We start from the raw sequence: 65,637 nt of genomic DNA, 5'->3' as shown, positions 1-65,637 counted from the left end.
CTATGACCCTCTGGGACTGCGTCGCTCAGACTTAAACACCCCAGCTCTGAGATGCTGTTCCCCGTTCATCTTCAGCTGCAGATCTTTGATCTTTCACGGACTGAGGATGTGGTCCGTCCTCGTCAGTCTCCAGCTGCACGTGCATCTCTCCTGGACTGCAGGACCTGGACGGAGGATGTGTCATAGTCCGTTATGACCTCAAGCTTCCCATCTACTTCTTGATGTCCCGCCTGCACAGCCGAGAAGGTCGTAGACGGCATCGCTGATCTCCCAACTCCATGCTGCACATCTTTATCATCTATGCAAATTAAAAATGGTCTTTCGTTAGTACGAAGTCGCCGTTTAGGTAAACCTCACAGGACGCACCAAATCTCTTCCGCCTCTGTAGCCTATGTGTCTGGTGTTATCATACTGTCCAGATCCATAATCTCAGTTTAAACTGTATCAGATACACTCATGTACAAATTCAATACATCTCTTGATCTATACCAGACGGATAATCAAACTTTTCCACTCAGACGCGAGTCTCTGCTTCCGAATATACACTCAACTACAGAGACATTCTGCATTACAATGAAGTCTATTAACGTCAGTGAAGCAGCGCGTGTGACGTGTCGTTCCAAAGTTGCCATGGAAAGCGGAATGTTTTACAAACAATAGTTTTGTGTTTTTCCTCTGATTCCGCTCATTAATCTAAGAAAAATACTAATTAAACATGTTATTTTCATTTATGTAAATTATTATTTTAGCGCGGTTTTTTAAACTTATAGTTGCTGGCTGGTCGCGCTTTTAATGTCGGCAGTTATGCTGCCGATTCTTCTCCATCGCCAAAGCATGAAAAAAATAATCACATTTACCAGGGTTTGTAATGCAGTTTTGCAGCTTGAATGCGATGATTTCATGAACAAATCAGACACTTTAGTTTTTTTTTCCACGTACGAACTTACAAATGAGGACAATGAAGCAATCAAAAAGAACACAGATCAATGATATACTCAGTTAGCTTTAACGCACTACACAGTAGCAAGTTATATATATAGTATATATTTACAGACAGAATAGAAAAAGAATAAGAGCAAAGCTAGTTTTTTGATACCTTTTTTTGCTTTTTTGTTCATAGTATCATAAATCAAGAACTAAAAGCACATAGACAGAATACAAAAGATAGAGAAGCTAGTTGTTAGACTTCTCAATAAGAAAGTTAGTAAAATGAATAGAGGGCAAGACCCTAACCCTAACCCTAACCCTAACCCCAAACCTATCAAGATTAGAATTAAAATAGACAAGGTGCAGCATAGTTAAGAGTGGGGTCAAATTAAATGATCAGAATAAAGATGACTTTGGCACTGATATTTACATAAATGTCTGCGCATATTCTGTCCCCCAACCCGAGCGATGACACTACCGAACTGCCTCAAGAAATGTGTTAATATATAATGTTACTTACGTATCCCTGGAGTATCATGCATACATGGTTCCCATTTCTAGCAAGTATGTTTTTTCAATCGTCATCAATCAGACTACATATTGTACATAGGACTAGGCCTCTATAAACTAAACATAGACATGATTTATAAGAAAAACCTATTGTAAAAAAAGCGGCTTTACAAATTAAATTGGGAAAAAAAAAAAGCCCCCCGCCTTTGATTTGGTTTTCCACTAGATTAAACATTTCAGCGCTTTTCTAAACATCCGTGCTTTACTTTTCTCAGTGAAACAGCATCACACACCGCGGTCTTGAGTGAGCAGAGCCGGGCGGCTTGAGAACGGCGCGGCAGGCGGATTCTACGAAGGAGCGTACCTTGGGCTTACAGCAACCACATGTGACGACCCCGGGCTGGACTCCGCTTCGTCCACAGTGAAAGCCGATCCGGTGATCCACAGTGCAAAGTAAGCTGATGTCATTTCCTCAGCGACCAGCACGATCAGGCTCTAGGCATGACGAAGCGGTAATCGTCCTCTTTTGGAAGGCCGAACAAAGTTATTTGCTTTTCACAATGAAACAGACACATCGTCTATACAGACATTGCAGCAGTGGCAGACAACAATCCTACCGAACAAGAGAATAAAATGGTACTGCCTTCTTTCTTTTGCATGAACATCTGTGGCGGTGTTATGCAAAATCTTCCCACATACTGACGTAGAGATGTGGGGGTGTGTTAGAATGAGACGTTTCGGGGGGCGTGGACGAGTCTTAACTTTTATAAAGAATATCTCTTTGGATTTGAGACTTTAGTCTTTGCAACTTTACAGTTTCTGGAGCTTTGACAACCCGTCTTCACCTTTTACTGCATGGAAAGCGCACATAGTGAGCGCTGGTTAATCGTGACTGAATCTAACCCTAAATCTAAATAAAGTGTGTTTCAATGGCACGATTTTCTGTTTCTATTGTCGTACGATTTATAGATCTCAGAAAGTGACTTTTGGCGCTCATACTGATATGCAGTGGACAGGGATTAGGGGTAGGTGCGTCCTTATATTGTAAGTCTTTGCCAAAATCTCACACACACCACCTCGTTATCACAATATCCCTCTGAGGTAAATCTTAATGAATCATCTGTTTCAAGCCTGTGGGTTTTTTTGCAAGGAAGTTCCTTAGACTGTTTTATTGAACTATCCATTTCCAAAATTGAAACAAAGCTATATTTTATTGATGTTTGACCATGAGCTCAAAGCATCACTGCAGGAACAAAAAACTAAATGGAAAAAAATCTATATTTGCCTACAGAATGACATCGAGACCTGGAAATGCAATCAAGATCAAACTCATTAAAACACTAACAAGAGGCATGTGATGTCCATCGTTCCAAAATTACTGTCTGAAGTCACATATGGACCGTAAGAAAGGATGAACACATTTAAAGTGGTGTTCAGAAATGCAATAGGTGTGCTGTACAAGAAGCATGACATTGTTTGTGGATAGTGGATCATTTTCAAGTTGTTCCTCTGCTAGAGCACCTGTATGAATTCAGGTCTGATATGATGTTCAGAGAAGAAGCTGAAGAGTTCATAGCGCTCACCTGATGAGTGTGTACACAGGTGTGTAATAAAATAGCACACACACACTGTGAAACGATTAGGATCATCAGGAGCCTAAAGATCCACCGGAGAAACGCCAATGCCATCACTGGAGTGTGTGTGTGTGTGTCTGTGATGAGAACATAAAAATGACACACACACACACGTCAATAATTAATCTTCTGATTAAACTCATCACTACTCATAAATGTGATCAAGTGACTGACAGTCTGGTGTGGCGCTAATGAAGACAACGAATCTGACCAATCGGAGTCCCTACAACGGCTCAAAAATTTCTTGCACCGCTCTTGTTTAGCCTGTATATGCTCCCACTAAGTCAAATATGGAAAAAACACCCAATTGCCCTATCACAGCTATGCTGATGATATAACAGAATTTATCCTAGCCTTATCTCCAAATGACTACAGCTCCATTGATTCCCCCTGCCAATGCATTGATGAAATTAACAGTTTGATGTGCCATAACTTTCTTCGTTAAACAAGGAAAAAACTGAGTCATTGCATTTGGAAACAAAGCTCTGAAGTTTTGCAAGGTGAATGCATACCTTGACTCTAGGGCAGGGTTCCCAAAAGTTTTAAGCCCTCTACGACCATCCCCATGGATAAAGGTGCGGGTGTCATCTGGCTCGCCCGCGACCGTTCCCCGCGGTCATTTCTTCCTTACATTTTTCCTATTGTCAAACAAAATATTCACAAATTTGTTAGATTATGGCATGAAATAGCTGATATGCCGATTTTTCACAAAGATATGCAAGTGGAAGTGTTTTGTTGTTTTAAATACGCCTTTATAGGGACGATATCGCGTTAGTTTGAGCTGTATGCGCGATGGGCCCGCTATCTTAGTTTGTGCTGCAGACGCAGTTCAGAGAATCGGATCTATTGGATTTGCAACACTTGAATTTTCATCCACTTGTTTTGTTTTTTTTTCCCCCCTCCCGAAATACATAAAAGTAAGTGGATGGTGAACTGGGAGAAAACTAATAGAGTAACTTTAAGTTACTTACACAATGTGTATCTGATATGCATAAAACGTGTCTAATTATAAATGCAAGGATTATTATTGCCTCGTCCTTTGACATCAGTGTTGTCTTTACAAACTCTAAATGTATTGTTTTTTTTTTACGGGTACTTATATGTCGAAACCTAAAATAAATATTATGTGGTTGAAAACACCTGAAACAGTTGTGATGACAGCTCTGAGCGCGCCTGTCTCTGCGGTCAGCGCCAGCCAACGCGCGAGAGCACATTTGAATTTCACGGCATGCACTGACCGGTGTGATCGTACACTCCAGGGACCAGCCTAGACTGATCACCCCGTGTGTGATCGTACGTGCGAAAGGGTTAAAATAATTGCAACAAAAATATATAGGGCCTATATATTTTTTCCACTTTTTTTTATAGAAATCATCTCGCGACCCCTGCGCCGGGGTCCGGGGGTCGCGACCCCCACTTTGGGAACCACTGCTCTAGGGGACAGACAACTAAAAATCAAGTCAGGAATCTTGGTGTGATTCTGGAGACAGACCTTAGTGTTCAGTAGTCATGTCAAAGCAGTAACTAACATCCACCGAGAAAATCACCTAAAATCATTGCAAAAATTTGACGTTTTGTTTCCAGTCAAGACTTGGAGAAACTTGTTCATGCCTTTATCACCAGCAGGGTGGACTACTGTAATGATCTCCTCACCGGCCTTCACAAGAGGACCATTAGACAGCTGCAGCCTCATCCAGACACCTGCCTGCCGAGGATTCTGACTAAGAACCAGAAAATCTGAGCGTATCACACTCAGTTCCTCAGGTCCTTATACTGGCTTCCAGTTACATTTTAGGATTGAATTTTAAAGCGTATTACCTGCATTTATAAATCACTCAATCAAGATTTAAATTCTTGATTTTATTGTTGTGATTATATTTATGAAATGTGCTTATATAAATAAACTTGCCTTGCTTTTGAACTCAGAGGATGTGGATGAATGCGTTACTGAGCTGATGCAGTATTGATTACTTACAATCCGCTACTTACTCCAAACTCACCTCCACTTTAAAGAGCCACGCCTACATCTCAACTTCCAATCAGCATCATATAATAGAACCAAGTCCAGCCTTACGTTTATTTTATTTTTGATAATCCCTTACATTCAGATATAATTCACACACAAATGTGCTCTTTTTTCCCCTCATTTTTGGACGTCACCATTGACATTTAATGCAACACAGATTGCCAAAGTCCACAAATTTTACTAATTGAGCTACTGATCTCTGTGTGAAATAAAAGCTGCTGCTGCCATCTTTCTGAAGTCCATTTTTACCTTTCTGTAATTTGGCTGGTCTAAATCTCAGGGTGAAAATGGCTGACACTCATCATTAGTTTCATAAGGATTCCTGATTAAATCTGACGAGTTTTCCTATCCTGCAACAGCAGCACTGTTTACCTAAGGAGGGAAAAGTCACTAAAACTCATTAATATTTTATGACAAGAGGAAATATGTTTTAAGTTTTGATTCAGCATTGTTTTACTATGGTTTCTTTCTTTCGTGCAGTGACCATTTAAAACTTTACAGATCATGCACATCATATTAATGTGATTGTCATTCAATCGCTATCATATGATCATGTTACTTCGCTTCAAGTTAGTGTCTTTAATGTTACATGATTCTGGGAAAGAATCTACTTTTAGAATTAAAGTCTTACGAGTGAATGACACCAGCTTCTGTTTCCAATGTTTATTTTCAAAAGGCACCAAATAATTTAAAGCATTTGTACAACAAGCTTGAGTACAAAAGCTAAACTGAGGACTAAAGCTCTTTAAAAAAACATCTGTTGATCATTATTATAGTAAAATCTAGTAAAGATTACTCTTCTCATCAAGCTTTAAGGTGATTTGTGTTGAAGGAGTGAATGTCTGGCCTCATATGAACATCTTGTTTGTTAATTTACAGAGAAACAAACACAAACCACAGACAGAGAGAGAGGAGAGAGAGAGAGGAGAGAGAGAGAGCTTTCACGTGAGCTTCAAGGGTCAAAAACGAACGTACACCATGATGTAACGTGTTCCTCGTGTGACGGGAAGCCCCTCGTGATAGTGGTGTGAGACGTCCCGGGTGCATGACCGACCACACCTTCCTGGGAGACTCGACCTTACAGTCGTAACGCAGGAACCGTGACACGCCTCCGCCCTGATACACACACACACACAGAGAGAGAGAGAGAGAGAGAGAGAGAGAGTATAGAGATTAGAGAGAGAAGAGAGAGAGGAAGAGAGAGAAGAGAGGAGAGAGAGAGAGCCACACACATCACACCACACAGAGAAGAGAGAGAGAGAGAGAAGAGAGAGAGAGAGAGAGAGAGAAGAGAGAGAGAGAGAGAGAGAGAGATATAGAGAGAAACACACACAGGGGAACACGAACGAGAGAGAGAGAGAGAGATAGAGATAAGAGTAGAGATATATAGACAGACACAAGACCAAAACACACATAGAGAGAGAGGGGTAGAAGGATAGAGAGAGATAGAGAGATAGAGAGAAGAAGAGAGGAAGAGAGGAGAGAGAGAGATAGAGAGAGAGGAGAAGAGAGAGGAGACACACACACACAGAGAGAGAGAGTAGAGAGAGAAGAGATAGAGAGAGAAAGAAAGACACAGGACACACACACACACACACACACACACAGAGACGAGTGTATTAAGTGTTTATGAGTAGAAACGCTCTAAATAACACAATGGAAGTCTGTTTACCCTCATAATCAATGTTTTTTTTCTGTTGAGCCCGCGATGTTTGATGGGTGAACGTGGAGGAATCATGATGCGGACGGAGCGATGGCTGCTCATCAGGACGATAACGAACCACAAAATTCATCACAGCCTGAGCCTGTAACACACACACACACAATAGTTCAGTGTGTTCAATAGTTTGGGATTGATAGGATTTTATATTTTTGAAGGAGTCTCTTCTGCTCACCAAGGCATTCATTTAACCCAAAATGTGAAATATTATTCTAATGTAAAACAGCTGTTTTCTATGTGAATCTCTGTTAAAGTGTAATTTATTTCTGTGATGCGCAGCTGTATTTTCAGCATCATTACTCCAGTCTTCAGTGTCACGTGATCTTCAGAAATCATTCTAATATGATGATTTGCTGCTCGAGAAACATTTCTGATTATTATCAATGTTGAACACAGTTGTGCTGCACAATATTTTTGTGGAAACTGTGATGCATTTTATTTTTCAGGATTCACAGATGGATAGAAAGTTCAGAAGAACAGCATTTATTTAAAACAGAAATCTACTTTTGATCAGTTTAATCTTTTAAAACATATTTTGAAAGGTTACATATAATTTACTACAAAAAGTGAAATTGATAATAATCAGAAATGTTTCTTGAGCAGCAGATCATCATATTAGAATGATTTCTGAAGATCATGTGACACTGAAGACTGGAGTAATGATGCTGAAAATACAGCTGCACATCACAGAAATACATTACACTTTAACAGAGATTCACAGAGAAAACAGCTAGATTAAACTGTAATAATATTTCTCATTTTTTCCAGTATTTTTGATTAAATAAATACAGCTTTGCTGAGCAGAAGAGACTTCATTCAGAAACTGAACACAAAAAAGTCCACAGTTTTTACCAGTAGAGTAAATTTACAGTAAAAATAAACATGAGCAGTGACGGACATTAAACATTAACGGAGTGTGGTCTCACCCTCGGATAGTATCCAGGGTAGAGTTTCTCCGTCACAGGAGCGATGTAGTCTTATGAGGAACTTCAGCCACTCTTTCTCAAACTGGATCTGATTCATGTGAATATCGACTGTAGGAACGTTCTCATAACCTCCAGATAACCGTTCATCCTGAGAGAGACACACACATGAGCTGCTGACTTACACACACACACACACACACACACACACACACACACACACACACACACACGCGCGCGCGCGCTGAGGTCACTGACGTTGTGTTTTCCTCCAGACCATCCACCGAAGTCCTCCATGGTCTCCACAAGCTCATCACACATTCTGTCAGAGAACGCTGGAAACCAGTAGACGTCTGGACAGGGCTGAAACACACACACACACACACACACACACACACACATAAAACTAAAAAAAATCAAAAAAAAAAATTTCGAAAATGTTTTATATTTAAAATCTCAAACAAAACACTCTTATATATAATAAAATAGTTAAAAAAATAGGAAAAAAAACAGTTTCAGAGACCTGAATAAGACTGATCCGAATATGAGTCTGAGCTCTATAACTGCAGTAATGTGTCTCAGTGAGATGAGATGTAAATGATCCAAACATATAATGCAGTGATTGAGAGATGAAGAAATAAAGGCTCCTCAGAAGATGTGAGATGTTCTGGAGGCTTGTGAAGATCATCTGAGGAACAGTGAAAGTAAAGCTTCTGGAGACAAACGCTCCTCAAAAGATCCTGAGGATCAATATTTGAGACTCTAAAAACATGATTGATGGGAGAATCAATGTAAAGCTGAGCTGCTTCAGTCCAGTAAGAGTTCATCTGGAGATATTACTGCAGTTATTCTGACCTTTACTTGATCAAAATCACTCGAGATCTGACACCAGAAGCAGCAGCTGAAGCTGATTACACTAAAAGAGCTCTGACTGCAGCTCTAAACTATCACTCAGAGACAGAAGACACGAGGAGATTGAGTGTGAAACAGCAGAGTGTGATCATTTAAACACATCAGATCTTCAGTCTCACCTGCTAAACAACGTTCTCATCGTCATCAAAAATCTTGGAGTAGTTCTCATGGACGTATTTCTCTCTCCAGTCCTGAGATCACACACACACACACACACACACACACACTCAGGGTTAGTCTGTGCTCATGTGTGTGTCTCTGCACTCGTGTGTTTCACGTGTGAAGCTCTCACCACTGGGTTGTCGAATATCTGCCACATGTCCGGATGCAGACGGCTGATGTTGTAGTTGGTGGAGGACACCAGACGGCCGAACTCATCCCTGTTGGACACGAACATGAAGATGCCCTGCAGGAGGAAACACACCAGCCACTGACTCCATATGATGAGGCTAATCTGTGTATCTGGATAACAATTAGTCATCTGAGGTCAGTACGGTAACATTATCTGTATTTCGAGCTTCGGAAAGGGGATTAATTTTTTGAGGATAAAATGGATTGTGTGCAAAAAAATGCACCTTTGATTTGACACAGAAACAGACGTTATCTCACCTGCTCGCGGACGCTCTTGCAGAAGCTCATGTCTGGATCCATGCCCTCCTGCTGGTAGAGAGAGACGGCGGAACAGACGCGAGCGCAGAGTCTCTCCGCGGATCAGATAGACCTGAGTGATGTAGGGAACGTTCCACACACCGCTGGAGGACAGGAGGAGACGTCAGGCTGCTGTACTGATACACACACACACACACACACACACACACACACACACACACAACACATGAATGATACTCACACTCTCTTGCTCTGGACGATGTCGATGTAGTCCTCAGCGCGAGAGTAAAAGCCCTCCGGACCTCAGTAGCGCCCCAGAAGTTGGACCAGCAGATGCTTGCCGTGTCGAGACAGCATGGGCGCGATCACACTCCTGCCAACATCAGACAGACGGAGAACATCAGGAGTGTTCATCATAAGACAGCAGCAGATACTCCTGTTTAAATCCAGTTTGACTCCTGAAATAATGACTAGCGCCATGGGGGAAAAAACTTCCAAATGTCCCCTCTTTCATTTTATTAATTTTTTTTTCCTATAAAATTCTGTGTTGTCCTGTTTAAAAATTTATTGACTTCGCATGTTAAAAGTTGCAATCAGTTTTTTAGCTGATGAAATGAAGTTTATCAATTTCAGAATTTTTTACCTTGACATGTTTAACATAATGGCAATATGAAATCTGTTTTTTTCCAACTCAAAATCCATTAATCGCTTTTTTCCTAAATTCATTTTTTTCTTGTTTTGATTTTTTGTTTTCTGTTATTGTAAAGGTTTTATTATAAATTTTACCAATGCAAAATAAACAGTTCTAATTTTAGTTAAAAATGTAACCAATAATATGAAAAGAAAAAATGTATTTCTTTTTTTTCAGGATTTAAAAATTTTTTTCTAAATTCTGTGTTTTCCATTCATTTAAAAAAAAATGTATTTCTTTTTTTTCAGGTTTTAAAAATTCATTAAATTTTAGCCATCGACTGAGTGTTGTAAAACTTATACAATGTAATAATTAAGATTAAATGTAACAAACAGTAAGGCCACTATGATCTTGTATAACTTCCTAAAATTCTGTTTTCTTTTTATTTTTTTAAATGCATCATTAAATCTGCAACAATTAGAAATTGTATAAAACTGTTACATTGTAATAGTATGAAAGTTTTATTTTTTTCCCCAAATTCTGTGCTGTCTGTTTGAAATTTTCTGGATTGTGTTTTACAATTTAATACAAAAATTATCATACACACACTGTGGCTAACCTTTAACAACTGCATGCCTTTTTCAAAATGTAATCATATGAAAATTCCTCTAGAACAAAGAATTTAATTTAAATTTGTCTAATAAAATAATAAATTCTGTGCTCATAAAATTGCAGCACACTACAGGTTTTTTATATACAACTTGTTTGTTTTCATAAATTAAAACATGGATGTTTAATAATTTCTAATTTATTGTACAATGTACAGTTTACTATAAAATATAGTACAAACCATTTATTTTAGGGCTGTAGTAAGACCCTTGAGTTTACTCAGATTTTAAAAGATGATAGTTTTCAGCAGATGTGCAACAAGATATTGTAGAAATAAGTGGATTTATAATGTGGCACTGTCCTTTCATGTTCACCCCTCACTTTGTTGTTCTTCCAATAAGAATCTGCGACACATGTCTGGATTTATCAGGAGCAACATCTAGAGTCGTATGCTGAAGAAATAATCGCCAGGAGTCCGTCCTCTCCATACGCGCTCTGCTGAAACACCAACACACAAGTCAATGTGGACTCATGGGAAAGATCAGCGCTCATTCCAAAGTGTAACACCGAATCATCAGGTGCCAAGCTATTTACACTGGCCATGTTTCTGGCCTTGTCTTGTTTATAGTTTTCATCTGGTCCGCAATTTTCTCGCCCCAGGGAAGAGCATCTATGACGCCATTCAGAACTGCTCCACGTAGCTGCTACGTGGAGACACAACTCCGGCATCAGCAGACACACAGTTAGTTTGTGTGAACATGTGGACTTGCTTTTTTCAATAGTTCATGCGTGGACGGTATGAAGTGAAAGCATAAGAGTGTGGTGTCTTTGCCGCATAAGAGTGTATGTGAGCTATCAAATCTTATCAGTTTGAAACCCTTCGTGTGCGTGCCTTATTATATTGCGCAATTATCTTCAACAACTGGATATTGCTTTTAGTAAGATCGACTTAATTACAAATTTATTGATATTAAAGACACGCAACATTTTCACTGAAGCTTTATTAGGGAAGATGACATTCAATATTTTACATTTTAACATGAAAGATAACCCCTTTTTTAAAAACTTTTATTTTTTAATTTTTCTTAATTTTGATATGATCAAATTAGGGATAAATGAAAGTTTTATATATTAAAACAGTTTGTTAATTTTAGTAATGTTATTTTCACTCGTGTCTAGAACAAAGTACATACTAAATATATTAAATATAATTTTGTAATCGACACGATTACCTGGGTGATAAACATGCAAACAATCTTGCATTGATAACGTTATTAAAGATCGATATCGGTCGTGATTCTAGTGTGTAATTTGCATTTGTTATGTATGAAATGAAATAAAATACGTAATAATTTGATTACAACTAAAACGCACATATTGTCTCGAAAGTTCTAAAAACATCAACTACCTGGGGTACAAACAAGCAAATAATCTCTATTGATATCGGTTATTAAACATCAATATCGGTCGATCTCTAGTGTGTACTTGCATTTGTTATGTATGAAAATTCAAACATTTATAATTACTTGACCAATTTAAAAAATGTACATTGTTGTTTTATTGTGCACATGGTCTCTCGAAAATGAAATACAATAATAGATTAATTTAAAAAAATGTGTACCATGCATAACATCGTTGTGTGTGAAAATTGAATATAACAATTCCATACATTTTATTTACTTAATTCAAAACTATGTATGTTGTTGTACTTTGAGTTCATACAAAGTATTGCGTTAACTGGCACATAAACACGGGAAATGAACTGTATTGATATCGTTTATTTACAGCGCAATATTATTGGTCAGTCTCCGTCGCGTGTGCTAACTTGCGTTCTTATGGATGAAATGATGGTGTAATTATTGTACTTATGAGTATCCTAGTTTGACAAATTTATTTAATAATGTAAAATTATGCTGTCATAGTGTACGGTACGTTGTTAGTGTGTATGAAGAGTCGCAAGTCGTGTGTTTAGGTATCTCAAAGTTACGAGCCTCTCCAGAAATACCTTTACAGAAAACGGCGTTGGCATGCTCGATGAACACAGCGAGATGCACCAGAGGCATCTCCCTCGTCCTGCACAAACACAATACAAAACATACAAGCTCATTCTCCTTAAAGCACACAACGCAGAGCTGCCAGACTGTGTTTTTGTTCAGCCACTCACAGACAGACCGGGCCAGGTACAGCAAATCATCGTCGCAGAGCCCCCATCCGTGTTGTGTACTTCCACGCCGTCGGCACTTAGTTACCCAGATAATTCATCTGGAGCTACACACGACAACACACACACACAATGCAGCAACACTGCCCACACAAGGAATCTTTTTCAAACAGGTTCTTGAAGACTGTCATTGTTCAGATAATAACATAGTTTAGTCCCCGCCCCCACAACTCACAATTCAACAAACGTTCTCTGATTATCTGAGGCGATTCGCCTGAAGTCCATTATTCATATTTTATATAAATATAGTTTTAATTTTATTTCTTTAAAATATTTATACTTATCTTTTTTTTTGGGGAAACATTGATGCATTGTATGTTCAGGATTCCCATTAGATCGAATAGCGATAAGTTCAAACAGAACAGCATTTTGATGTGCAATGAGTAAATCGTACTTTGTAACATTCGTCTTTTATGCACGTGGTCACTTGTTTTGAATCAATGTTAAGTGAATTACAGGTGCTGAATAAATACAACTCAATTTTCTTTTTACCATTATAATTAAATTATATGTATTTTTTTTATCTTTTCATTGGTTTCTAGGCATATATGTACCGTTGGCGTTCTAGCCCTTACGCTTAGGTCTGATGTGAATGTCTGTACATTACATGATGGCGCAGCGCTAACAGAGCGAATTACTGTGCAGAATGTTTATAAGCATCTTAGTCGGAGACGTTGCCATGGATAACGCGACAGGAAGTGTGTCATAGGCCACGTTCCGAAGCTCTGACTCTGATTTCTCAAACTTCAGGACCACTTCCCTCTGGAAAAACACACACATCCATCAGACAAAATCACAAGAACACAGGCAGAATTACATCAGGTGTGTGTGTGTGTGTGTGTGTGTGTGTGTGTGTACCTATGGCTCCATTGAGATTCTGAAAAATGTGGGATTTGTGGTCCAGTGTGATGTTGAACTTCCTCTGGAAAAGAGAAACTGCATTTAGCATGAAAAGCTATATATATATAATACACGCATTCATGAAAAAATGACAAAAATATAGATATTTTTTAATAAAGTTAAGATAATTTCTTAGATGTTCATAAACCCAGATAATCAAATTTTTAAATATTAAATTTTTTTTAAGATATTATGATGACAGTCTCTTTGTTCTTAAACAACTCTGGAAGGTTATACTAACTCTGCAAAGCGTTTTTTTTTTTTTTTGATGATGATTTTAAATAAGTAACTGTTGAAATTAATATAATATTAATAATTGTTGGTTTATATATTTTTTAGGGCTTTTAATATTACCATTTAGATTTATTTATTTATTAGATTTATTTCTCAGTTTTAATTTTTAATATTTTTTAGCTTTCATTTTACTTTGGTTTAATTTTTGAATATATATATATATATATATATATATATATGTATATATATATATATATTTTTTTTTTTTTTTAAGTTTTATATTTATATTTTTTATGTTTCATCTTTTAGTTTTAGTTCATTTTTTTGTATTTTATCATTTAAGTTTTTTCTTCTTCATCTATATATCACTAACAATTAAAACATTTTAACAGCTTTAATTTAAGGATAATACTGTAACTGCGCTTGCTGCTGCATAAAGGCACAGTAAAGATGACCTCAGTGCTTCATTGTGTGTTAATAACTCCACAAACACACACACCCCCTCCTGCTCTTTATCCAGGTAGATGCGGGTGTAGAACAGCTGGTCGCCATCGATCGTCCTTGTATTTCCACTGCTTCACTATGGCATAAACCTCCTGGAGCGAAGCCGGCGAAACCTACACACACACAAAGAATGACCTGGACGCCAGCTGTCATGGCTGTGGGTCTCACTGCACACACACACACACACACACACACACACACACCTCCAGAGTTGAGGTAGCGCCTTTGGCCGTGATGCACCACTGGGTATTTGATGCCAGTCTCTGGTCCGCCAGCAGAAGCCCCTCGCAGAGAAAAACCACACGCATGAGAGAAACAGAGAGAACTTCTTGAGCAGCTCCTCTGGACCGCTGGCTAAAATCACATCATAACTACACACACACACACACACACACACACACACACACACACATCATGTCAACATCACAGAAACACTGTATAGGGACTCCAGTCCCCTGCTTTGTACTTTATATGTGTACAGTCCTTGATGTGTATGTTGTTTGTTAATGTCGCTCTTACTATGATTTCGGCTCTCTTTACAAACTTTTTACAAAGTTCTTTTTTGCAAAAAAAAAAACCATGATTAATTGGTGTATTTTAGCAAGGAACAGTGTTTTCTTAAAAGGAACAGCATCTTCTTTTATTCACTTAAGAAAACATTATTTTAAATCCTGATTGGCGCGATGTTTTAAAGACGATATTTTTTTTCTCTCTGGCACTGTTCATTTTCTTTTCTTGATCACAAAGATTTACAACTAATGTCTTTTCCTTTGTTCTAATAAAAACAATAAACACACAGCTTCTGTTTGTTGTTATTCGTTGTTTATTTGATATTAGAAACTGAATGTGCCTCATTTTCTGTATAGTTCCTTTATTTTGCCATTATACGTGTTTATAGATATAGTATTTAAGTTTTTTTAAATATTTTGATTTAAGATTAAAAATTTTCATATTTTCTCTGTTTGCCGTGCTCAGTTTCAGAGAAAGCTTTAAGTAATATGGTTGGAGTGAATTTGTCACTTTTATAATTTTTATTTTGGGCTGCGTGGGGTGTTTAGTCTATTTGGTTCTGATGTTATTTTCAGTGCTAATTACCTAATTGATAAATTACAAAACTATTAAAATAAATAAGTTTTAAAATAAGGAAAACATAACTAATATAGCTTGTAATAAGAACTTAGATTTTTTTTTATTGGGGGTGGCGTGGGGGGGGGCGTCATTTCTCAATTTTAGTGTTAAAATTTGGCGTAGGGTTTAAGTTTGTTTTTGTTGTTATACTTCAGTTTATTTTTGTCTCGGTTTGATTCTCTTAATTTCAGGTGCTCCAACTAAAAATACAATCTAGTTGTTTTTTATATTATAAGGTTGTGTTTGTTTGTAACAGGATTGATACATCATAAAGAACATCTTACACAATACCTGCTGACATGAACTAACGTATACATTACAAAGCAGTGGACTGTTTTTTTTGGCACAAATGAAACCTCACACTCACTAGGGCTAAGAAATCTAAGTTACATATATAAAGAAACTATTATTAAGCAACGTTAAAGAGAAATCAGAGGTGGCTTTGTGTTCTCACCTGTCTACTTAACATGATGGCAGTGTTTTGTTTGTCCTTGTGTTTCTCTAGTTCTTTTCTTCAGCCATCTAACCTTTCTGACCTCCGCCCACGGTCCGGGCCACATCTCCACCCTTCCACTCCTCACCCAGACCCAGAACCTACACAAACCCACGAACACATAATCGAGCACACATATAGCTGATGCAGTGCATGTCATGTTTACTACAGAAACCTCAGCTTGGGAGGGAAATGAGGTGCGCGTACCTGGACGGTGTAAGTTGAACCTGTCCGGATGGGTGCGCATGAACCGCAGGTACACCATCGGTCACTTCCGTGGCGGCGGTGATCACCAGCAGCTCACCTGAACAAGACGGATTGTGCTTTAAAACATCACAGCTACCAATCAGAGCTGGATATATTTATAACGTCTCTATTCTACAGTGAAAGAGTAGACTATGTTTGTCTCTCACTTGTGGATTTTTGCAGGATATTTTTCTTTTAGGCTTAGGAATATTTATTTATTTATTTGGAGAAATACAAAGTTTCTTCATCTATTTGTGCTTCACAGTCGTAAGCATCTGTCAAAGAAGCTTTGTTTTTTTAGTTCCTAGTCTGTCGCACGCTGAAAAGAAGGAACGAGAAAACACTTTTTATTAACCCTCACAAAAGTTTGAGGAAAGACACAAACGCAATGGATACTACTTTACACTAACTACAGATAGAAGCCAGATGGCATTCGTACTTAGGTTAGTTAATCACTACTTTTAGAGTGAAAAATTGTCATTACAAATATAAATTTTTAAATTAGTGTGGTCGTGTTAATTTTGACCAAAATGTGTGATCGTCTAACACATACAGAAATAACAATAAAATAGATGGGAAGTACTACATTTCTCTCTCATTTTCATTTTTTTTTTTGTATTTTCTAGGCTCCCTGACGACAGAGGTTTTCAGTAGTTTACACAAATATCTTAGGGGTTTTCACAGTGTATATTTTATGCTGAATTCGCGTGGAACCCATAACGCTCAAACACATTAGTTAAACCCGGGTTTTTATTCCAATAATGATGAGAAATGGGAATACCCAAATTCCCACTTATTTTACAAATACATGCTCATAACGCTGCAAGGAAGACCTGGGATAAACAAGCTTCATATTTATCACGGGGAACTGATCGTTTGCTTTCTGTAAGGCATTACAAATCAGTTAAACACGAGTCCCATCCAATACGCTGAACATCTCAAAGTGGCCAACACAAGTCCACCGGGCCGTTTAATAACCACATTGTTTTCTTAATTAAATCCGCCGACATTATGGTATTTGCATAGCAATTGTCACAATCCGACAGCGCCTGCCTGAGTCAGAATAAAGATAACTAACTCAAAAAACACTCTTAAACCATAAAAAAAAACATGAGAATCGGCAAAATATTGTTCTGTGGTTCCGGTCACATTACGGTGAGATCCCCAGAAGCTTCCACACGACCTTCTTCTCTCTTTTTCTGCAGCCATTTTCACACTTGCATACAGCTCTGCTTCTGCTTTTCAAAAATATTGAGCTCCTCTCTTTTACAGGCTTACCATCTAAACACAGTTTCTGGGTCGTAGCGCCTCACGTTCTACAGGAACGGTACTGAATCGAAGTAACATGAATCTTATTCTAACTGTTTTTTTGATGATTTCCTTTGATGACACAGCCAAGCTAATATCGATTTATCAGCTACCTTAAACAGCGGCTGGGTTTTTTGCGCATGATGATCAACTATTGTGCCCAGATCTGGTTTTGTTTGTTTGCGCTGAGATTAGGATTCGATCCGCTCGTGCGCGGTTACATTAGATTCAGATCTGCATGGGATAGTTAACGCAAGACTGACAGAAAACGGTTTATATCGTTCTTACTTGGGTTTCCTGGACCTCGCCTCGTATCGGCAGAGCTGAAACGACGCCTGTAAATCAGGGGCAGACCAGTGCGTTGTGGTCATCGCGCTACCGGCTTCGGTTCGGCTTCGTTTGTCGCGTCGCTCCAGCGCAGAAAACTCTCTCCGAAGTTCGCGGTATCTCAGGGCAGGAATCTTTTGTGCGTCTACTTGAATAAAACACGTTCTCGCTTCCGCCTGGACAGCCAATGAACCACGGAGCACAAGATGAATGACAGGAATCCAGCTAATAGCAAGAGAGAACGCGACAGTGTTCGCCCAATCAAAGTCAGACAAATGGAACGCAATTTCCTCCAAATTTAAAACCTTTCGGCTACAGAAAGAGTGCGATTGAGGGAGGAGTGCCACGTTTTAGGAATCACTAAAGGGGTGTGTGTACATAACGCTTTCTAAAAAATGACCTATATATGTTAATCCTATATCAATATAGTGTTTTTTACACTGCTAAACATTAATAAATATGTGTCTTTCTTTGACTGATTTGTTCTTGTATTTTATTTTACTTTTTAAAAATATGTGAACTGATGGACTGGAGCGGTGTGGATCTACTTAACATCTGAGAAGATAAAAGCGTACAAAACAAATCCAGCATTGGGCACGACGCTTTTAACTCAAATACATGAGTCTATAATCCATAATAACACTTCCTCCAGTGAACAAAGTGATTCTGGTGGCCGAATCAGTATAGAAATCAGCACAGATCAAGCAGCGTTTAAACAGCTCCTAAACAAATATGTGTCTAGATTCTGATGTGAGAGACAACAAGAGATGCACTTTTTCACTGGAGGAAGTGTTATTATGGGATTATAGACCTCTATGTATTTGAGTTAAAAGCGCTCTTAATGCTGGATGTGTTTCATCTTTTGTCTTCTCCAGATGTTCACTGATGCGTGTGCACTTGAGTGCTGGTGGATTACTTGTGGATTCTTTTGTGATGTTCTTTTTAGCGCGCCAGCTGTCTGGACTCTCATTATCATGTTCTGGCATACAATAAAGAGAAACATAAAATGGTTGGAATCATGAGTTTCACGCTGAACACATGAAACACACACACAACTAAACACACACACACACACACACACACACACACACACACACACACACACAACGCATGCACGCACAACAGCACAGATACCATCAGCTCATGTTTACTGCACACAAAGTAAATATTCTTCAATTCAAAAAAAACCTCAAATCAAACACAAACACAAACAAAAAAACAAAAAAAAAACAAAAAAACACACACACTCACACAGCAGGATTCATTTCTCACGCAGGAGGTAAGTGAGAAAAAAATATATATTAAGTTTCCCTGAAATAAATCCAAAGTATCTTGTGAATTATTACTACTGTAGCAATAATCTGATTTCGTGGACAGACGGGACTGACAGTCTGGAACTATTCTAGATTGGGTTTAGCTTATATATCATAGATGCATCTGAGTTAACAACCAGAAGCTCGAGTGAGAAATAGGTTCAGAACCACGGGTCGTCAGTTCCCTTATATTTCTGGCTTTTAGTTGTTTATAGAGTTACTTTTTTAATTGTTACTAAAGCTGTTGATGTTTCACATTATATGTTTTCAAGTGTTTCGGTTTTCTCGTGTAGAAATGTGTATGAAACATGAAACTACAGAATCAAAAGCTGTAAATGTTCTTTAATATTTCAAACTGTGGAAAAAATAACAGGGACTTTTATTTATTTATTTCTGCCAGTTTCTCTCAAAGTCTAAATCATTTTTAATATCTAAAGCGGAGCTAAATGTCCAAATTATCTTTTAAATTTTTTCTCTGTTTTAAAAAAGCTTTTCAAACTCTCTTTCTGGAGTTACTGGTTGGTAAATAAGCACTTGCGTAGGAGTTTCAATACTCTTGAATTCTTGTCATCATTAAAACAGATAGAGGTAAACGTTGCTTAACTAACTAGTGGTCATGTGAAGAAGCTTCGCCTTCTGCTGCAGAATCAAAGTTCAGGGTTGTTGAATTCGCATCGTGCAAAAGCATCTCGACCAATAGAAGCCCTCCTGAACACCTCAGCCTGAGCTCTTGACTCGCCTGGTGATTGGTTGAGCCGGGACGTCAGCCCTGCTGTCCAGTCATGCATCAGTGTTTCATTGGTCTGGAAACCAAACTGAAGGGCCATTTTTTCATACCTTTATCTCAACATGATGAGGTCGTCTGTGCTGTGACATCATTCCCCTGCAGTGAAATGAGGGAACGAATGATTGATGTGACATTCCTGAACGTGTGTGTTTGCAGGTCCATACTCAGTCATCAAGAGGGCCGTGCACGATCCGGGAGCCCAGCTCAAACGAATATACAGACGAGTTTGCAGCAATCCAGAGCCTAGTGATGATACCGAGTTCTGAGAGAAGGTGTGAGAGAGAACAAAAACATGTAAGTTAATCTCATATGGGAAAATACAGAACGGTTTGGTTGTGTGGGATAGGAGATAGAAAGCATCATTAGTTCAGTAGAAAACACATGGAAGTCAATGAAGCACTCCAGAGAGAGAGCCAGAAACACACATGTGTGTGTGTGTGTTGCTCTGCATCCCCCCAGCATTCCATCTGCTCATTGGAGACTGACCTGTAGCTTCTATTCAGCACACACACACACAAACCTCCTTTGACACACACACACACACACACATACACACACACACACACACACACACACTGAGTTCTCCCCCTAGCAACATCCTAGCAACCACTCAGAATCGCACAGCAACAAGTGAAACATTCCACTTGTAATATCTTAGCAACCAAACATCAACACCCTGGCAACAAGATCACTTCAGCTCTGCACAGACAAACATCACTCACATTTTCCTTCATAAAATATCAGTTTTAGAATATTATTCATTAAAATAAAAATTGTAAAAATTGTAAAAAAAAAAAAAAAAACACTAAAATGTAGGCTGTCATATATATTGAGTGACACAAAATGAAATTGTTGTGTTTCACACATAATTACAAAGATGTACTGAATTAAATAGTAGAAGGAGACCGCAAACGTATTTTCCTTGTAAGTTCACACTTCACTTTAATATGTATTTATTACATATTTTGGGGGTGAACAGAAATGTAGGCCTAAACATCAAATATAATAATTGCGTTTCACATTCTGCTCCAATAGCAAAAGAGATAACTCCTCTGCAGTTCTCACGACTTGTCCAAAAGATCTGTCACCAAGCAGCTAGTGTCTGCAGGCATAGTTTTCTCAGTTAGATGAATACAACACACAAAGTAAAAAACAAGAAATCATATGAAATATATTCCAACTACACCCCTCAGCAGTGCTTGAAGTCCGTCAATTTCGCGTGATCAAACGCTTTTGTGAGTCTTACTCCGAAGCTGTCCTGATCTGAATAATGATTTGCATATCACAAATCTTTCATTCGTGAAATGATTTGCGAACCCGCTCCGAGGTTCAGATATGAATCAAGTGATTTTGTGCATACACGCTTCTGAAGTCTGAAGGCATATGGATTCAGCCAGACACATCAGTCCGAGCTATGGAGGGCCTCAAATCAGTAGGTATCCTTTTTGGCGATGCAATGGTGTTTAACTGATTTGAAGTTTCCGACGAAAGCTTTTGTTATCTTCTCCCATCACGTACGCGCTTTTTAAAAATCATCACATAGTAATCTGCTGAAATCTCGAAAATGAATTTCGCTTGGAATAGTTTTTTTCTTTTTAATCAATCCGGAGCCGGTGTTGCCAACATAAATGACCTACCTCATTGAATCATTGTTCAGTCCTGTAACAGTCAGTTTATTCTGCTTTGAAAATGTGCGTTCCCGGGCCGAGAAGCTGTCACTGATCTCTGTTAATGTGGTTTTGGTAGAACCCGCTACCACTGGGGCCTTATTTTTGTCAATCCTAGAATTGTATTTTTAGTATCCCGGGTTGCCAGTTGGTGGAAAACGTTACTAGTTTTCATTTCCATTCATCAGCCAAGTGCGCTCGTTCCTGGTTCTGCTACTGTGTCGGTCATCTGGGCACCTGTGGTGTGCTTCCAAGCTCTAAGGAGGATGGGTCCGGTAGTGAAAAAACCCTCTCCAATATTTTGTGAATTTGGACTGCAATACCTAGCGTTCACCCACTGCGTCAATCGGTACATACGAGCAGCACTTAAAGGCTAGTTCACTCGAGACATTGAAAAATTGTTACCGTCCACATCTTCTATCTCACCCTTATGAAGCATCCTAGGTGTGTGTGCGACTAAAGCGTACTTTCGCTTTCAGAATAATCCATATGACGTGTATATTAAAAATTGTCCCTTAGCTCTTCCACACAATGAGCTTTCAAGTGGGGGGTACAGTGGTGTTTGTTGTCAACTGCTTCAGAAGACGCGGAAATACAGTACGCATTATCTGTAATAAAAGGTCCCTCACAAGGGCTCAAGGAGATGATTGCCTCCGGGGGTTGAATAAAGGCCTCCTGTAGAGGAATCCATGCGTGCTTTTGCGCGCATAAAGTAAATATCAGAGATTAGGGGGTGCGAGGGAATGGGTGGCGGGCGGGGTGAGAAACAATCCCAAAAATTAACACTTATTTCTCACTTTCTGCTGACCGTGGGGGAACGCTAGTCACATACACCTAGGTATGTCTCCCTTCGAGGTTATACGTATATGAAGATGTATCCGAATTGTTCATTCTCAGGTGAACTACCCCTTCGTTAATATGCAAAAACCCTCTCTGGTTTTTGTATTGAAACTGTAAAAACTATCATAAGATCCTCCATTTGCAACTGAAAGAATAAATGTAGGCTAGGCAATTTATGAGTTTTACTAAAAAAACAAGTTGCTACAATACTATGTATTGGACTGCTATAAAATATGAATCACTATTTTTATAGTTTTTTAAAAGTTATTTTTATTTAATTGTATTATATTTATTTCACCACATCTAATAAATAAACAATGCATAAGTGCACCTCCGCACACGGGTGCCCATCCCTGCTTGATAAATATACTAGCATTAAAAAAAAAAAGTTTCAACCCATAATAAGTGTGTGTGGTGTGTGGTGTTAGAATTCGTCTGTGCGCATGATCGTAGCGGCGCCCTCTGTCGGGTCGCTGGCGGTGGCAGGTGTGTTGCCGCGATCTGGTGTAACCACGTTTCTGGTTCTACTTGCTGACTGATCATCACAGTATATGTGATCCGTGAGTAAAACCAAGACCGAGAAACATCAGCATATGCATAATACCAGCATGTTATGATCCTATTTGTCTTTATTCTTTTTCTAAATAACTGTTATATTGTCCAGAAGGGGAATGGGTTTAAGTCTGTCGGAAAGATCTTATGTTACAAGTTAACTAGAGGGCGACTTCTTGATTTTGACATTGAGTGGGGCATAACCCCCAAACTGGAACCCAAATTTAACCATAATTTTGCTACACTGTTTAACCATGGTATTTGTAGTAAAACCGGGTTATATGTTGCAATGGTAATTCAATTACACACTTTACTCTATAATAAAATCAAACCATGGATAATTTTATTTAGCCGGATTCTATCTGTGTATACTTTTAATAATTGTTTTATTTTTAATAATTGCCTGGTTTGATGATTTGCACCAGTTTAATAAAAAAGAAAGAAAAGTATTAGAAAAAAAAAAAAAATTGCAAAGTCCCGCTGAATCAAAATGATCTAAATAATGATTTCACAAATCTCGTTCTGAAGTTCTGATCTAATGCAAATGATTCACTTAAACGTACGCTGAAGTTTCCAATCTGAATCAAAAGATTTGCGAACCTGCTCCTGAAGTCACAATCTTCACAAACCAACATATTTCAGGTTGGGATTTCTGGAGCACAAATATCACAAACTTTCAATTTGCAAAATGATTCATGAACCCGCTCAAGGTTCCAATCCAGTGGGTGGTTCTACACGGAATTTACACCCTGGGCGAGAGACCCCCCGACCCCCCCCCCCCCCCCTAAAAAAAAACCCACAAATTTCTTTATATTGTATTATAACAACATATGTGAAGAGAAAATTATATTTCTAAATTGCACAATTCCTTCATTAGAACTTTTGAAAAACACACTTAAGAGAATAGGGCACTTAAGAGAATTAGGCAAAAACAATGGGTTTTTTTTTTTCAATCACCAATAACTTTTTGGGTTTTCATTTTTTTTTTTAACCAAAATTTGTATAAAGATTGATTCTCAACTATGGCATGAAAGAAATAATGTAATGAATTGATACACCATTTGACTTCATGCAATATGTGGGTAAAATGGCTATAAATTAATATTCCCATTCAATGCAATGTATCTATACACTGTATCTAATTTCCATACTAATGTGTTCTTGGAGCAACATTTAATGGAAAAAGAAGTGTAATAATTGGTTTGGAGTAATAATTGGCAACATTTTAATAATAACAATATCTAATATTTCATAGGAATATTGATGTATAATTTATTTCCATATTCACTTGTTGTGTCTCCCAAAATGCCTGATAAACATGATTTAAGTCCTGAAGTCCTCTACAGTAGACATGCATGAAATCAATGCCCTGTTCTGTAACAAAGTCATTTTTTGATTTGAAACGCCATAATGTTTTGACATAACGTCTGAGAGGTTGGTTTATGAAATACAATTTGAAAAGTAGTCTGATTTAAATTATAATTACACAGATTTGAAAATTCTGTTGGCTAATTAAAGGGCTTGAACTTGTAACAGTTTTGTTGCAAAGCACAATATTATGGTGAAATTAGATCTCGTGTTTGTTGAGATAAAACTGAATTATTGTTGTATACGTATAGCAAGCATCATAGCAAAAAGGCTAACAAACTTAAAAATTATACCCACCAATTAACATTAGCCCTTCTTTCATGAAATGGATAACTTAATAATTACCCCTTTCCCCTTCTCACACAGCTTCTGTTCACGGCACTTCTCAGCAAGCAGGAGCATCAATTTTGCCAATTCTTTCCCACACCAGTGAAATGATAGATAACTAGAAAAACCACTTCATGGTGGCAGTGCAGAGGATTAAAAAAAAAAAATTATTTAAACTGCTCTTGCCGCCCACCATGTATCATGAAAAAATGCCACCCCCAGGTGGCCGCCCGGTTCGCCCATGCCAAAAACCGCTACAGTTCCAATCTAAATCAAATGATTTACAATACATGCTCCAAAGTCCCAATCTGAATCAAATGATTAGCGATAGATGTGCTGAATCCTCATCTACTGTAGTTCAAATGATTTGCAATATGCAGTTTGAAGTCCCGATCTGAAGGACGATACATGATCCAATTGGAGAGCTTCAAAGTGAATCATTTTGCGAGGCAATGGTTTAATTGATTCAGAGTTTCGAAAACCTCAGTTTCACTCATAACTATGTGCTTTCTAAAATCATAGCAAGTGATGTCAAAATTGAAAATGAATGACTTTTCTGATGTTTTTTGTTAGTGAATTGAGTTTGAATCATTTGGAGCCATTAAATGACTCAATTGAGTCTGTTTCTCCACTTTTCTCAACCTCAGTATGTTTACTGTAATAAAATAATTGATAAAAATATGTTTACAAATATATTATCCATATTTCCATTCCGAAGATAACTCCACATCAAAACATCAAACACACCATGGCGGAGCAGGCAGTTCAGGGGGCCATGCCAGAGCGTGCAGTTCAGGGGGCCATGGCGGAGTTTGCAGTTCAGGGGGCCATGGCGGAGTTTGCAGTTCAGGGGGCCATGGCGGAGTGGGCAGTTCAGGGGGCCATGGCTGGATGGCCCGGCCACTACAGCCGAAGACGTATTGTATAGCCCCCCTCACCCCTCAAAAAAATTTTCTCTTGGGGAGGGAATCTCTGGGTCCCCCTGGGTTGGCACAAGGACTGGGCTGGACTCAGAAGTCCCTCGGGGCTGCACTCAGGAACAGAAGCCTTCCCTGGGCTGCATTTGGGAACTGAAGCCGTCCTTGGGCTGCACTCGGGATCCAAAGCCCACTCTGGGCTATACTCAAGAACAGGAGCCCTCTCTGGGCCAAACTCAGGGAACAGGAGCCCTCTCTGGGCCAGACTCGGGATCTGAGGCCCTCCCTGGGCCGGATGTGGGAACAGGAGCCCTCTCTAGTCCAGACTCGGGATCTGAGGCCCTCCCTGGGCCAGATGCGGAAACCATAGCCCTCTCTGGGCTGGACGTGGGAACAGAGGCCCTCTCTGGTTTGGACACGGGAATAGAAGCCCTCTTTGGGCTGAATTCAGGAACAGAAGCCCTCTTTCGACTCTGGTCAGGGACAAGAGCCAACAGTCTTTTCCACCTCATTCGCCTCTTTTGGGCTGAGGTAAAGGAGATGGCTGCTGTCATCATAGGGTTTTGGACTGAATATGACTGTGGGCTTGAGAGTGGAGCGGCCGGCTTGCTTGACCATGGAGCTGACCACTGACGATGGAAGCGAAACTTGGGAGAACTCAGGGAAGTGTGGGTGGAACGGAGGGGCAGGCTCATTGGAACGGTATGTGGAGGGTGCTGGTAGATGGTGAGCTGAAATGCCCTTTGCTTCTGAATGAGAACAAGATGACTATCCTCGACATCAACAAGAAACTCAGAGCCATTTAAGTCGAGGACATAATTAATAAAGTCTGCTATGAGTCTATAACAATCGTCAGGAGACAGGAATTGAAACAACTTATCATCGAGTTCCATTCAGAAGCAGACATTAACCCTCTGTGGTCGACTAATGCGGATGCGCGTTTTGTGGCGTCTTCTGATAACACCGAAATTAACAAATTGCAGTTTCAGTTTTGATCGTACAGATAAGAGCAATACATCAATCGAATCTGTAAAGGGTCTACTTTTATTTTTATACACACATAATAACAACAAACCTTTGTGCATTTATAAAATAAAGAAAACAAACAGGGTGCACTGTCTGTCAGGATTTGCGCAGCACTGGCTGCTGGAGGGGTCTTTATTGGCTGATCAGGTGGTGGAACGCTTGGTGATAGACCGTCTTCTCCGAGCCCTTCCCTGATCTCACCGACAGGCAGTTGGAATGAGGAACCCAACCATCACCTTGGAGCTTGTGGAGGCTATCGAGCTGGCGGATACGGCTCAACATCGGGATGCAGGGGAGCGAGCACCACCGTTTCCCCAGAGGGTAATCCAGGAGCGATGCGTGCCGGAAGGCACCCAGTGACCAGTGAGCAGGGCTCTCCGTGGGGTGAGCCCATGCCGATGGAGGCCCCTGTGCTTCCCGCAAGGACCTGGCTGGCAGGCTGGATTGTGCACCGTGACCTGCCAGTTGGAGCTCCAGAAGTGGACGTGAAAGTAGATGGAAAGCTGACCCTGGCCATCCTGGACTCCGGCAGTGCAGTCACTCTGGTACTGGTCTCATATTCTCGCCCCACGTATGGAGTATAAAACCTTCCTCCCCATAACCTATGTCCACAGAGATACACAAGTTCCAGCTCGCAGAGTGACCCTTTCTGCTGCTCTCAGCGCCTGGCCTGTGGAAGTTGGGGTGATGAAGGATCTTCCTGTCCCTGTGCTGATTGGGAGAGACTGGCCCAGGTTTGACCGCCTGCTGGCCACGGCTACGCAGTCTGCCAGCCCAAGAGGGGGCCGCCGAAGACAGAGGCCCTGAAAGGACCTCGTCAACGCCCCGTTCTTCTGTCCTCAGACAGTGGGAGAGAAGGTGAGTCCCCCTCCCAAAATCCTAACTTTTTCTATGATGTGTTCCAACAGGTGACAGGAGGGGGCTCATTCGGAAAGGAACAATGCGAGGACGACAGGCTGAAGCATTGCTGGACTCAGGTCTGGGTCATCGAAGGCAAGGAAGCTCAGCCTGGCCCCATCTTCTCCCTTATTTTGTCGTCCAAAGCGGTCTGTTCTATTGTGTCACTCAGCGAAGGGGGGAGGAAAAATTATTGTTGGTGGTGCCACGCACGAAGACGGAGACTGTATTGGAGCTGGCCCACTCACATCTCTTGGCAGGGCATCTAGGGGCCACGAACACCATCCAGTGGTTCTGCCAAGCCTGCCCGACCTGCCAAGTGACGTCACCCAGGACACCTACCGCCAGTCCGCTGATACCCTTCGAGCGCATCGGGATGGACCTTGTGGGGCCATTACCTAAGTCTGCCCGGAGACATGAACATACATCCTGGTGATTGTCGACTATGTCACACAATACCCAGAGGCAGTTCCCCTCTAAAAAGCCACCGCCAAAGCCATTGCCCTGGAACTCTTCCTGCTCTCCAGCTGAGTCGGCATCCCAGTGGAGATCCTGACTGATCAGGGTACCCCCTTTCTGTCCTGGCTAATGGCTAACCTCTAAAAGGCTGTTGTGGGTGAAGCAGTTGAGGACCACAGTCTACCATCCCCAGACTAACGGACTGGTCCAACGCTTTAATCAGATTCTGAAGCAGATGTTGAGATGAGTGGATCGAACGGGTCATGCCATTAGTCAGGGAACACTAAAGTAAAATGCAGCAGGCTCAACAACGCCACTACAACTGGGCAGCCCAACCATGGGAGTTCCAGCCCGGAGACCGAGTCATGGTCCTAGTCCCCAATGCTGCGTGCAAGTTCCTGGCCACCTGGCAGGGTCCCTATAAGGTGCTGGAAAAGATTAGGCCGGTGACTTACCGTGTGCGTCATCCAGTAAGGAGAAGAGCCAAGCAGCTCTACCACATCAACCTTCTGAAGAAGTGGGTTGGGACTAGAGACCAGCTCGCAGCCCTAGCCATCACTGATCCCGTGGTTGTTGACATCAACCCCCACCTCTCGGCTGCCCAGAAGAGGGAGCTGCAGCACCTGGTCGGTCAGTTCCCTGATGTGTTCTCCTCTCTTCCCATGCAGACCCGCATCCTGCAGCAACCTTAGACATCTTTTTCTACCCCTAGATTAGATTAGATTCAACTTTATTGTCATTATGCAGAGTACAAGTTCAGAGCTAATGAAATGCAGATAGCATCTAACCAGAAGAAGCAGCGGAAGAAGCCTTCCAGGGGGTGACGGGGGCCCTCACCTCGGAGCCAGTTCTCAGAGCCCCGGACTTTAGCTGCCCCTTCCTGCTGCAGAAGGATGCCTCCGACATGGGCCTGGGAGCCGTCCTGTCACAGATCCAGGAACGTAGGAGCATCCTGTCATTTATATTAGCAGGAAGCTGACCCTGACCGAGAGAAACTACGCGGCTGTGGAAAAGGAGGCCCTGGCCATCAAGTGGGCAGTCCTGGAGCTGCGTTACTACCTCCTTGGCTGGAAGATCACCCTGGTCACTGACCACACATCCCTTCAGTGGATGGCTCACATTAAGGGCACCAATGCCATGGTGGCCCGATGGTTCCTCGCGCTCCAGGACTTCCACTTTGTGGTGCGTCATCGGGCTGGAGCCACGAACGACAGCACTGACGGCCTCTCTCGGACCTGGGCAGCTTACGCAGGTCTGTCAGGGGTCACTCCCCACCCACCCCCTATTTCTCCCCTACTGTCTCATATCATCAGCAGGACCAGGAAACAAGTCGAGGAACACTTGCCCGTCCTCATCACAGGCTGATTGGTCACAGCTGCAGCTCAACAGGTTGCGGCTACATAAGCCACGCAAGCCCTGCCACCTTTGAGACACTTCTCCATGAGACTGAGCATTAACTCGCCCTCTCATTTCTCCCACAGACAGCAGGGTGTGACTGACCAGCCCCACAGGAGCACAGCATGGACCCACTGCACTGGGAAGAAGGAAGAGAGCATATATATATATATACATACTGTATATATAGATGTTTTTATATAAACAACAATTTTTATATATACACAACAATACAAACTAATTTAAAGGGTTAAATACTGAAAATTAATACAATTTTGCCAGTTATGGTAAACAAACAAACACAAACTGTATCTGTGAAAGCGAAAAAATTAACATATAACATTTTTATGACCTTTTTTTCTACATGGACATGTTTGTCCTCTAAGGACTTCTAAGTAACTTCTTAAACAGACACAAGGATTAAACCCTTTTTTTTTTACTTAAAACTTTTTTTTTTTTTGGTAGAAAAGGTACATCGGCATTGTAACTACTTCCCAACTTGTAAATACAAACTTGACTTGAACGCAGCATAATAAGGCCAAAAAGTAATTTGGAATATGTACACGAAGTGCATATTTTCATACATTTTACAAAGTTTAAACTGGAGCCATCAATAAAAAAAGTGTTTCATAAGTGTAACTCTGTTTTGTTAGATGTGAAGTTTGACAGGAAGTTCTCAACTACAGAGATGAACATGCAGAATCTGACGCAAACACTCGTGAGTGTCATAACCAGAACACGTGACCTAGAGGAACACGGTAATGTAGCCTTCATCATCATTCATCCAAATTAAATGACTTTTTCATCTGACATAATCAATCGCTCTTATTTATTAACTAGTAATTCAACTAGGAAATGAAAGAAAAATCAAATCCCACCAACATTAGTTTTTCACTGATTTTTTTCAACTATTACCACAAATATAGAAGTAAAATATTTTTTTATTGATGTGTGTTCAGGACATAAACTGCTTTTGGAAATCAGCAATCTGGAGTTTAACCAAGAGACGATGCAAAGCATGATTAATGATAGTAAGTAGCATACAAATACACATGCAGACAAACCAAACTAGACAAACGAATGTAAATCCATTGCAGATCTTAATATATGTATATTTGTTTAGTGTCGGATTCAGCGCAGGCACTCCATGACACAGTTTCGGGTCTGAAATGCCAGATTAACAAGATAAGGAACAACAGTAAGTGATGCTGTATTAGTGTGTTCTCATGTCTTGTGCAGAGCGTGACACACGTATGTGTGTTCAGACACGCAGGAGCTGTGCTGTCCTGATGGATGGATGCTCTTTTCCTCACACTGTTATTACTTCTCTGATGACGGGATGCCATGGGACGCGGCCAGAGACGAGTGTAAGAAGAAGAGATCAGAGTTGCTCATCTTAAAAAGCAAACAGGAGAAGGTCAGAGCTGATCCGTACTGTACAACTAAACCAAAACAACTAAACTAACACAAATAAACCAACAGATCATAACCAACAGCACCAGCCACACAACTAAACTAATAGAACTACTCAACACAACTAAACCAGCACAACTTAACCAAAAGCTTTAGCCACACAACAAAACCTAACACAACGAAAACAGCACAACTTAACCAACAGCACCAGACAACTAATCAGAACTACTAAACCAAGAGAACTACTCAACATAACTTAACCAGAACAACTAAACCAACACAACTACTCAACACAACTAAACCAACAGAACTTAACCAACAACACCAGACATACAACTTAATCAGAACAACTAAACCAACAGAACTACTCAACACAACTTAACCAGAACAACTAAACCAGCAGTACTACTCAACACTACTAAACCAACAGAACTACTCAACGGAACTACTCAACACAACTAAACCAACACAACTTAACCAGAACAATTAAACCAACAGGGGAGTATTCCAGAAAGCAGGTTATGTGACATACCTGGGTATGTTTAACAGTAAGCAAGCGGATAACCTCAACTTTCGGTTCCAAAAACGGAGGTAACTTTAAGGATATGTTAGTAGTCATAGCAACTACCTCTCTGAACTTAACCTGCTCCGGAGCAGGTTATGTTCCAGGGTTAGTTCACTTCAGCAAGCCTTCAGTGGGCGTGACAGATAGCGCACAACATTATATAATATTACAATATGTAATATAGCCTATTTTATATATATATATATATATATATATATATATATATATATATATATATATATATATATATATATATATATATATTTATATTTTCTATTTGAGAATGAGGAAGCGCTAATATATATAAGTAACAAATAAGGTAATTTATTATTCTAATATGATTATTTCTTTTATTGGCATATATAAGAGTTATCTGTATAAATTATAAAATAATGTTAAACTTAAGAAATGTTTAACTTATATTTATTTATTTTATTTATTACATTTTATATTATGTCATACCTCGACATAGATCGGCATTTTCTATAATGTCTATATTCTAAATCAGAATACATATCTCAATGATATGACTTAATATATAATTAGCATAAAACAAAAAACAATATAATTCACATTCTTAAGGATTAAAGATTAAATGGAAAAAAAATATAAATGATTGCACAGCCATCAATTAGGTGGCGATATGCACTAAGCATGTAAACAACTAATGAACAAAAGAAGAAGAAAGAAACAGCTTGGTGTGCTTTTTCTTAGCGTCCATTTCCATAGTGACTCGTCGATTCGTCGCTCTGTTGAGAATGTCTTGAGTCTTAACCAGGAACATACTCTGAGTTGAATGAACTTACTCCCAGATGCGTTTTTGGAACCACATACCTCGAGTTAGCAAGGTTTGGGATTAATCAACCGAGAGTTCAGGGTTTCGTTCACGGTAAGTTAACCCTGCTTTCTGGAATACACCCCAGAACTACTCAATACAACTAAACCAACACAACCAGAACAAATAAACCAAATAGAATTACTCAATACAACTAAGCCAACACAACTAAACCAGCACAACCTAACCACAACTAAACCAACAGAACTAATCAACACAACAAAACCAACACATCCTAACCAGAACAACTAAACCAACACAACTAAACCAACAAAACTACTCTACACAACTAAAAATACAACTTAACCAGAACAACTAAACCAACACAACTAAATCAAAACATTTAAACTAACACAAACCAAACCAAGACAAATAAATCAACACAACTAATCAAAAACAAATACACTAAAGGAACCAAACCAACACAACTAAACCAACATGAATAAACCAACAAAGCTAAACCAACACACTTAACCAAAACAAATTAATGAAAACAACTAAATCAACAGCATCAACAACACAAGTAAACCCGCAGAAATAAAGTAAAACAACAGACACAAATCAAAACAACTAAACCATCAAAACTAACCAACCATCACCAAACACACAACTAAACACAATTTCTTGGACTGTTTTCAGCTGGTGGAATGACCTGCCTATCTCAATCCAAGCAGCTGAGTCTTTAACCATTTTCAAAAAAAAAAAGACAAAAAACACAAATCATACCACCATCCACCATACCAATACCAATTAATACTAGCACTTACCTATTGTATTCTATTCTATTCTATTCTATTCTATTCTATTCTATTTGTTTTTGTCTAATTTATTTTAAAAAAAAACTTGCTATTACTACTCTACTATAATAAATAATACTCACAACAACACTTGTTCTCCCCTCGTTCTTATGATCTCCTACACTTTAAAACTCTCTTTATAAGCAGCATGTTTATTCAGACTCAATCAGTGCTTTAGTAATTGTGTGTGTTCAGAGTTTCGTGGTCAGTAAGACCAGGCCTCTGTTCTACTGGCTGGGTTTGACTGACGGCCACACTGGTGAGTGGGAATGGCTGGATGGGACGCCGTATACGATCATCAGGAGGTGAGTGTGTGTCCAGTGGCAGGAGCCTCGTTCACACGCCAGCGTTCATCACGTGTGTGTGTGTGTGTGTGTGTGTGTGTGTGTGCACAGTGAATGGATGCCTGGTCAGCCAGATGACTGGACGGCTCACGGTTTGGGAGGCGGTGAAGACTGCGCTCACTTTCATCATGATGGACGCTATAATGACGACCACTGCTCTCGCCACTACCGCTACGTCTGCAAAGCTCACGCCTCCTCCATCTGAGACACGAATGTCCTTCACAGCATCAACACTTCACAACAAAACTACATCAAACCAACAAACAATATCCGTGTGAATATAAACACTAATAATGGTTTAATAAAGGTTTCTGATTCTTATATTTACTGTATATAAACAACAAAAATGATTCATGTTTAATTTTTATTTTAGTATAGTTTCTCATGTTCCTGTCTTACAAAAAAATGTTGCTCTGGATGAAGACAACTGCTAAACGATTAAATGTAACTCTGTACTTTTGATTCTACTGCCACGCTTAAAAATTAACATTAATTGAAAGTGTCCACTGAAAGTGTAACTGAAACTGTTCACTGTTTTTACTGTATTTTTGATCAAATAAATGCAGCCTTTGTGACCAGAAGAGACTCTTTCAAAAACATTTAAAACCCCCAAACTTTTGAAGAGTACTAACATAGCTTTGTCTGTACCTCCATGTGGGTTTGACATTTTTATCAGGAGACCCGCGAGTAAACACTGAGCTTTCAGAGGCAGAGCTGCTACTCTTCCTTAGGCATCCAGCAGGGGGCGACAGGCGAACATTTTCTGCAATCATCTGCATCATTTGGTTTCCTGTGTTTGAAGGTCGTTGTTCTGCGATTCCTGTGTGGAAAGAGTTTTTTTGGATTTCCGAATCTCTGGCTCCTCTGTCATGTTTGTGATGGAGAGGGAGGGTATTGGAGGAAGTACAAGTGTATCTGATCCCTACAGGGGACAAAGGTCACATCTGGATCTAGAGGTTATTCTAATATGTTCTTTAAACTTGGTCCTTAAACATGAAAATTATAAATGTGTAATGTAACAATGTGTATATATATATATATATATATATATATATATATATATATATATATAAGCATATATAGCAAAAGAAGTTAATTAATTATAAATTAGTCTAAACTGAGCATTTAAACATCGAATCGATCAGAGTGTCTCCTTCCCACTGAACCTCATCAATACTGATCCTCAGATCCTCCAGAGCTCCAGAGACTGGACTGTATATGAAACGTTGCATTTAAAATCAGACAGGTCACAGGTAAGAGGTCACCTGTAGGAAGGACTGCAGCTGCGTCAGGAGCTCATCATCTGTGTAGATGTTCTGCTGTAACTGATGAACTCTTCTGGTCAGAGTGTGGAACTCATCATGGAGGCTGTCAACACACACTTTTCACACACACACACACACACACACACACACACACACACACACACACACGCACACAGGTTTATACAGTAGACGTCCATTGTTTTAATATCAGGGACCAGCTCAGACTCAGAGACCGGCTCAGATTCAGAGACCAGCATAGACTGACAGAGACCTGCTCAGACTCAGAGACCAGAATAGACTGATAAAGACCAGCTCAGACTGATAGAGACCGGCTCAGACTCAGAGACCAGCACAGACTGATAGAGACCATCAGAGACTGACAGAGACCGACTCAGAGTCAGAGACCAACTCAGACTCAGAGACCAGCTCAGAGCAGATACCGGCTCAAACAAAGAGACCAGCTCTGACTGATAGAGACCAGCACAGACTGACAGAGACTGGCTCAGACTCAGAGACCAGCTCAGACTGACAGAGACCGGCTCAGACTGACAGAGACCGGCTCAGACTGACAGAGACTGGCTCATTACATTTACATTTATGCATTTAGCAGACGCTTTTATCCAAAGCAATTTACAGTGCATTCAGACTAACATTTTTTTACCTAACATGTGTTCCCTGGAAATCGAGCCCACAACCTTTTGCGCTGCTAACACAATGCTCTACCACTGAGCCACAGGAACACGACCACTGAGCAACAGGCTCAGACTCAGAGACCAGCTCAGACTGATAGAGACCAGCACAGACTGACAGAGACCAGCTCAGAATGATAGATACGAGCTCAGACTGATAGAGACTAGCACAGCCTAACAGAGACCAGCTCAGACTCAGAGACCAGCTCAGACTGATAGAGACCAGCTCAGAATGACAGAGACCGGCTCAGACTGATAGAGACCAGATCAGATTGATAGAGACCAGCACAGCCTGACAGAGACCAGCTCAGACTCAGAGACCAGCTCATACAGTATTTGAACGAGCTCTTGTTACATTATAGTCCTCCACGTCCGCTGTGTTCTCAAAACTCTGGCAAATTGATAATACCTACAATATAAAAGTCAACTGCGGGCGGCAGATCCTTTTCCTATTTAGTGCCTAAACTCTGGAAAAACCTACCTAACATTGTTCGGGAGGCAGACAGATGGTCAATGCAGTCACCCGGATCCAGTATGTATCCAGACCAGATGGTGGATCAGCACCTAGAAAGGACCTCTACAGCCCTGAAAGACTGCGGAGACCAGGACAACTAGATGAGCCCCAGGTCCCCTGTAAAGACCTTGTGTCAGACGACCACCAGGACCAGATCACAGGAACCAGTTGAGTCCTCTGCACAATCTGACTTTGCTGCAGCCTGGAATTAAACTGCTGGTTTCGTCTGGCCAGAGGAGAACTGGCCCCCCGACTAAGCCTGGTTTCTCCCAAGGTTTTTTCTCCATTCTGTCACCGATGGAGTTTTGGTTCCTTGCCGCTGTCTCCTTTGGCTTGCTTAGTTGGGGACACTTCATTTACAGCAATATTATTGACTTGATTGCAAATGATTGCACAGATACTATTTAAACTGAACTGAGCTGAATGATGACATCACTGAATTCAATGATGAACTGCCTTTAACTGTCATTTTGCATTATTGACACACTGTTTTCCTATTTAATGTTGTTCAGTTTCTTTGACACAATCTGTTTTATTTAAAGCGCTATATAAATAAAGGTGACTTGATCTGGGTTGAGAAGTTAGATGTCTACATTTATTTATTTATCAGAGGGGTTGGAGACGGGCTTCCTTATCTCCTCCCTCATCCCCTGATACAGTGTTCTCTTGGGGTACGGAAGCACGCTCCGCAGTTAAGTTAGAACATAGTGCTAAACCTCTCTTCTTCCAAGGAGGTTGATGTGGTCAGCACATTGATGCAGAAAAGACTGAGGCCACCCCAAATCTATGGCATATGAGGAGTTGGGGAAGGTTGTGACTTGTGCCATAGCCAGGTTAAACTTTGACTGGCCGGCGAGGAAGCAGGATATTCATCCTAACAGTTAACTGGATGGTCACTAATGCTTTGTTAATCACAACCTCAGGACCTACCAGTTTCCCTGGTCTCCACACCGAGGTGTTGAGATCATGGGTTAACCATTTTGAGTCCAGCTCTTCAGCCCTTATGTTGCTTTACTCTAACTTTAAGGGGCTGAATGAGTAGGGCTATAGGGCAATGCTTAAGGTGGGACTGAAGCGGTTTTGAAAGATTAGGCCTACACAGCAGACACAGGCTGCAGGGCAGGAGCAGCCCCTGCTGTGGGCCAGCTCCTCATATCAGTGCAGCATGAAGTCCTGATTCCAGCAGTTTCAGACTTCTGAGTGCAGGCCCCTCTGGGTTCACACCTCATTTTAGGGTGCCCATCTCTCCTTAGTGCCCTAGGGAGGCCAGTATGTTAACCCCACTACCTTTGGTGCTTCGGGGCAAAGGTTTGCTTTTAGGGATGAAGCTTATCAATATCGGGTTTCGCCAAGTGCGTGGATGCTGCTCTGGCTCCTCTGTGCTTCCAGGTCATGCACATATTCAATTATATCAACAACTGGTTGATACTAGCTCAGTCGGAGCAGATGGCAGTTCAGCATTAAGATGTCGTCCTCGCCCATATGGAAGAGCTGGGGTTAAGGCTAAATGCCAAGAAAGTGTGCTTTCTCCAGTACAGAGAACCACTTTTCTGGGCGTGGTGTGGGATTCAACAACGATGCAGGCACATCTGTCTCCTGTTCGTATCTATGGGACTCTCACAGCCGTAAGGAGAGTAAGAGAAGCCCAGTCACTTACTGTCAAACAGTTTCAGAGACTGTTAGGTCTGATGACAGCTTTGTCCAATGGCCTCCTGTACTTTGACCTTTCTAGTGGTGGCTCAGGAGCATGGAGTTTTCCTCTAGGGAACCCTGTTCGCATGATCAAGGTCACGCGGTGATACTTACACGCATTAGACCCTTGAAGGAAATCTTGATTCTTGTCACAAGGCCCAGTGTTGGGGGCTCCTTGTAGTCATGTAATGCTAACGATGGATGCTTCCCTCATGCCTGGGGAGAGGTCATGAGTGGCCACTCTGCCCAGGGTCTGTGGGAAGCCACCATCTCACAGTGGCTTCCCACAATGCCTAAGTGACCCATTTCGTTGAGTAGTTCCTTCATGACCAGATCACAGAGATCAGCAGGTAGTGCTAATTGATATGACTCACTTCCTTGCTCTTGCCTCTTCCTGAACAACACCCCGTTTATCAGCTCTAAGCGATTCCACTCCTTGAACCACAGACTTCATTCAGGGGACAGGGTCTTATAACAGGGCTTTACATTGGATTGAACTATTCCAATTTCTGGATCCACTCTCTGCCTTTTCCTTAAGTCTTGTTCAGACAAGTGGGAAATTTCTCCAGACCGGAAAGTATCTTCCTGCTGGAACGCAAGAGGTAAGGCCTCCACTCCAACTGCAAGAGATTCCACTAGAGTCACTGGTTGGTACAAGGAATTAGAGTCATCAGAGTGCTGACAAACTTGATGGCGGTCACAGATAGCTTTTATTGCTTCTGCTGAAACAATTGCTTGTGGGGTTTCTGTCAAGTGATGGTAAGCAAGTTGCCTGATACTTTCATTCTCTTTTCTCATTTCCAAATCATCAGGAACTTCCTCTTGTGGACGTCTCGACAATCCATCCGGATCCTGATTCCTACTTCCAGCCCGCTATTGGATTTTAAAGGTAAAAGTCGACAGACTCGACAGCCACCTGTAGCTGGTAGCATCCAGTTTTGCGGATGTTAAGATATATGTAAGCGGGTTACTATCAGTTACCACAGTGAAGTCAGCTCCATACAAGTAGTAATTGAATTTTGCAGTAACGGCCAACTTCAACGCCAAAAATTCTTGTGGGCTGGGTACATAGCTTCACTCCTGGTAAGTCCCCAGCTTGCAAATGCAATGACTCTCATCTGCCCATCTTGCTCTTGATACAGTGCTGCACCAAGGCCACAGGTACTGGCGCAGTGTTCAACACATATGGCAGCTTGGGGTTGGCAAATCCTAACATTGGTGCAGATGTAGGTTTTGCAATGACATGTTACCTGTTTCTGATGCAGAAAAGCTAGTTCATGCGTTCATGACCTTTAGACTATTGTAATGCACTGCTAGGTAGTTGTCCTGCATCCTCAATAAACAAGCTACAGGTAGTCCAAAATGCAGCGGCTAGAGTCATTACCAGGTCAAGAAAATATGATCAAAATACCCCAATTTTACAGTCTCTGCATTGGCTACCTATTAAGTTTCCGTATCAGTTACAAAATACAGGTCCTTCTCAACAAATTAGCATATTGTGATAAAAGTTCATTATTTTCCATAATGTAATGATAAAAATTAAAATTTCATATATTTTAAATTCATTGCACACCAACTGAAATATTTCAGGTCTTTTATTGTTTTAATACTGATGATTTTGGCATACAGCTCATGAAAACCCAAAATTCTCAAAAAATTAGCATATCATGAAAAGGTTCTGTAAACGATCTATTAACCTAATCATCTGAATCAATTAATTAACTCTAAACACCTGCAAAAGATTCCTGAGGCTTTTAAAAACTCCCAGCCTGGTTCATTACTCAAAACCGCAATCATGGGTAAGACTGCCGACCTGACTGCTGTCCAGAAGGCCATCATTGACACCCTCAAGCGAGAGGGTAAGACACAGAAAGAAATTTCTGAACGAATAGGCTGTTCCCAGAGTGCTGTATCAAGGCACCTCAGTGGGAAGTCTGTGGGAAGGAAAAAGTGTGGCAAAAAAACGCTGCACAACTAGAAGAGGTGACCGGACCCTGAGGAAGATTGTGGAGAAGGACCGATTCCAGAACTTGGGGGACCTGTGGAAGCAGTGGACTGAGTCTGGAGTAGAAACATCCAGAGCCACCGTGCACAGGCGTGTGCTTTTGAACCAGAAACAGCGGCAGAAGCGCCTGACCTGGGCTACAGAGAAGCAGCACTGGACTGCTGCTCAGTGGTCCAAAGTACTTTTTTCGGATGAAAGCAAATTTTGCATGTCATTGGGAAATCAAGGTGCCAGAGTCTGGAGGAAGACTGGGGAGAAGGAAATGCCAAAATGCCTGAAGTCCAGTGTCAAGTACCCACAGTCAGTGATGGTCTGGGGTGCTATGTCAGCTGCTGGTGTTGGTCCACTGTGTTTTATCAAGGGCAGGGTCAATGCAGCTAGCTATCAGGAGATTTTGGAGCACTTCATGCTTCCATCTGCTGAAAAGCTTTATGGAGATGAAGATTTCGTTTTTCAGCACGACCTGGCACCTGCTCACAGTGCCAAAACAACTGGAAAATGGTTTACTGACCATAGTATTACTGTGCTCAATTGGCCTGCCAACTCTCCTGACCTGAACCCCATAGAGAATCTGTGGGATATTGTGAAGAGAAAGTTGAGAGACGCAAGACCCAACACGCCGGATGAGCTTAAGGCCAGTATCGAAGCATCCTGGGCCTCCATAACACCTCAGCAGTGCCACAGGCTGATTGCCTCCATGCCACGCCGCATTGAAGCAGTCATTTCTGCAAAAGGATTCCCGACCAAGTATAGAGTGCATAACTGAACATAATTATTTGAAGGTTGACTTTTTTTTGTATTAAAAACACTTTTCTTTTATTGGTCGGATGAAATATGCTAATTTTTTGAGATAGGAATTTTGGGTTTTCATGAGCTGTATGCCAAAATCATCAGTATTAAAACAATAAAAGACCTGAAATATTTCAGTTGGTGTGCAATGAATCTAAAATATATGAAAGTTTAATTTTTATCATTACATTATGGAAAATAATGAACTTTTATCACAATATGCAAATTTTTTTAGAAGGACCTGTATTACTTACTTACTTATAAGGCCCTTAATGGCTTAGCTCCTGCATACCTAACTAGTCTTCTACCACGCTACAACCCATCAAGCTCCCTAAGGTCACAAAACGCTGGACTTTTGATAATACCTAGGATAGCAAAGTCCACTAAAGGACTTCCCATGGTAACTAGGATTTACACAAGCTCCAGTCTGGATCCAGAACACCTGAGAAGAGATGATGCCAACCCCTCAGAGGACCTCAGATAATGCTAACCCTGAAATAACATACAGAACTACCACATTTTGCTATAAGTTTGATTGCATAATTGCTGTTAATAGTGTTAATCGTCTGTTTGTTTACATCTTTTATTGATTTTTCCGAACATTTCTGCCGTATGCACATAAACTGACAGTCATCACTGATAAGCTACTACTAAATATTGTAGAAACTTAATTTTCTGTAAAGTTGCTTTGCAATGATTTGTATCGTAAAAAGCGCTAAACAAATAAAAACTAAATATAGATAATTTAAAGTGTCAAATGCATGCTGACACTCTTTGGACCATCGTTCTCCAAATTGTTCCTTTGGAACGTAGTACTGCTTGGTTTCATCCATCTTTTTTCTGCGATCCTTTTGCAGCGGAAGATATCCAACCGTAAGATCATTAAGAGGTTTCACGACCTTTGAATAATCCTGTACAAACCTCCTGTAGTAACCTGAAAATCCAAGGAAAGATATTAACTCCTTTAGATTCTTGGGTCTTAGCCAGGTTGTAAGGGCTTCTACTTTTGAAGGGTCGGTTTCCACTCCATTTTGGCATACAATGTGGCCCAAGTATCACAGATGTTAGACAGAACTTACACTTTTCTGGTGAAAGCTTTAATCCAAACTCTCTGAGTCTTTTAAGCACTTGTATCAATCTTGTCTCATGTTCCTCCAAAGTTTTGGAGAAAACTATGAGTTCATCAATGAACACAAGGACTTCCTTCCGGTTTAGGTCTCCCATACATCGCTCCACTAGCCGCTGAAACGTACTAGGTGCATTGGTGATTCCTTGCGGCATCCGGTTAAATTCCCAGAAACCTAGTGGGCATACAAAAGCAGTTTTCTGCTTATCAGACTCTTCCATCTCAATTTGGTAATAGCCTGACTTCAAGTCTAGGACTGAGAACCAACTCGATGTTTGAATGGTGTTTCATCACTAAGTTTTATCCTGTGCTTCACTTTATGAGTGTGACCATAGTCCAAATCATTCAATGCGAAGACATCAGGCATGGAGTTTAATAAGGATGTTATCTTTTCCTTCCACTCAGGTGATGGGGAGATTTCCAAAATTAATAGGGATCTTGGACTGATCTAGCTCCATCTTCTCATTTTCAGCACCATTCTTGGAAAACTCTTTACTTATTACTCTCTGTACAGCATGAGCTTCAGCGAGGACAGTCCTCGGAGGGATCATCAGGTCAGTTTGGGTTTAATTTTTTATCACCACTGGTAACTGCACTATACGTTGTCTTGCAGGTAAACTGTGCAGACTGCTTGCCACTAGAAGACCACCAGGTAAGGGAGATGAAATAAGTGAACCCACTGACACCCACTTCTCAAACTAAGGACCTTTCACTTGCACAATTCCATCTAGGACTACTGTACATCCTGGGGGCACAACTTCTGGTTGGTTTCCTTTCAACTATACACATCCCAATTTTCCAGTTGAAGCTTGTTGGTTCCTCTTCTCCAGTACATTTATGACACCTTGATAGCCAGAAATCTGAGCTTGAAGCTTTGGTACATCTTTCTTAAGTGCATCTACTTCAGACTTATCAGCATTGCTTTTTGACTTCTGTTTTTGACTTGAGTGATGTTGCACTTCATCCTTAGGCTCATCAGGTACATCGCTGCTGTAAACAGACTGTTGGTGAGTGGTCGTCCGAAACTTGACCGGAACAGGAGCATGCTTGTTTAAACCGAGATGTTTCCTCATTCTCTCCTTTTTTAGAGACAGCTTGTCTTCTGCAGTACGAATGAGTACTACAAGCTCAGCAAAAGAAGGGGGTGATATTTTCCTTCCATCCAGCTGCAGGTCGGCAATCAAGCTGTTGTCCCAGCAACCTCGGCAGAATTGCTTAAGAAGATAATGACTCCGTTCAGCCTCTGTGACACCACCACGCCTGATTGTGGCACTCAACATCATGTGCAGACGATGCAGGTAGGTTGAAGGTTTTTCTCCCTGGTCTTGCAGAGCACTAATGAACTTAACTAGCAGGTCATCTCCATCTTCCACTGAACAATATACAGATTCCAAAAGTTCTAAGCACTGTGCTGGTGAATAATCTGGACCAACATGCCTGACAACATCTGAGGCTGGGGGCAGCAGGCTGTCAAGTATTCTTCTAGTTTTGTGCAAGTCAGAAAGAGACACATCATTAAGTAGACAGTCAACGCTGACTCGCCAAGTATCAAAGTCTGGTTCAGTGCTCGGTCTTGGACTTCTTCCTGAGAAAGCTTTAAGACGGAAAGCATGAGAAGGAGTCATAGCATCACTTGTTTTCACTACATGCTCCATCACTACTCGCTGAATACCTGGAGGATTCAGAGCACTTGTAGGCAGGTTCAATGACATTGTATCAGCAACACTAATATCAAGGCTTCTCAGCTGGTAAGGTGACTTTACCGGTGTGCTCTCCTTGGCAGGGTTTTTGGGTTCTGGGATCACTTCTGCAGGAGTACCAGGTCTAGAGGGTTCGTCTGCTGAAAACTTCAAAACAGAGATCTTTTGCAGCTCAATTTGAAGAACATCCTGCAGAGACTTCCCACTGGCTTGAGCAATGGCTTGCAGACTCTCCAAGTACCCTTCAGTAGCACTGCTACTAACTGCAGGGACATACACGCTTCCTAAACTATGAACATGGAAGAGAACATTTGCATCTAGAGTACTTTGGATTTCCATAGGGAGTAAGGGCTCCAAATTACTCATAGCAGATTCACAGACAAACTCCACTATTGCACTGTGGTGGAACTCAGATTCTGGGTTGTCGATAAACAAGTTGCGCTTGATTGATCCATATTTCTGAAGACAGGCTTCTAGTTCTTGGTCTGGGTCAGAGAGAGTGATGCCACTGACAATAACTGATTTCTTGACGTCAATGTTCTCACGTTTCACAATTTCCATTTCTACTTGAAGTGTGTGTGTGGGGGGGGGGGGGGGGGGGGGGGGGGGGGGGGGAGGCGGGGCCGGGGGGGGGGGGCTTACTTAAGCTCTTTATTGTCTGTTGTGGTTATCAAGTTGATTAATAACTATTACACTATGCTGTAACTTTGCTCCTGGCTGGCTCACGAAGTTTTTCTGTGACGGGGTCCTACTATTGTGTAAAACTCTATAAATTCTATATAAATAAATTCTAGGTCACTGTATAAAACACTTGTGAAATCACTGGAAATGCTTTTGGACCAGAATCAGAAGATAAAGATTGTCTCACTGGAGCAAAGGTAAGTAATACGTATAATAGTGTAATCTAGAAATAGTCTATAATCAATAAATCACACAGCATAAAGTAAAAAAAAGAAAAGCAACAGCCAATAGGGAAAAGAATATAATGTAATGTTCTGATTGGTTATTCTTTGACTTCAGTCATTCTCTTTCAAATTGACAATGAAATAACAAAACCAAAACACAAAAATAACAATGAGTAAATTGAATAATAAAGACTCAAAATAACAAAAGGGTATGAAAATTCAAAAACCCAAATCAAGGTTCAAATTCAGAACACAGAGATTAATAATAATTTCCACACACTAAATTTCAAAATCAGTGTCTCAGTTTTTGCATTTAGTTCCTCAAAGGCATTCAGATTTTAAAAGTTTAAAATCAGTTTCACAATAGGTATTAGTTTAAGATCAGTGTCTTTATTTCAAATTCAAAAATGTAAAGCAATGTTCAACAAAGGTGGAAAAAATGAATCCAGGTGAGGAAAAACAATGTTTTATCCACTGAAGATCCAGGCAGGAAAAAAAACTTGAAAAAGAAAAACTCAAAGCAAAAAAAATAAAAATAGTTTGATCCTACCAGTTCGGCAGATTTCACACTCTTTTCTCTGTTCCAGGTACGAGTTGGTGGGATGGCTCGCCAGTCCAAACTGGAATATGAACATTCGGCGAGGACAGGATTCAGTAACACAATTCTTCAGCAAAGGAAAAAAAAAAAAAAAAACGGCCTTGTAACAACAAAGCCAAATTAAACATTAACACCATTGTCCAAATAAATCATTTTAAATTAAATCAAACTCTCTGTCTCAATCATTTGCACATACATGAGAACATACACGCTAATCACCATGTGCTCAATTAAACACTAGGGCCTATGCACAGTGTTAGCAAAGCTATATTTCACATTAAGAAATTATCTTTGTCGAACACGTAAAACATATTAAAAACATGATTACATACAATCACATATATTAAAACACATTTAAAGCATTTTTGAAAACTTTTACATCACTTATTTCCCTTTAGATTCTTTTTTTCACATTATAATTCACAGTATTCACGATCAGAATAACTAAATACACTTCTTATGATGAAATTTGTACTCACCAAGGAGAAGTATAAATCAGAAAACAAAAATAAAATAGTTTCTCCCCGGAAAAGATGTTGATTAAATCTCTTGCGCCCGTCTCATCACATCCCGTTCTAACTTCAGTTCAAACTACTATTTTCAAATTGTGAGCTTCTAAAAGTTATATCAATTATTTATATTTCAAACTTGTTAATCATCTATGTTTGGTTACTCAAATGATTCTCATAACATTTCTCATTCACAACTGTGTCTTCTCTCGTTCAAGTTCACTCTCGTTCTGATTGCTTGTGCGCAGAGCCGTCGCATTGGGGTAGGCAAGGTAGAAAGCTGCCTAGGGCCCCCAGCTGAAGGGGGCCCCCGATGGCCGCACGGTCGTTTAGGTTGTGTATCTGCCCTCATGAAACATTATCAACCACCATAAACAAACCACCACAGTGAGACAGCGCTATCACTCTCCAGTACTGCTCTGTGAGAGGGGCCCCCCAAACTATACGGATTCCCCCTATGCAACGACAAACACTATGAGTGCACTAATCACTGTAATGTTGAAGTGACATCCACCGTCGCACACCCCCCATCAGGTCCCCCACTAGCTGTCAGTGGAAGAGAAACCAACTCAGTGTTACGTGGGCATTTAAATTTAAAAATGTCATCATGAAGCGCTCATACCCTTCAGGATTTTCCAAAAGACAGAGAAAGAAAGAAGAAGAGGAAAAACGCCAAAGACACAGCAGTAAGTAAACCATTATTATCTCCAAATACAACTGTCTGACGTGTTTTCACATCTCTGTGAACATAAATCTTGACAACAGTGACCAAACACAATGACTATTAGTTGAAAAAGTTCAACTAATAGTCATACACAACTTTGTTCTGTTTGCAGAATTTAAGCATAAAATACACACTAGACAACTTCTCGCCCCTTCACTGTTGTAGCTACAGCGTTCGAAAACTTACTTTGAGCTAAATCCTCTTGATGCACGAGCCCAGATTACGATCGCATGAGATTTTTTGCCATGTATAAAGGCAAAAGCTAGTTAAGTGTTGTCACTTACTCTTGATGGCTGTCTGCCCGCGGCTGTGGTCACGGTAAAAAACTTTGTCAATTCCAAACAAAATGAGCTGGTCCTATGACTCCCATGCGGTTAGGTCCAAACAAGATAATCCATCAAGTCCGGTTACATTTTAGGTGTACGCAGGCTATCAATTTCCATTGGTGATGTTTCTATTCCATCTGGAGAAAAATGCCCTTTTTCCTTCGCGTTTGTCCTTCTATTCTTCTCCATCAACACTTTGTACCGTACGCAACAGGTAGTTTTGCGTATGACGTTACTGTCTGTGGCATTATGAGAAGTGAAGTTCTTTTCCTGGAAATTAAATAACGACTCCTCCACACTTCACTTTCATGATATGCTATGAGAATAACAATAAACGTATGGCTATTCACCAAATTTTTTTTTTTTTTTTTTTTTTGCTTTATTAGGTGCTTTGCTTAAATTTCTGTCTGTGCCAATTGATAATGCCACCTCTTCACAATCTGAAGATATGTGTTACATCTAAAATAATTATTTTTAATTACTTATATTAAAATTAGTATAATAATAATAATAATAATAATAACAGTTATAATAATAAATAATAATAATTATTATTATTATTACTATTAAAAAATCTGTATTTAACTATTTCTTTTAGGCTGTGATGGAACTTCAGATGTCAACTCTCGAGACCCAGCCAGGAGCAGTCAATCATCATCTCAGTTTGAGACTGACTGCGCCCCATTGCTTCTTACTACCTCCACCTCCACCACTCCAGCCGAAGAAAGCTCCTCTACTTCTCCAGCAAAAGATACCTCTACTCCTCCTGAATCTGAAGTGGCTGCACTTACTGCAACCCTCAGTGTTGATCCTGGGTTGTGGCCAGATGTAATAAATGATGAAACTCGTTGTCAAATTGTTAGAAGTGGACCAGTTCAAATTGTGGACTTTGATTTTCCTAAAAACGCTGAAGTTCCACCAAGAAGGTTCACAAAAGACAACTATAAGATAACGATGAAAAATGGGGAAAAAATCCAGAGGTCATGGCTTCTGTATTCTGTGAGCACTGATGCTGTATTTTGTTTTTCCTGTTTACTGTTTAGTAAAAGAGACAACGCTCTAAGCACCCATGGTTATTGTGCATGGAAGAACCTTGCACATCACCTTAAAGAACATGAATACACAAAAGCACACTCAGAGTCAATGAAAAAGTGCCATGATCTACAAAAAAGATTGCTACCACAAACTGCCATCGACCAAACCTACCAAAATCTCATGCAACTTGAAATTGAACACTGGAAAGCAGTTATACACAGAGTCATAGCCATTATCTGTCACCTGGCTGAACAAAACCAAGCCCTCAGGGGTACATCTAATGTACCATTTGATGATCGCAATTGGAATTTTCTGTCACTGGTTGAACTCATGTGTCAGTTTGATTCTGTGCTCAATGAACATTTGAAAAGAATTAAAAACAAAGAGATGAAAGTACACTATCTAATTCCAACTATTCAAAATGAGATTATAAATTTGGTAGGAGAGAAAATCATTGAGGAAATAATGCGAAGAGTTAAACTGGCCAAGTATTACTCTGCCATAATGGACTGCACTCCAGACCTGTCACACAAGGAACAGCTGTCATTGGTGCTTAGAATAGTAAACTGTGAAACATCTGTTGGAGCAGCTATATCTGAGCATTTTGTTGGCTTTTTTGATGTTAAGGACACAACCGGAAGAGGGCTAACAGAGACTCTAGTAGGCTCCATCAGCAACATGGGCTCAACATTTCTGACTGTCGTGGCCAATTATATGACAATGGTAGCAATATGATGGGCCACAAACAAGGTGTGCAGGCCAGAATTTTGCAAATGAACAGGAAAGCTCTGTGTGTGTCCTGCAGCAGTCACACACTAAATCTTGTTGTTTCAGATGCAGCAAAGTCATCTGTTATGTCTATGTCCTTTTTTGGTTTGCTCCAACGACTCTACAATCTGTTCAGCTCTTCAGTGCAACGGTGGGCTGTTCTCAAGCAACATGTCACGCAGTTGGGGTAATATGATCATATTACCCCAATTTTACAGTCTCTACAATGGCTACCTATTAAGTTCTGTATCAGTTACAAAATATTATTACTTACTTATAAGGCCCTTAATGGCTTAGCTCCTGCATACCTAACTAGTCTTCTACCACACTACAACCCATCACGCTCCCTAAGGTCACAAAACGCTGTACTTTTGATAGTACCTAGGATAGCAAAGTCCACTAAAGGAGGTAGAGCTTTTTCGCATTTGGCTCCCAAACTCTGGAATAGCCTTCCTGATAATGTTCGGGGTTCAGACACACTTCCTCTGTTTAAATCTAGATTAAAAACACACCTCTTTGGGCAAGCATTCAAATAATGCATCTCATAATTTTGGACTGCAGTTAAATCTGATCAAATGCGCATTATTATTCTTTAGCTTGGGTTAAACTAATTAATTTTACTTGGCAGGAACAGCAGCTACGCTAATTATGTCTCTATTTGTTTCTCTGTTTTACCACTAGGATTTACACAAGCTCCAGTCTGGATCCAGAACACCTGAGAAGAGATGATGCCAACCCCTCAGAGGACCTCAGATGATGCTAAGCCTGAAACAACATACAGAACTACCACATTTTGCTATAAGTTTGATTGCATAATTGCTGTTAATAGTGTTAATCGTCTGTTGGTTTACGTCTTTTTATTGATTTTTTTAACATTTCTGCCGTATGCACATAAACTGACAGTCATCACTGATAAGCTACTACTAAATATTGTAGAAACTTAATTTTCTGTAAAGTTGCTTTGCAATGATTTGTATCGTAAAAAGCGCTATACAAATAAACTTGAAATTAATTTAATTGAAAGTGTCAAATGCATGCTGACACTCTTTGGACCGTGGTTCTCCATATTGTTCCTTTGGATCGTAGTACTGCTTGGTTTCATCCATCTTTTTTCTGCGATCCTTTTGCAGCGGAGGATATCAAACCATAAGATCATTAAGAGGTTTCACGATCTTTGAATAATCCTGTACAAACCTCCTGTAGTAACCTGAAAATCCAAGGAAAGATATTAACTCCTTTAGATTCTTGGGTCTTGGCCAGGTTTTAAGGGCTTCTACTTTTGAAGGGTCGGTTTCCACTCCATTTTGGGATACAATGTGGCCCAAGTATCTCACAGATGTTTGACAGAACTTACACTTTTCCGGTGAAAGCTTTAATCCAAACTCTCTGAGTCTTTTAAGCACTTGTATCAATCTTGTCTCATGTTCCTCCAAAGTTTTTGAGAAAACTATGAGGTCATCAATGAACACAAGGACTTCCTTCCGGTTTAGGTCTCCCATACATCACTCCACTAGCCGTTGAAACGTACTAGGTGCATTGGTGATTCCTTGCGGCATCCGGTTAAATTCCCAGAAACCTAGTGGGCATACAAAAGCAGTTTTCTGCTTATCAGACTCTTCCATCTCAATTTGGTAATAGCCTGACTTCAAGTCTAGGACTGAGAACCATTGTGATCCGGTCAAGACTGAAAAAGCTTTTTCCCAGTTGGGAAGGGCGTAGGCATCCTTTATGGTCTGGGAGTTTAATTTCCGGAAGTCAATGCACAAGCGCACAGAGTTATTCTTCTTCCGAACAATGACTATTGGAGACGAAAATGGAGATTCTGACTTCCCGATGACACCTGCTTCCAGAAGCTCCTGAAGATGTTTCCTAACTGCGTCCACATCTTGGGGGTGAATAGGATGAGCTCGATGTTTGAATGGTGTTTCATCACTAAGTTTTATCCTGTACTTCACTTTATGAGTGTGACCATAGTCCAAATCATTCAATGCGAAGACATTAGGCATGGAGTTTAATAAGGATGTTATCCTTTCCTTCCACTCAGGTGATAGGGGGGAATTTCCAAAATGAATAGGGATCTTGGACTGATCTAGCTCCATCTTCTCATTTTCAGCACCATTCTTGGAAAACTCTTTACTCATTACTCTCTGTACAGCATGAGCTTCAGCGAGGACAGTCCTCGGAGGGATCATCAGGTCAGTTTGGGTTTCATTTTTTATCACCACTGGTAACTGCACTATACTTTACCAGGTAAGGGAGATGAAATAGGTGAACCCACTGACACCCACTTCTCAAACAAAGGACCTTTCACTTGCACAAGTCCATCTAGGACTACTGTACATCCTGCGGGCACAACTTCTGGTTGGTTTCCTTTCAACTTTACACATCCCACTTTTCCAGTTGAAGCTTGTTGGTTCCTCTTCTCCAGTACATTTATGACACCTTGATAGCCAGAAATCTGAGCTTGAAGCTTTGCTACTTCTTTCTTAAGTGCATCTACTTCAGACTTATCAGCATTGCTTTTTGAGTTCTGTTTTTGACTTGAGTGATGTTGCACTTCATCCTTAGGCTCATCAGGTACATCGCTGCTGTAAACAGACTGTTGGTGAGTGGTCATCCGAAACTTGACCGGAACAGGAGCATGCTTGTTTAAACCGAGATGTTTCCTCATTCTCTCCTCTTTTAGAGACTGCTTGTCTTCTGCAGTACGAATGAGTACTACAAGCTCAGCAAAAGAAGGGGGTGCTATTTTCCTTCCATCCAGCTGCAGGTCGGCAATCAAGCTGTTGTCCCAGCAACCTCGGCAGAATTGCTTAAGAAGATAACGACTCCATTCAGCCTCTGTGACACCACCACGCCTGATTTTGGCACTCAACATCACGTGCAGACGATGCAGGTAGGTTGAAGGTTTTTCTCCCTGGTCTTGCAGAGCACTAATGAACTTAACTAGCAGGTCATCTCCGTCTTCCACTGAGCCATACACAGATTCCAAAAGTTCTAAGCACTGTGCTGGTGAAGAAAATGGACCAACATGCCTGACAACATCTGAGGCTGGGGGCAGCAGGCTATCAAGAATTCTTCTAGTTTTGTGCAAGTCAGAAAGAGACACATCATTAAGTAGACAGTCAATGCTGGCTCGCCAAGTATCAAAGTCTGATTCAGTGCTCGGTCTTGGACTTCTTCCTGAGAAAGCTTTAAGACGGAAAGCATGAGAAGGAGTCATAGCATCACTTGTTTTCACTACATGCTCCATCACTACTCGCTGAATACCTGGAGGATTCAGAGCACTTGTAGGCAAGTTCAGTGACATTGTATCAGCAACACTAATATCAAGGCTTCTCAGCTGGTAAGGTGACTTTACCGGTGTGCTCTCCTTGGCAGGGTTTTTGGGGTTCTGGGATCACTTCTGCAGGAGTACCAGGTCTAGAGGGTTCATCTGCTGAAAACTTCAAAACAGAGATCTTTTGCAGCTCAATTTGAAGAACATCCTGCAGAGACTTCCCACTGGCTTGAGCAATGGCTTGCAGACTCTTCAAGTACCCTTCAGTAGCACTGCTACTAACTGCAGGGACATACACGCTCCCTAAACTACGAACATGAAAGAGAACATTTGCATCTAGAGTACTTTGGATTTACTTAAGCTCTTTATTGTCTGTTGTGGTTATCAAGTTGATTAATAACTATTACACTATGCTGTAACTTTGCTCCTGGCTGGCTCACCAAGTTTTTCTGTAACGGGGTCCTACTATTGTGTAAAACTCTATAAATTCTATATAAATAAATTCTAGGTCACTGTATAAAACACTTGTGAAATCACTGCAAATGCTTTTGGAAGAGAATCAGAAGATAAAGATCGTCTCACTGGAGCAAAGGTAGGTAATACGTATGATAGTGTAATCTAGAAATAGTCTATAATCAATAAATCACACAGCATAAAGTAAAATAAAGAAAAGCAACAGCCAATAGGGAAAAGAATATAATGTAATGTTCTGATTGATTATTCTTTGACTTCAGTCATTCTCTTTTAAATTGGCAATGAAATAACAGAACCAAAACACAAAAATAACAATGAGTAAATTGAATAATAAAGACTCAAAATAACAAAAGGGTATGAAAATTCAAAAACCCAAATCAAGGTTCAAATTCAGAACACAGAGATTAATAATAATTTCCACACACTAAATTTCAAAATCAGTGTCTCAGTTTTGCATTTAGTTCCTCAAAGGCATTCAGATTTTAAAAGTTTAAAATCAGTTTCACAATAGGCTTCAGTCTTTCCGTTCAAAGTTTCAGTTTAAGATCAGTGTCTTTATTTCAAATTCAAAAATGTAAAGCAATGTTTATCAAAGGTGGAAAAAATTAATCCAGGTGAGGAAAAACAATGTTTGATCCACTGAAGATCCAGGCAGGAAAAAAAACTTGAAAAAGAAAAACTCAAAGCAAAAAAAAAAAAAAAAAATAGTTTGATCCTACCAGTTCGGCAGATTTCACACTCTTTTCTCTGTTCCAGGTATGAGTTGGTGGGATGGCTCGCCAGTCCAAACCGGAATATGAACATTCGGCAAAGACAGGATTCAGGAACACAATTCCAATTCCAAACAAAATGAGCTGGTCCTATGACTCCCATGCAGTTAGGTCCAAACAAGATAATCCATCAAGTCCGGTTACATTTTAGGTGTACGCAGGCTATCAATTTCCATTGGTGATGTTTCTATTCCATCTGGAGAAAAATGCCCTTTTTCCTTCGCGTTTGTCCTTCTATTCTTCTCCATCAACACATCTCAACACTTTGTACCATACGCAACAGGTAGTTTTGCGTATGACGTTACTATCTGTGGCATTATGAGAAGTGAAGTTCTTTTCCCGGAAAGTAAATATCGAATCCTCCACACTTTACTTTCATGATATGCTATGAGAATAACAATAAACGTATGGCTATTCACCAAATGTTTTTTTTTTTTTTTTTTTTTTTTGCTTTATTAGGTGCTTTGCTTAAATTTCTGTCTGTGCCAATTGATAATGCCACCTCTTCACAAGCTGAAGATATGTTACATCTAAAATAATTATTTTTAATTACTTATATTAAAATAAGTATAATAATAATAATAATAATAATAATGATAACACAGTAATAATAAATAATAATAATAATAATAATTATTATTATTATTATTACTATTAAAAAATCTGTATTTAACTATTTCTTTTAGGCTGTGATGGAACTTCAGATGTCAACTCTCGAGACCCAGCCAGGAGCAGTCAATCATCATCTCAGTTTGAGACTGACTGCGCCCCATTGCTTCTTACTACCTCCACCTCCACCACTCCAGCCGAAGAAAGCTCCTCTACTTCTCCAGCAAAAGATACCTCTACTCCTCCTGAATCTGAAGTGGCTGCACTTACTGCAACCCTCAGTGTTGATCCTGGGTTTTGGCCAGATGTAATAAATGATGAAACTCGTTGTCAAATTGTTTAGAAGTGGACCAGTTCAAATTGTGGACTTTGATTTTTCCTAAAAACGCTGAATTTCCACTGAGAAGGTTCACAAAAGACCACTATAAGATAACGATGAAAAATGGGGAAAAATCCAGAGGTCATGGCTTCTGTATTCTGTGAGCACTGATGCTGTATTTTTTTTTTTTTCCTGTTTACTGTTTAGTAAAAGAGACAACGCTCTAAGCACCCATGGTTATTGTGCATGGAAGAACCTTGCACATCTCCTTAAAGAACATGAATACACAAAAGCACACTCAGAGTCAATGAAAAAGTGGCATGATCTACAAAAAAGATTGCTACCACAAACTGCCATCGACCAAACCTACCAAAATCTCATGCAACTTGAAATTGAACACTGGAAAGCAGTTATACACAGAGTCATAGCCATTATCTGTCACCTGGCTGAACAAAAACCAAGCCCTCAGGGGTACATCTAATGTACCATTTGATGATCGCAATTGGAATTTTCTGTCACTGGTTGAACTCATGTGTCAGTTTGATTCTGTGCTCAATGAACATTTGAAAAGAATTAAAAACAAAGAGATGAAAGTACACTATCTAATTCCAACTATTCAAAATGAGATTATAAATTTGGTAGGAGAGAAAAATCATTGAGGAAATAATGCGAAGAGTTAAACTGGCCAAGTACTACTCTGTCATAATGGACTGCACTCCAGACCTGTCACACAAGGAACGGCTGTCATTGGTGCTTAGAATAGTAAACTGTGAAACATCTGTTGGAGCAGCTATATCTGAGCATTTTGTTGGCTTTTTTGATGTTAAGGACACAACCGGAAGAGGGCTAACAGAGACTCTAGTAGGCTCCATCAGCAACATGGGCTCAACATTTCTGACTGTCGTGGCCAATCATATGACAATGGTAGCAATATGATGGGCCACAAACAGGTGTGCAGGCCAGAATTTTGCAAATGAACAGCAAAGCTCTGTGTGTGCCCTGCAGCAGTCACACACTAAATCTTGTTGTTTCAGATGCAGCAAAGTCATCTGTTATGTCTATGTCCTTTTTTGGTTTGCTCCAACGACTCTACAATCTGTTCAGCTCTTCAGTGCAACCGTGGGCTGTTCTCAAGCAACATGTCACGCAGTTGACTTTAAAAATGTTGTCAACAACCAGGTGGGAAGCTTGAATAGACAGTGTTAAAGTGTTGCGTTACCACCTACCGGAGGTTTTGGAAGCACTGTCTGCACTTCAGACTTTTGCTGTTGAAAAGAGGGATGCTGAAACATTGTCCACTGCCAAAAGTTTGCACAGTGAAATGAACACATAGCGTTTCCTTTTATGCACCATTATCTGGTACAATATTTTGTACCAGATAAACCACATGAGTAAACTTCTGCAGAGTCCAAATGTTTCTCTGGAAACACTCAGAAGAGAAACAGAAGGTGTGAGAGGTTATCTTATGCAGTTTAGAGAAAGTGGGTTGTCTTGCTGTCAATCAGATGCAATGGACATTGCAGAGGAACTGAAGATTGAAAACATACTTCCTGCAAAGAGACAGAAAAGAACACCAAAGCATTTTGACTGTGACTCAGCAGCAGAAGAAACTCTACACAGTCCAGAAGAGGCATTCAGAAGGGAATTATTTCTCCCTTTAGTAGACACTGCACTTAGAAGTCTCAACGACCGCTTCTCAAAAATGGAAGATGTGTATGCACTGTACAGTTTTCTATTTTCCAAAGACAACATGAGGCAAGCTGTAAAAGAGAATAAACTGCAAGTGAAATGCAAAACCTTAGAGAATATGCTTCATGACATTTAGGCAGAGGATTTAGTTTTGGAGGTCAGATCAGCCATCCATACCTTTCCTGATCATGTCTCTACATGCCCACAAGACATGCTGAATTACATTTACAGTGAGGACATGCTGGATTTGTACAGCAATCTCAGCATAGCACTACGTCTCCTTCTGACACTCCCTGTCACTGTAGCTTCTGGAGAGAGAAGCTTTTCAGCTTTGAAACTGTTAAAGTCTTAACTCAGATCATCCATGAGCCAAGAAAGACTGAGAGGACTGGCACTTATATCAATAGAGCGCAACATAAGGAGGTCATTGAACATGGAAGATTTGGTCACTGCTTTTGTGCAAGCTAAAGTCCGCAAGCATTGCTAAACCTCTTAATTTTGGATGGTTATTCTTTGACAAAAAAAAATCCTTGTACAATGTTGTTAAAATAGTTTGTGTTATACACCATTTTAATACCTTTCTTTTAATTCAACAAATTGTATAGCTCAAGATTAAAACACTGCTCTGCATAAAGAGAAGACAGTTCTTAAGAATGATAATAATAATATGAATAATTATAAAAAAATTTACCTTGTTTTTGCCTTGTTGACAAAAATAAACATTAATCAAATTGTGTCATTCCCATCAACAATGCCTCATTGAAGACACTGTGTCCTTTACTACAATCTAGTGGCCACTTTGTGTAGCGTACTACAGAGTAATTCATGACTCTTAAAATGCACCAGAATACAAGAAATCCCACCTGAATTTTAAAAATTTTCCTGAGGAAGGACTTGGGACATCACTTCAGTCTTTTGCCTAGGGCCCCCAAATATCTTGAAACGGCCCTGCTTGTGCGCTAACTTTTTGCAGGGGGGCAGGACTAACCTTTCACCTCACTACTCAACTTTAGCGATTTCCTTTTTCTAGATTAATAATATAATGTAAACTAACTTCAATCTGCATTTTCATAGAAATACTAAAGATATATTAATAAAAATAAAATATTTTTTAATTACTAGTGATCTTGTTAGTGACCTGGGTTACGCGTGTTTATTCTGCTCAATAAACATAATAACACACTCAAATTCACATGCAGAATCTATCCTACATTTGCACTGAAAAAATGATGTTCCTCCTCTGTATATTCATCTTGTTTTCAAAATTATAAGTACATAATCCATAATAACGCTTCCTCCAGTGAAAATTTTGAAAATATTATGGATTGTAGATTATATTTTATCTGGAAGCAAGGGTTTGAAGTTAAAAACATCTTGATTGTGGATTTGTTTCAGCTTTTGTCTTCTCCAGATGTTAACTGATGGACTGGAGTGCTGTGGATTACTTGTGGATTATTGTGATGTTTTTATCAGCTGTTTGGACTCTCATTCTGACGGCACCCATTCACTGCAGAGCATCCATTGCTGAGCATGTTTTTACTGAAAAACAAAACAAAATAATGCTGAAGAACAGCATGTTTGTGGTGTGACATCATCTTAACATTCAATCAGTTTCTGTTCGTAGTTTTTCATCGTTTGAAGTACAGTGTGTTGCATTACTAATTCATCCACACTGTTCTGTGCTCTCATCTATAGGCCACCTAATGTTGGAAGTACTTTTGCTAATGAGTTTTCTGAATTTTTAACTTCTGTTGCCCCGTTGTATGATCATATGTTGCTTTTGGGTGATTTTAAAATCTTTGCTGCCCAGGGCATCCTTTGGTGGCTGAGTTTTGTAATATCTTGGACTTGTTCGGTTTTTCTCAACATATAAATCAAGCAACTCATGTTCTTGGTCACACACTTGACCTTATTATATCATATGGTTCTTCTGTAGTTGATGTTGTCATTGATGATGCTTCCTTCTCTGATCACAAACCCATTCTTTTTAAGGTTCCTGCTGTAACCTCTGCTACTCTGATTAAGCCTGCTGGTTTTTATTCTCATTTAATAAACTCACTGACTGTTTCTCAGTTCAATGAAGACTATCTAGCTAATGCTGTTGAAAAATCTATCTTGCATGCTGCAAAGGCGTCCTATGGGCCTGACAATTTGATTTCTCAGTTTTACACAGTTTGTTCTAATATCTTAGATTCTAATGCTCCTTTTAAAATGAAACAACCAAAGATTAATTTAAAGAGGAGATGGAAGCATGATCGTCTTACTGTGTTTCTTGAGATGTTTAAAGATTGTCTGGTTAAGTTTCAGAGCGCTGCTAAGTCAGCTAGATCAAAATATTTTTCAAAACTGATACCGCACATTGTCATAGACCAAGGGTTTTATTCTCCCCTATAAATTCAATAATTAATACGAATTCCCAGTTTTCCAGGGAGCCATCAGCAGGGCTCTGTGAGAATTTTTTGACATTTTTTGTTGACAAAGTGAGTGCCATTCGCTTATCTTTTACTTCACAGCTCTCAGACCTGTCTTTGAACATTTGCTTGTCCATTTTTATTTTGTCATTTTCAACATGTCTCTGTAATAAAACTACTGTATAAGTCTTCTAACTCCTCACTGGATGTTGTTCCTTCCGAGATCATAAAAGCAGCTTTTCCAGTAATTGGCCCCAGTGTACAAGTGTTGATTAACTCATCTTTGGACACTGGTGTGGTTCCGAACCGCTTTAAGCATGCAATTGTTCAGCCTTTGCTTAAGAAACAAGGTTTGGATGAAAGTTGCTTTAACAATTTTCGGCCTGTCTCAAAGTTATCCTTTTGTCAAAGCTTTTGTAAAAAGTTGTGCAATTACAGCTGATCACTTTCTTAAATACAGCTATTTTATTAGAACCTTTTCAGTCTGGTTTCACTACTTATCACAGTAGGAGTCTGCTTTGCTTAAAGTGTTCAATTATATTTTGGTTGCAGTTGATGCCGGTAAAAATGCGGTATTGATTCTACTGGATCTTACAGCTGCCTTTGATACATGGATCATAATGTTCTTTTTTGCTTTTAAAACATCTGATTGGTATCAGGGGCACAGCCTTACAATGGTTCAGCTCATATCTCAAAGATAGGTCTTTTTCTGTAGAGCTATGCAGGTTTTTCTCATCATCTGCCCCAATTATTAGTGGAGTACCTCAGGGCTCTATTCTGGGGACCGCCTTTTTTTCAACTTATATATGCCCTATGGGGGATATTATCAGGAAGCACAATGTTTATTTTCATTTATATGCTGATGATAGACAGTTAATCCTCCCGAAAAAGCTGGTGATTCCATTCAACCACTGCTGGTTTGTATCTCAGATATCAAAAAATAGTTATCAAACCTTTTCCAACTCAATGAGAACAAAACAGAAATTATTGTTTTTGGTCCCCAAAAAATGAGAATGGATATTATTAAGGAGCTGGGAAATAATTTTCCCTCCATTTCCTCACGTTAGAAACCTGAGCGTTATCATAGACTCAGAATTATGTTTGTCCAAACAAATTAATTCTGTCATTAGCAACAGTTTTTTTTATCAATTACGGGTCATCTCCAAACTGAAATAATTTTTGTCTTTTCAATAATGCAAAGGCTGCAAGGCTGCTGACTGGGGCAAAGAAATATGACCATGTCACTCCAATTTTAACTTCACTTCACTGGCTTCCGGTCCATTTTATAGTTCTGTTTAAGATTCTGTTGTTTGTTTTTAAAGCTCTTGACAAACAATCAAGCTCCATCTTATCCTAAAGGGGTCATATTATGCGTTTTCAAATTTTCCTTTCTCTTTGGAGTGTTACAAGCTCTTGGTGCATAAAAAAGTTCAGTACAGTTGCAAAGACTAAAGTCTCAAATCCAAAGGCATATTCTTTATAAAAGTTAAGACTCGTCCACTTGCCCCCTGAAACGGCTCGTTCTTACATGCCCCCACATCTCTACGTCAGTATGTGGGAAGATTTGCATAATGCGGGCCCAGATGTTCACACAAAGAAAGAAGGCGTACCTTTTATTTCCTTATAGTATTGTTGTTGCCGCCACTAGCCATGTCGTTAGTCCTTCCAAAAGAGGACGATATCCACTTCATCATGCCTGGAGCTGATCCATGCTGGTCGCCGAGGAAATACATCAACTTTGCACTGTGGATTGCCGAATCGGCTTCCACCGTGGATGAAGCAGAGTCCAGCCCGGGGTCGTCACATGTGGTTGCCACAATGCCCAAGGTACGCTCCTTCATAGAATCTGCTGGCCGTACCATTCTCAAGCCGTCCGCCTCTGCTTACTCAAGCCAGCCGTGGCTCACTCTAGGCCGCGACTCACTCTAGGCCTCCGGCCTCCACTCACTCAAGGCCGCAGTGTGTGACGCTGTTTCATTGAGAAAGCGAAACTACTTTGTTTGGCCTTCCAAAAGAAGAAATGACTAGAAATCATGCTTATATCACGTTTATAATGGGTTTTATATTTATGTCTCGTCACTCCTCCCGAACAACGCATCACAATATGTTAAGGGGCGTAACATTTCTGTCACACGCTTGAGGCTTTCGGGCCAATCACAACGCACTGGATAGCTGGCCAATCAGAGCACAGCTTTTCAGAGAGATGAGCCTTGTGAAAATCGACGCGTCATCATATGACCCCTTTAGAGGTCTTATTATCCCTTTGTCATCTACTAGACTTTTAAGATCCGCTGACCGGGCACTTTTATCTGTCCCTCTTTCCCGTTTGAAAACTAAGGGTGACAGAGCCTTTTCAGTCACTGCCCCCATCTGTGGAACCAGTTGCCTCTAGACTGCCGCCTTGCACCTTCCATTACCATTTTTAAATCGAGGTTAAAAACATATTTTCTCCTTAGCATTTTAATTTCACTTCATTGTTGTTTTATTGTCTGTCTAGTTTGCTTCTTTTCTGTGTTTTCTTTTCTCTTTTAATTTTATTTTACATTGTTCAGCACTTTGGATAGCTTTGCTATGTTTAAATGTGCTATATAAATAAAATTTACTTACTTACTTATTTACTTACTTAAACTGCATAAACACATTGCATTACACCAAATACAAAAAAAATGTTCTTTTTAGCAACGTCATATGACCCCTTTAATATGTCGATATAGACTTAGGTTAAGTTATTCTAATACTTAAACAAAAAATTAGAAATTTTGCATTGGCTAGGTTCAGTAGGTCTCACACGTGTCTCACCTGCGGTCTGAGATGTTTCACAGAAGCGTGTCTGGTTGTTGTGAATGATGGTGTTTCCTCTCGTCTGAACAGCTCCTCGATGGCTCTGATGTCGATGTGGAATGGATCTCTGCTGCTCCACAGGTTCGGCCTGTTCTGCTGCTTGACGTGGTCTTCAGGAACTGGTTTCCAGTAGAAGCTCCTCACCCTCCTCTTCCTCTCTGCAGGGTTTTTCACAGGAAGGGGCTGAGGAAGAGGAGAAGCCAGAAGCGGGATGCTTTGAGGGGTGAGGTCATATAATGAGGGAGGGGATGTAACATCAGAAGATGATTGACAGCAGCACTGGCTGACTGCATGACATCATCAGAGAGTTTCTAAAAGCTATGCCCCCACAAATGGACTCTTGAACACCAACATTGCAGATCCAATGAGCACAAACAACAAACAGAAGCTTCTGTAATATGAGAAAAACGAAACACAACTCAAAATGTACATAAATCTAAATGAATAAAATGCATAAAAGCATCTTCTAAATGCATCAAACAGATTCATTCCATAGACTGATCCAGATTTGGCTGTTTAAACACCTTCAGTTCAGGGTTGTTTCTGTGTTCTTTCAGAAACGAGAAGAATATCACATGTGCAAATGTTCAGGTGTAATTAAACAACATAATGAACCTGCTGGCATCATTCACACACAATCAAACACACTTCAGTGCAGATACAAACCCAAACATAACACAAATATGTTTAAAGAACATTCTGCTAATGTTCCTATTAAGGTAAAAATTTGTTATTTCTGAATGTTCTCTAAACATTCATAAAATGTACTTTAAAAGTACTTTTATTTTTACTTGACTTTTTGTCAAGGGAACATTCGATTTTATTATTTTGCACACATTATGGGAACGTTACTTTTGAATGTTATCTGTATGTTCTGAAATAAATTGTAACATTTAAAAAAGTTACTTGAACATCTAACTACAACATTTCAGGAAAACAAAAAAACATCCCATGAATGATGTATAAATAAATGTTTTTGTGCTAATTATTTGAACACATTAAATACCAGAGACGTTTAAAAGAATGTTCTATTAATGTTACTGGAAGAACATTTGTTTATAAATTTGAGAAAATCTGGCCAAATTGTTCCCTGCCAGATGAAAAAACACAGAGATTTTCTCTGGACTGAATGAATGCCAAATTCATCAGTGTTTTCCAGAATGCACTTCCAGTTTGTCCTAAATAATGCATAAGCAGTAACATAAGAAAGAGCAATGAACATTTATGTGCTGAAAATACTTTCAGTCATTCCTAAATGTAATAAATTACAAGTGTTATAAACTAAACTGTAAGGCTGGAGTCGGACCGTCTGGACTGAGGGACGACTTCTCCCTAAGAGAACAAAGGACTTTCCTGATAATTAACATTTGAACAATCTCTTGAACACCCTCCTGCATACGTAACAGTGCCATCGGAGACGCACCGCCCCTAGCAATTCACACCTCACCATCACACTCCCTCCTCACACTATGATCTAAATCTATGCAATGTTAAGTTTATACAACAAGTGACTATATATGTTTGGTATCATTTGAAATGTCTTAGTGTGCCTGGTACAATGGTCTCAACCTTACAAAAGTAGACTAAAAGATAATACAGATCCTAAGAGTCAAGAGATATTTTGATTACTGTAATGGGAGTGCCCTTTTCCAGGTTCTTCTATGTAAATTACCTTCTGTTCCCTTTGAGGTGTGAAATACACTGGTCTGGGACCTGACTTAATCAAATTCCAATTGTTAGTTTCTGTCTTCATCTCGGGGGATGTTTGTCTTGGTCTGAGGTATTTAAAGGATTGCAGCAAAAGGATCAGGGCGATTCTGCAGCCAGAAAGCCCATAGTGTGGTGTGTGTCTCTTCACTTCATACCATGTATTTCACTAGAAGTCAGGTATGCATCTTTCACTCTTAGATTCATCTTTGAGAATTTGATATCTTGTATTGATTTGATATCTTTGAATTGGGTATGTAATTGGCAGAATACATGTTTACCTGACTGATAATAAATTGTTACATTTGATTTTATTCTGTTTTACTCTGTAATTATTGACTCTAGTAGATTATGTTTTATCCTTGTTAGAGGCATGAGCACCTAAATGAATGAGTACAATAATATTAAAGAATAAATAGAATAATCAAATGTGAGAATAATAATAATTAGAGACAGACAAACAACCAATTTGCATTTCAACCTAAATTCGAGGTCATACTAAATGGAGTCAGATTAGATCATTAAAGGGAGTCAGATTTGAGTTTAACCTAAATTGAATAACTCTGCGCGCTGAAAAGACAGAACACGCAGGAAACCTTCAGCCAGCACCGGATACCTTCCTTGGACCGTGTGCCTGGACCCTACAAAACCAACCATTTAACAGACACCTTTTGGGATATTCAGAGTTTAATTAACATATAATTATATATCATAACATATTTATTCACATATCTTCACATACTGTACTGATAGCATGTGATCTTTATGCTTGTATAATATATAGCCTAGTTAATAATTGTTAGGAATCCGGTGCCTGCCCTTCGGTCCAGGCACCACCAGAGGTCACTAGCCACCACATGGACATTCTCACACTACACCACTATGGACTCTCACAACACACAGACTGTTACAGCTCACCTCAAACTACATTTCCCATCAGCCACTCCCCTAATCAAGTATTGTATAGCGTGTATCACACTTCTGGTGTAGCTATTCTACTAGCCATTGTCAGTGTTCCTAGCCTAGCCTAGCCTAGCCTTGCCTAGCCTTGCCTTGCCTTTCTATCCGTGTTTTTGATTCTTACTCGTATACTTTGGATTTACCCTTTTGACTGTTGTTTTGGACTGTGATTGCACCTCGCCCTGACCATTGCTCGGGTTCCAGGATTTCCCCTTTCATTTTGCCCTCCGGAAACTGTTCACCGATCATCGACCCATGCTCACCCAAGGACTATTCTTGTGTTTTGCCCATGTCATAACTGTTTGCTATTGATTTGAACCTGCCTGTGTTTCACCTTGTTTACCCGCAAATGGATCTAAATGACTCTTGCCTTCAGAGAAGATATCGCTAGAAGAAAGGTAGTTTTTATACTGAGATGGCAACCAGAGATCTCCTCAATTGGCTCGAACAGAGGCTTACATAGAGCTTCTTACACCACAGCCAGGTCCCACTTGGGGACACAGGATCATACTGGGGGCCTCAACGCACCATAGAGGAAACGTGTAACTAGGGGGTGTCTACCCACTGACTGGCCACAGAGAGGGGCGTGGTAGGGCGCAATGGCCACCATGTAGAACTTCAGGGTGGAGTGGGTCAACCCTGCGGAGAAACGGGCCTTAAGGAACTCCAGCACTGTACCAACCGGGCGGTTAACTGGGTCGAGCTGGCGGTCTCCGCACCAAGAAGTGAAAAGTTTCCACTTCAGGGCATACAGTTTCCTCGTAGAGGGAGCTCTGGATTGGAAGATGGTCTCAACAACCTCGGTTCAGAGACCGGAAGCTACGAGCTGTGCCCCCTCAGAGGCAACACCCATAACTTCCACAGCTCCGGGCGGGAGTGGACTATGGTGCCCTCCGCCTGTTAGAGAAGATCCCTCCTGACAGGAATCTCCCATAGAGAGCCGTAGAGGAGGGAAATCAGGTCCGAGAACCATAGCCCGGCCAGAATGGGGCTACTAGTACCATACGGACCCCATCCCGGCGCACTCTCTCCAGAACTCCTGGGAGCAGAGCAATCAGGGGAAAAGCATACAGACAAAGCCTTGGCCACATCTGTACCATGGCATCCAGCCCCAGTGGAGCTGGATGAGTCAGAGAGCACCAGAAGGGACAGTGTGATGTCTCTCGAGTCGCAAACAGATCCACCTAAGCCTGGCCAAAAACATTTGCTTCACCACCTCGGTGTGAAGCCTCCATTCCCCAGGCCTCGGCCCCTGCCTTGACAGGATGTCTGCTCCCAAATTGAGATGCCCAGGAATGTGAACTGCTGTAAGTGAGAGGAGTTTGTCCTGGGACCACACAAAGATCTGGTACGCTAGTTTGTACAAACGCGTGAGCGTAGACCCCCTTGGTGGTTGATGTAAGAGACCACTGCTGTGTTGTCGGTGCGCACCAACACATGGTGACCTCTTAGATCTGGGAGAAAGTGTTTTAGTGCTTGAAGCACGGCCAGCATCTCCAGGCAGTTTATATACCATGTCAGATGGCGATCACTCCACAGAGGGATGCATGCGTTACGCTGCGACAAGGAGCTCCCAGCACCAGGCCCTGAGACAAGAACCAAGGCCTTCTCCACATGTCCAAGGCACGTAGGCATCGCCGTGTGAACTTGATCATGTGAAGCGGGTTTCCCCTTGGGGAGAACCCCTTGGTCTTGAACAACCACTTCAGGGGTCTCATGTACAGCAGGCCTAGAGGTATCACATTGGACGCAGCTGCCATCAGACCCAGCAGTCTCTGAAACTGCTTGACAGTGAGTGACCTGCCTTCTCTCACTCTCATGACTGCGGTGAAGATCGACTCGATCCGAGCAGGTGACAAACATGCCTGCATCGCGGTCGAATCCCACATCACGTCCAGATAAGTGGTCCTCTGTAATGGAAAAAGTACACTTTTCTTGGCGTCTAGTCTTAACCCCCATGGGCGAGAATGACATCTCGATGTTGAACCACCGTCTGCTCTGACTGAGCTAAAGTCAACCAATCGTCGATATAGTTTATCGATACAGTTGATACAGTTTGTGGATACCAAGTCACAGCGGAACCAGAGCTGCATCCACACACTTTGTGAAAGTGCGGGTGAGAGTGCAAGGTGTTATGGAAATTTTTAATTTCCTAATCTGGTCCTAATCTGTCCTTCAGTGTATCTTTTATACTATAAAAAGTGTGCTGTGTGTTATCTCTTTGCACAAAGACTCAAGCTGTGTGTAAACCAGATCATTCTCTGCAGAGAATTAAAGCAATACAAAGACAAAACTCTGTTTGGTGTTTCATTCTCAGTCTCTACAAATTGTTATTGAATTAGAATTTCCATGACAAAGGCTGAAGGGAAGAACCCGATATTGGTACGCTTTGCCCCCAAAAGCAAACCTCAGGAACTTCCTGTGAGTGGGAAGGATGGAAACATGGAAGAATGCATATTTTAGATTAATCGTGACAAAGCAGTCCTCGGACCTGATCTGAGACACAACCTGCTTGAGAGTGAGCATCCTGAACTTCAGTCGCATGACTGAGCGGTTCAAATGAGGCAG

The 65,637-nt window shown here is 40.4% G+C and overlaps 1 protein-coding gene and 1 pseudogene across 1 annotated transcript; one reads left to right on the top strand and one right to left on the bottom strand.

The window, feature by feature from the left end:
• Positions 1 to 6,056: 6,056 nt before the first annotated feature.
• Positions 6,057 to 17,906, bottom strand: LOC109085128 (annotated as a pseudogene).
• A 1,199-nt stretch (positions 17,907 to 19,105) lies between these two features.
• Positions 19,106 to 33,942, top strand: LOC122141935 (asialoglycoprotein receptor 1-like). Its single transcript, XM_042750791.1, has 7 exons — positions 19,106 to 19,141; positions 30,064 to 30,168; positions 30,370 to 30,441; positions 30,534 to 30,608; positions 30,676 to 30,827; positions 33,216 to 33,325; positions 33,416 to 33,942. Exons 2-7 carry the CDS (start codon positions 30,099 to 30,101, stop codon positions 33,567 to 33,569), a joined length of 633 nt encoding a protein of 210 aa, XP_042606725.1. The 5' UTR covers positions 19,106 to 19,141; positions 30,064 to 30,098; the 3' UTR covers positions 33,570 to 33,942.
• The last annotated feature ends 31,695 nt before the right edge of the window (positions 33,943 to 65,637 follow it).

Source organism: Cyprinus carpio, chromosome B23 (genome assembly GCF_018340385.1).
Source record: "Cyprinus carpio isolate SPL01 chromosome B23, ASM1834038v1, whole genome shotgun sequence".
NCBI lineage: Eukaryota > Metazoa > Chordata > Actinopteri > Cypriniformes > Cyprinidae > Cyprinus > Cyprinus carpio.
The sequence above is the reverse complement of the archived record's forward strand: the minus strand, read 5'-3'. Positions and strand labels throughout refer to the sequence as shown.

Excerpts from the sequence above, each read along its gene's own strand:
- LOC122141935 (XM_042750791.1), top strand. The coding sequence starts at position 30,099 with ATGAACATGCAGAATCTGACGCAAACACTCGTGAGTGTCATAACCAGA. Across the intron at positions 30,609-30,675 it reads TAACAAGATAAGGAACAACA|ACACGCAGGAGCTGTGCTGT; the intron begins GTAAGTGATGCT and ends ATGTGTGTTCAG. Across the intron at positions 33,326-33,415 it reads CCGTATACGATCATCAGGAG|TGAATGGATGCCTGGTCAGC; the intron begins GTGAGTGTGTGT and ends GTGTGTGCACAG.